We start from the raw sequence: 72,089 nt of genomic DNA, 5'->3' as shown, positions 1-72,089 counted from the left end.
AAGACTGGAGGACTGCGTACCAGAGGTGGTCACAGAGGGCCAGACGGGTTTTGTCAAGGGTAGACAGCTTACTGCGAACATCAGGCGGCTGCTGAATGTAAGAATGACCCCATCCAGGGAGAGAACACCAGAGGTTATCGTCTCCCTGGACACAGAAAAGGTCTTCGACCAATTTGAATGGAAGTACCTCATAGAGGTACTGGAGCGGTTAGGGACAGGATTCACCTCATTGGTGAAACTCCTGTACAATGCCCTTAAAGCGAGCGGTCGGACCAACATACTTTCTGAATGCTCTGAGTACTTCCAGCTACACAGAGGCATCAGGCAGGGATGCCCATTGTCCCCGCTCTTGTTCGCCCTGGCAATTGAACCCCTGGCGAGACACGTAAAACTGGAAAGGTATCCGAAGAGGGGGCAGAAAGCACAGAATGTCGTTCTATGCGGGTGGCCTGCTCCTCTACATCTTGGACGATCCACAGCCCCCCATGCGGTTGGGAACTCAGTCCATCCGGGACGGAGCATCGAGGGAGGGCCTTCAGGTGACGCGCCAATGCCGTTCTAACGGTGTGCGGCACGTGATACGATGACACCATTTCAGAGGGAGCGGAGGATAGAAAACTGGCGCCAACCGGCGCCGTCCCCGATTTAGGCATCGGAAGGGATTCTCCGCCCGATCGCCGATTATGATACCAGAGTGGGGGAACGGTGAATCCCGCCCCTGGCATTTCCAGCTCACTACCGCGCTTAGTCATTTTTCCATTAGATCGTGCCCAGACTCTCCCACCCCCACCAACAGCAGGATTCGCTGTTTCTGGAGCCGGCCAATGGGGTTTCCCATTGTGGCCACCCCTTGCCATCGGGAAACCCGCGGTCACGGGTACGCTGCTGGCAGACCGGAGGATCCCACCGACGGAGAATTCCGCTGTTATATCTTTCAATGAGATCACCTCTCATTCTTCTAAATCCCAATGAGTTGAGCCCCAACCAGTTTCACCTTTGCTCATAATACAATCCCTCCATACTGGGGATCATCCTAGTGAATCTTCTATGAACCACATCCAATGAAATAATATCTTTCCTTAAATATAGGGACCTAAACTGCTCACAGTACTTCAGATGTGATCTCACCAGTACCTTGTGCAGCAAGACTTTATTACTCTTATACTCCAACCCCTTGAAATTAGCCTTCCTGATTACCTGCTTTCTATGTTTCATGCACAAGTTCTCCCAACATGGCACATATATATCACTGCTTCAACACTGTGGCTTGTATATGTGTATGCATCTCACACAGGGTTTTAATCCCTTATGTGGTATCATTAATAGCATTTCTTTACATTTGGAATATTAGACAATTTCTCTGATTTTCTTTAAATATTATTTGCTTGCTCTCTTTGAACATTGGAATTCATCACCACCACTACATTCGGCACTTAGTGTTTTAACATTTTGCTCAACGCTAGACTTTTTCTGTTCTTGTGGCTCTGATCCTCTCAATAGTTTAGCTGTAGCTACTGTACAAAACAGCCCAATAAAGAAAGGACCTGCATTTATTTAGTGCCATAGGATGTCCACAGAACATCTTTTAGATTTCTTTATACATTTTAATTTATTTTTTAAACAGGATGTGAGCATTTCTGGCAAGGCAAGTCTTATTTTGCTCATTCCAGATCAAAGAACAAAGAACAAAGAAAAGTACGTAGCCATGATGTGGAGATGCCAGCGTTGGACTGGGGTGGGCACAGTAAGAAGTCTGACAACACCAAGTTAAAGTTTACAGGTTTGTTTTGAATCACTAGCTTTCGGAGTGCAGCTCCTTCCTCAGGTCAGGCCCTTCTTCCTTCCTTCCTGAGGAAGGAGCTGCGCTCCGAAAACTAGTGATTCGAAACAAACCTGTTGGACTTTAACCTGGTGTTGTAAGCCTTCTTACTGTAAAAGAAAGTACAGCACAGGAACAGGCCCTTCGGCCCTCCAAGCCTGCGCCGACCATGCTGCTCATCTAAACTAAATTCTTCTACACGCCCCTTAAACATTATTATCGTACCTGCTTCCACCACCTCCTCTGGCAGGGTGTCAGAGGATACAGCAGGATTTAGATTGTTAGGAGACTTAGGCGGAGAAATGGCAGATGGAGTTTAATCCGGACAAATGTGAGGTAATGCATTTTGGAAGGTCTAATGCAGGTAGGGAATATACAGTGAATGGTAGAACCCTCAAGAGTATTGAAAGTCAAAGAGATCTAGGAGTACAGGACCACAGGTCACTGAAAGGGGCAACACAGGTGGAGAAGGTAGTCAAGAAGGCATACGGCATGCTTGCCTTCATTGGCCGGGGCATTGAGTATAGGAATTGGCAAGTCATGTTGCAGCTGTATAGAACCTTAGTTAGGCCACACTTGGAGTATAGTGTTCAATTCTGGTCGCCACACTACCAGAAGGATGTGGGGGCTCTAGAGAGGGTGCAGAAGAGATTTACCAGGATGTTGCCTGGTATGGAGGGCATTAGCTATGAGGAGTGGTTGAATAAACTCGGTTTGTTCTTACTGGAACGACGGAGGTTGAGGGGCGACCTGATAGAGGTCTACAAAATTATGAGGGGCATAGACAGAGTGGATAGTCAGGGGCTTTTTCCCAGGGTAGAGGGGTCAATTATTAGGGGGCATAGGTTTAAGGTGCGAGGGGCAAGGTTTAGAGGAGATGTATGAGGCACGTTTTTTACACAGAGGGTAGTGGATGCCTGGAACTCGCTGCCAGAGGAGCTGGTGGTAGCAGGGACGATAGTGACATTTAAGGGGCATCATGACAAATACATGAATAGGACGGGAATAGAGGAATACAGACCAGGACATGTAGACGATTTTAGTTTAGACGGGCAGAATGGTTGGCACAGGCTTGGAGGGCCAAAGGGCCTGTTCCTGTGCTGTACTTTTCTTTGTTCTTTGTTCTTTGTTCCGGCACCGAGTTCCAGACACCCACTACCCTCTGTGTAAAAGACTTCCCTCACACATCTCCTCTAAATTTTGCCCCTCAAACCTTAAACCTATGCCCCCTAGTAATTGACTCTTCCACCCTGCGAAAAAGCTTTTGACTATCCACTCTGTCCATCCCCTTCATAATTTTGTAGACTTCTATCAGGTCGCTACTCAACCTCCGTCGTTCCAGTGAGAACAAACCGAGTTTATTCAACCTCTCCTAATGCCCTCTATACCAGGCAACATTCTGGTAAACCTCTTCTGTATCCTTTCCAAAGCCCCCACACTCTTCTGGTAGTGTGGCGACCAGAATTGAATGCTATATTCCAAGTGTGGCCTAACTAAGGTTCTATACAGCTGCAGCACAACTTGGCAATTTTTACACTCAATGCCCCGGCCGATGCCTTCTTGACAACCTTCTCCACCTGCATTGCCACTTTCAGTGACCTGTGGACCTGTACACCCAGATCTCTCTGTCTGTCAATACTCTTAAGGGTTCTGCCATTTACTGCATATTTCCCACCTGTATTCGACTTTCCAAAATGCATTACCTCACATTTGTCCGGATTAAACTCCATCTGCCACCTCCCCACCCAAGTCTCCAAACAATCTATATCCTGCTGTATCCTCTGACAGTCCTCATCGCTATCCGCAATTCCACCAACCTTTATGTCGCCCACAAACTTACCAATCATACCAGTTACATTTTCTTCCAAATCATTTATATATACAGTAAGAAGTCTTACAACACCAGGTTAAAGTCCAACAGGTTTGTTTCGAATCACTAGCTTTCGGAGCACTGCTCCTTCCTCAGGTGATTGAAGAGGTGCGTTCCAGAAACATATATATAGACAAAGTCAAAGATGCAATACGATACTTTGAATGCGAGTCTTTGCAGGTAATTAAGTCTACAGGTCCAGACGGAGCAACTGGAGAGAGGGATAATCACAGGTTAAAGAGGTGTGAATTGTCTCAAGCCAGGACAGTTGGTAGGATTTTGCAAGCCCAGGCCAGATGGTGAGGGGTGAATGTAATCCGACATGAATCCAGGGTCCCGGTTGAGGCCGTACTCATGTGTGCGGAACATTGGCTATAAGTTTCTGCTCGGCAATTCTGCGATGTCGTGCGTCCTGAAGGCTGCCTTGGCGAACACTTACCCGGAGATCAGAGGCTGAATGCCCTTGACTGCTGAAGTGTTCCCCGACTGGAAGGGAACTTTCCTGCCTGGCGATTGTCACGTGATGCCCGTTCATCCATTGTCGCAGCGTTTGCATGGTCTCGCCAATGTACCACGCTTCAGGACATCCTTTCCTGCAGTGTATGAGGTAGATAACGTTGGCCGAGTCACACGAGTATGTACCGCGTACCTGGTGGGCAGTGTTCTCATGTGTAATGGTGGTACCCATGTCGATGATCTGGCACGTCTTGCAGAGATTGCCATGGCGGGGTTGTGTGGTGTCTCGGTCACTGTTCTGAAGGCTGGGTAGTTTTCCGCAAACAATGGTTTGTTTGAGGTTGCGCGGTTGTTTGAAGGCAAGTAGTGGGGGTGTGGGGATGACCTTGGCAAGATGTTCGTCTTTATCGATGACATGTTGAAGACTGCAAAGAAGATGTCGTAGTTTTCCCATTCCGGGGAAGTACTGGACGACGAAGGGCACTCTGTTGGTTGTGTCCCGTGTTTGTCATCTGAGGAGGCCTATGCGGTTTTCTGCTGTGGCGCGTTGGAACTGTCAATCGATGAGTCAAGCGCAATATCCCATTGGTACATCTTTCAGCGTCTGTAGATGTCTGTTACGCTCCTCCTTGTCTGATCAGATCCTGTGTATACGGAGGGCTTGTTCATAGGGGATGGCTTCTTTAATGTGTTTAGGGTGGAAGCTGGAGAAGTGGAGCACGTGAGGCTATCCGTGGGCTTGCGGTAAAACAAAGTGCTGAGGTGACCGTCCTTGATGGAGATGAGTGAGCCGAGCAGAAACTTATAGTCAAGTTCCGCACACATGAGAACGACCTCACTCGGGACCTTGGATTCATGTTGCATTACATTCACCCCCCACCATCTGGCCTGGGCTTGCAAAATCCTACCAACTGTCCTGTCTTGAGACAATTCACACCTCTTTAACCTGTGATTATCCCTCTCTCCAGTTGCTCCGTCTGGACCTGTACACTTAATTACCCGCAAAGACTCACATTCAAAGTATTGTAGTGCATCTTTGACTTTGTCTATATATAAACTTCTGGAACCCACCTCTTCGTTCACCTGAGGAAGGAGCAGTGCTCCGAAAGCTAGTGATTCGAAACAAACCTGTTGCACGGTGTTGTAAGACTTCTTACTGTGCCTACCCCAGTCCAAAGTCAGCATCTCCACATCATTTATATATACCACAAACAACAAAGGTCCCAGCCCTGATCCCTGTGAAACACCAGTAGTCATAGCCCTCCATTCAGAAAAACACCCTTCTACTGCTACCCTCTGTCTTGTATGACCGAGCCAGTTCTGTATCCATCGAGCCAGTTCTGCATTCATAATTGTTTGACCTTGAGAAAGCGGCGAGACTCCATTGTCTTGAGCTGTTGCAGTCCATGTGGAGTAGATACACCCACAATGCTGACAGAGAGGGAGATCCAGGATTTTGACCAAGCAACAGTGAGGGAATGGCGATATAGGATGGTGTGTGGCTGGAAGGAGAATTCTCAGGTGCTGGTGTTTCCATGCATCAGCTCCCCAGCAGGTGGTTGAAATTTGGAAAGTGCTGTTGAAGGAGGCTTGGTGAGTTACTGCAGTGACCTGGTAATTTCACCCTTCCAAGTCATTCATTACTTTTTCTGAATGATGGAAAGTGGGGGTTCTCTTAACCCTAAAGATTGTGTGATTTTAGGTCGGATGACAATTTTCATCCTGCCCCCAACCAACTCACATTCAGTTTTAACAGAGACAGATTAGGGCAAAAACCACCCCATTTTCAGTTAATAAAACTTTACCTCACTTTTTCCATGAATTTTATTCTTTCCCCTAGCAGGTAAAAGGAGACAAGAAGTGGTGAATCATAAGCTAAGTATCTTTACAGCACTGCTTGTGGACAGAAAGAGCGGGAAGGTTTCCTCCAGGCGCAAGTTTACCCTATCTCTGTTCATCCGAATCCCACCTCCATGACCTTCGACCTTGTCATCGCCCACTGATGCTGCCCCTGTGATTGGCCAATCACCCGCACCTCTTTGGTCTTCCACCCCTCCATGCTCTCCTTCCTCCACCCAAATAAATCCCCCCCCCCCCCCCCCCCCCACCACCAGCCATATTCATTCCCTTCCCACAAACTCCCCCTCTCTGCTCTCTGCTCCTCAGCTGTGGCATTGATACTTCCTCTTGTGGGGCAAGCTCGAATGAGGGGGGCCACAGTTTTAGGATAAGGGGCAGCAGATTTAAAACCATGATGAGGAGAAATTACTTCTCTCAAAGGATCGTGAATCTGCGGAATTCACTACCCCTGAGTGCCGGGACATTGAGTAAATTTAAGGAGGCGATGGGCAGATTTTTAATTAGTAATGGCTTGAAGTGTTATGGAGAACAAGCAGGACAGCGGAGTTGAGGTCGAGAGAAGATCAGCCATGATCGTATTGAATGCCGGAGCAGGCTTGGGGCCTGAATTGCCTAATCCTGCTCCTATGTTCTTACTGAGCCATAGGTTTTCTCTTCTAAGTTGGTAGGTCACAAGTAGACAGATTGTTTATCAGGCTGCCTGTCTGGCAGGAAACCTGTCGAAAAAATGTATATATCTCCTTCAGGATGTCCCGGAAATCCATAATTTCAGGGTATGTGACCAAGTTTATCCCCGCAAACGCACACTGCTCCCTCTCCACTTTCTCCTAAACATTTGGGGCCATAATGCAGCTGTTATTGAACAATTTTCTGTAATTTCTGTAAGGGTGGTGTCAGTTCCTTCTTTAGCAAGATTTTTCCAGAATGATCTTTTTGCACAATCCTGAAATGAAATGTCACTAATGCTATGGAACAGAAATACAATTTCATGAATATAAACAGAGAAAAATCTCTTCTCTGAGCTATATTAATCAATCAGTTATATGTTGGCATAAATTCCTCTCTGGGTTGTTTTAATAATGACATTACCCCCATAGGTTAACAATCATATTAAACAAGTCAGCTGAAGAATTATTTGAACACATCAATGGATGTGCCAAAAGTAGTGCACAGTAGACATTAAATTAGATTGACAGTAAACCAGAAATACATAAAGTGCAAAATAATTCCCTCATAAATGATATGCACTTGGGTACTGAAGCGGTTGTCGTTCTGCAGATTCAGAGAGAATATTAAATGTGTAGTTATTTATCTACAAATGAAGTAGATCATCTAAGTTAGTGTCAAAATCAGAATTAGGTTACATAGTTCTCTTTTGTCAACTTCCTGTGCAATGTTCTATTTATATAAAAAATACGTGTTACAGTTCTTTGTATTTTATATCATCTTTTAAAGCCATGGAATATTTGTTCTCGAATGGTCAGCTTTTTCTCATGTGCAGAGAGCCATGAATTAAAATCATGGCTGCCATGGTGACAGGTTAGATGTTTGTAGATGCAGTAAGCCAGTGTGAGGAGTTGATTGATACTCCTTTCAACTCTTGAAGTCACAGACTCACGTGGGCAGTCCTTCAGTACATCACACAGGGGAGCCTGGCTGAGCTTCATCCCAGAGTTATTCAATGACTGCAAACATGCACCTTCCAGCAGGGCTCACTCAACTTGACACCTTGACCGATTTTATTTCTCTCTTCCATGTCTGAGCAGTACTGGGTTCAATTATAGCACTCCAGCTAAGATCAATGATGTCAGCATACACTGGGGATTGAACCCACAGCCTTCCTGGCCTGCGTGCTTAGTATCCCAAAGTACACTCATGAGCCAGCACACCACTGACACCATCCCTTTGCCCAGCCACTTCATGAAGCTGAGCCAGACCATGGGCAAACTAACCATCCTGTTAAATACAACCATACGAACAAGGACCAGGAGTACGTCATTCAGCACCTTGGGTCGACTCCACCATTTAATAAGATCATGGCTGATCTGAAAAACTCTCAAATCTGCATCCCATCTACCATCGATAACCTATCACCCCCCCCACACACCCCCACCCCATCGTTGCTTGTCAAGAACCTATCCACCTGTACCTTAAAAATATTCAAAAACTAAGCTTCCACCGCCTTTTTAGGAAAAGAGTTTCAAAGACTGGATGCTTTGAGAGAAAGGATTTTGCCTAATCTCAGTTTTAAATGAGTGATCCCTGTTTTTAAACAGCGACCCCTGCTTTAGGATTCTCCTACAAGAGGAAAAATCCTCTCCGCATCCACCCTGTTAATAACCCTCAAGACCTTGTACGTTTCAATCAAGTCACCTAATTTTCTACAAACCTAGCCTGCCCAACTTTTCCTCAGACGATTACCTGCCCACTCCAGGTATTCGTCTAGTAAAGCTTCTCTGAACTGCTTCCAATGCATTTATATCTTTAATTAAATAAGGTGACCAATACTGTACACAGTATTGACAAAATTAGTTATAGAGCCTATTGTCACACTGTTTACTCATACCTCCGGAATTGGAAAAAACAGAAAATTTTGGAAATTACTTGTCTTGCATACCTGAACATGGAACTCCAGTATTACTGGTGCCAATGTTACTGGCTTTTGACAATTTTGAATTTATTTTTCCTTCACATTGGGGTGAGTTTTACAGCCCTCTCCAGCCAGCATATTTGATTGTGTTGGGAGCGTGTAATGTGGGGAAAGTGGCGAGCTCAACATCTTCGCACCCACCCCCAGGCTGCAACCCATAATCTGGTCAGTGGGTAGGGCATCCAGCTCGCTTGCTCTTAGGACTAGTGAGACCCTTAACTGGCTAATTAATGGCCACTTAAGGACCTGTTTCTGCTGCTGCCGCAATGATATGTGCAGCTGGAGAATGCAGACAAAGGAAGCCAGCCCACTAATTCACCATCTTGGATGAAAAGGTGGGAAGAAAGTGAAGGTATCTTCTTTGGGATCCCATTGTATGTCTCACCCCAAGATTGTACCCCATTTTGTGCCTTCCATCTTGGCCTCCAGAACCTGACAACCTACTTTCCCCCCCACTCCCTGGGGTCCCTGATGCCTCGCTCCCCAAACATTGTGGACTCACCTTATCCATGGTGTCTTCCTTCTTGGGCTTACTTGTAATACTACCAGTGGCCACCACGAGTTCTGGTGCTGCTGAGTTACTCAACTGTTGGCCAATCTGATTGACCAGCAGTTCTCAAGAGTGCAGTGTTTCCTTTCCCTCAAGGGCAAAAAGTCCCATAATTACTCAGTGAAGGCCACCTCAGTGCATTATCATTTTTATAAAAACAAATTATTAAGTCATTTATATAAACAACAAACACAACAAATAAGAGCAGAAGCAAAACTGCACAACATAATAAATAACCAGCACCCACACCTCCCCGCCCTTTCCCTCCTCCCATCCTGCCTTCCCCACCCATTTTAACCCCTTTATCCCTCCCGCTCTCTCCCCTCTTTCCCCTCTGCTGACACCTCAATCCTCCTTGAAGAAGTCAATGAACGGCTACCATCTCCGGGCAAACCCATCAGCTGACTATCTCAAGACTAACTTGATCTTTTCCAGCCTCAGGAATTCTGCCAAGTCACCCCCCCCCCCCCCCCACACCCCCCCCCCCCACCCCCCCCCACCTGCTTTCGGCAGCTGCAAGTCCCCCCATCCAAGCAAAATCTGTCTCTGGAGGCAAAGGCCAAGACATCGGCCTCTCTCGCTCCCTTGACTCCCAAGTCTTCCGACACTCCAAATATCACGCTACCTCTGAAATCAGGGCCACCTTTACTCCAACAACTCAAATAACTCATCCACAAAGCCCTGTCAGAACATCTTCTGTTTTGATCAGATCCAAAGCATGTGGACACAGTTCGCAGGCCTCCCCACACACCACCCACACCTGCCCGCTACTCCCTCAAAGAACCTACTCACCCTTGCCACCGTCATATGCACCCAGTGAGCTACTTTAAACTGAACAAGACTGAGCCTTGTACACAACGAGGATGCATTCACCCTCCTCAGAGTGTCTTCCCACATCCAGGCTTCCACCTCCCCCCCAGCTCCTACTCCCACTTCCATTTAACATCTCCTATCACGGCTCCCTCCCAGTCCATCAGCTCCTCGTAAACCTCGGACACCTTCCTCTCCCCTACTCCCTCCCTCCACAGCACCTTATCTGAAGTCCCAAGGGCAGTAACCCAGGAAAGACGGCATCTCCCTCCTCACCTGTATGTATCCTAGACCTGTTCGTATCTAAAACCATTCCCACTGGGCAGCTCATATTCTTCCTCCAGGTCGTCTACCCTCGCAAAGCTGCCCCCTATGAACAGATCCCCAAACCGCTCCATCCCCGCCTGCCACCACCTCTGAAACATGACATCCAGCCTCCCAGTGTAAACCTATGATTCTCACATATGGTGCCCATATTGAGGCACCCTCCAGTCTCAAGTGCTGCCTCCATTGCCCCCACATCCTCAAGGCCGACAACACCACTGGGCTCGAGGAGTGCTTGGGCGGTGAGAAAGGCAGAGGCGCAGTTAGCAGTGTCCTCAAGCTTGTTCCACTGCAAGAGACCGCCTCCATCTGTCCCCATACCGATCCCTCCCCCACTACCCATTCCCTAACCATGGCGATGTTCGCGCCTAGCAGTAATTCATTATATTCGGCAACGCCAACCCTCCCCCTCCTCGCCTCTGCTCCAAAAGCGCCCTCTTCACCCGTGGGGTCTTCCCTGTCCATGCAAACCCCAAGATCAATGCATTGACTTTTTTTTTTAAATGACTTCGGAACAGAGAACGTGAGGTTCTGAAATAAAAACAGGAACCTTGGCAGCACCGTCATCTTCACTTCACTGTCTGCACCAGCCATGCCAACGACAGTGGCAGCACATCCCACCCTTAAAATCCCCCTTCATCAGCTCCACCAACCGAGCCAATTTCAACTTATACAGCTGCGCCCAGTCCCGTGCCACCTGAATGCCTAAGTACCTGAAACTCGCCCCATGTAGTGATATGTATAATGTTTGGAGTGCAAAGGGTTAACAAGATGATGTTCATGTATCTCAACACTAGATGGCACCACAGAGTAGTCATATAAATATACTGTGACTCCTGGGATTCTGGGAGAAGGTGCTAGTGGCAGGTTAAGATAGGTTGTTCATTGTATTAGAGAGAGATAAGGTAGCATAGTTAGATATTATAGATTTCTGTAGTATAGATTTAATACTGTTCTTTTCTTAGCTATTACTTAGTAAGGTGTGTGAATCATTTAAAGTAGGGTAAATAAATAGCTTTGTTTGAAATACATAGCTTGATGTTCTTTGTCAGTACTGCGACTTTTAGCCATCTCGAGAGACTCCACAGAGAACATCACAGCCTCCACCACCTAGAACGCAACTGCCCCAACCTCCTCTCCTGCCCCCTGGTCTCAAGCGGGAACAGATCGCTCTTTCCCATATTCAGCTTGTATCCGGAAAACTGGTCAAAGTCCCCCAAAATCCCCATAATTCTGTCAATGCCCCCGAATGGGTCCGAAATATATAGCAACAGGTTGTCCGCATACAGCGAAACCCCGTGCTTGAACCCCCCCCCCCCCCCCCCACTCCCTGCACAATCCCTTTCCAAACCTCGATGCTCTGAATGACATTGCCAATGGCTCTTTCGCCAAGGCAAAAATCAAGGCAGAATGCGGGCACCCCTGACTTATCCCACGGTGCAATCTGAAACATCCCAAACTTACCCGGTTCGTCCACGCACTTGATACCGGCGCGTTAGACAGCAACCGGACCCAATCCACAGACCCCTGCCCACCTGCCCACACCCAAACGATGCCATCACTTCCCACAGATAATCCCACTCCACCCGGTCGAAAGCCTTCTCCATATCCTTCGCCACTGCCACCTCCACGTCCCGCCTCTCCGGGGTCATCATAATCACATTAAGCAGCCTCCTCACATTTGCCGACAACTGCCCTCCCTTCACAAACCCCATTTGATCCTCACCTATCACTCCCTGGGACGCAGTCCTCAATTCGCAAAGCCAACACGTTCGCCAGCAACATAGCATTCGTACTTAACAATGATATTGGATGATAGGAACCACACTGCTCGGGATACTTATCTTTCTTCAGTATCACGGAGATGGACGGATGCCAAAATGTAAGGAAGAGCTCCCACTCTCCCTAGCCCCTTTATATGCCCTCACCAGCAGCGACCCCAGACACCCCCCAAAATCGGGCAGCATGGTAGCACAGTGGTCAGCACTGCTACTTCATAGCTCCTAGGTCCCAGGTTCGAATCCCGGCTTGGGCAACTATGTGGAGTTTGCACGTTCTCCCCGTGTCTGCATAAGTTTCCTCCAGGTCCTCCGGTTTCCTCCCACAGTCCAAAGATGTGCAAGTTAGGTGGATTGGCCATGCTAAATATCCAAAAAGGTTGTGTTGGGTTGCTGGGTTGTGGGGATAGGGTGGAGGTGTGGGCTTGGGTGGTGTGCTCTTTCCGGGGGCCGGTGCATACTTGATGGTCCGGATGGCCTCCTTCTGCATTGTGGATTCTATGAAAACTCCTCTGGGAATCCATCTGGGCCCGGGGCCTTCCCTGCCTGCATCACCCCCATATGCTCCATCACCTCCCTCAACCCAATGGGGGCCCCCAGTCCCTCCACCAGATCCTCATCCACCTTGGGAAACTCCAATCCATCCAGGAACCGCCACATCATATAACTTCATATAAAACTCCTGAAACACCCCATTCACCCACTCTGGGTCCAGTACCACCCATCTCGTCCTTCACCCTTCCCATCTCCCTCGCCGCCTCCTGCTTCCTAAGTTGGTGGACCACATTCTCCCTGGATTTGTACATTGTCCCGTGGCCCTCCAGAACTGCCCTACCGCCTTCCCCATAGACACCAGCCCAAACTCCATCTGGAGCCTCTGCCTCTCCTTCAACAACCCTGCCTCCGGGGCCTCCCAGTACCTCCTGTTCACCCTCAGGATCTCTTCCATCAGCAGTGCCACCTCTGCTCATTCCACCTTTTCCCTGTGCGCCCGAATCAAAATAAAATCCCCTCCTAACCATTGCCTCGAGTACCTCCCAAAGCGTGGCAGCCGTGACCTCCCCGACCATTGAGTTCCACACATCCCCGGATGGCAGCCCTCACCCGCTCACACACCTCCTCATCCGCCAACAGCCCCACATCCAACCTCCACTGCGAGCGCTGGGCCCCCCGGTCCACTTGCAAATCCACCCAGTGCGGCATGTGGTCTGAGACCACGATCACCGAATACTCCGAGTTGACCACCTCCACCAGCAACGCCTTGACCACCACAAAAAATGCAATCCAGGAGTACACCCTGTGCACATGGGAAAAGTATGAAAACCCCTTTGCCCTCGGCCTCCCAAACTTCCACGATCCACACGATCAATCCCCACTTTAGGCGGCTCTACCACCCTGGCTAGGTCCTCCTGGGTTTCTCTTCTCTGCTGGCTGAACTTCTCATTTAAGAAGCCCACCAACCACTCCTTTAACTACTGTGCGGGCAGGACAGGCCCTTTACCCTCTGCCATCTTGACCTGTGGCGCACAAAGATTCTCCTGCTCCAGCATCCCTTCTTCTCGACCCACCTATGGTCCGTGGATCCATCCACCAGCCACACCAGTGGACTCTCACTTTCTCCTGGCACTCCTACAACTTTTTCCATCCGACCTTCCACCCTACGAACGTGGAAAGGTCCAAAAATATCCACCTTGAGCGGGAGCTACCAAATGTGTGACCGCTCACTCCATGCCGTCACCGGAACTCCCGGGGAGGCAACCCTTTTAACATAGGGCACACTGGGAGGCAGGAGGGAGGAGTACTAGTAATACTCCAGTCCCCACAGTACATTTCAACCCTTTATCACTTTCCAATGCCCCCATCTCATCTCCATCGTCACTGAAGCCCTTCTGCACTTCCAGACTACACCTCATAATAATCTTTATTGTCACAAGTAGGCTTACATTAACACTGCAATGAAGTTACTGTGAAAAGCCCCTAGTCACCACATTCCGGCACCTGTTCGCGTACACAGAGGGGGAATTCAGAATGTCCAAATTACCTAACAGCACGTCTTTCGGGACTTGTGGGAGGAAACCGGAGCACCCGGAGGAAATCACCAGACACAGGGAGAACGTGCAGACTCCGCACAGACAGTGACCCAAGATGGGAATCGAACCTGGGACCCTGGCCCTGTAAAGCCATAGTGCTAGCCACTTTGCTACCGTGCTGCCCACATTGATATGTTCCTTTATCAAGTCTCTTCCTCTCCTGTCGAAAACCCCAAATCTCTCAAAACACTGATGCACTTATCAAGACTCACTTGTCCATTAGACCTGTCCTTGTTGACTCCCCCATTGTGTAGAATTTTAAACCCCTTCATGCTCTTTAAATCTCGCCAACGTATATTATTTATACTATCTTTCTGACTCTATAATCCTCATCCAACACTATATTCCTAGGTTTGCCCCCTATCATCCACCTGATCACTGATGGCAAAGCCCTCAGCCATCTGTGTCCTACAGAGTGCAGCAGCAAACATGGACAATAAGTGAGACGCACTGTGGAGGAGATTGCAGTGCTCCCCCTGATCTATCGAGGCAGTGGAATCTCATCTTGAGCAGCCCAGTGGTCCTCTTGATTACTGCCCTTGGAGAGGCATCACTTCTATTGTGCTGAGTGGTTTCATGAGCCACCTTTTCAGGGGAACCGTTTGTCTCCTACGGGCCAACTATCCAATCAAGCTGGAGTGACAAAGAGTCTTGGCACCTGGGGGTGTCACAGGATGTAGGCATCATGGGAGTTGCCAGGGTACCTGACACTGATCTGTAAAATCAGTGTCTTGTGGTCACAAGTAATCTGGACATTCAATAAATGGAACCCCTTTCTGTTGATGAAGATAACTGACTCACCAACTGCCGCCATTATTGCCACATGCAATCCATGACAGCTTGGATATGGGGGAAACACAGCAGTAGCTGCAAAGCCTCTGATCATTTTGCCTGGCTGGAATCATTGGCCCAGAAATAATTGAAGTTCTTCACCCTTCAGTGACAAGTTTGACGCAGCTTTGAGCAGCAGATTGGAAATCACCACACAGATCACCCACTGACCCTTGAAAGAAACAAAGAGGAAAAAAGTTCAGGGTCACTGTTATTTTAACTAACATAGGGTAGCTAGCAACACAGTTTCAATAATCTGGCATGTGGAGGCACAATGTCCCTAGAGAGGCAGAGCCTCCTTCAGCACTGGACCTCAGACTTGTCCAGGGAGCTGAAGCACCCTGGCTACAGGACAAAGGCATCTTCTGCAGACACTTCCACCTTGTGCCTTCTAGCTAGCTCTGCACCCTCTCCAGCTGAGCCTCTTTCCACAGGTCACTCTCTGAGATGCAGGCTGTGGACACCAGGCCTCCTCTCTCTTCTGACCATCTCCTTCTCCTCAGAGGAGGTCTCTCCAGTGAAGTAGAATACAGGTGGCACAGGATAGTGCACTCAACAGAAAGCATCTAAGAAAGCTTGTAAGCCAAAGAGTCCTCCAGAAAACACAGAGAATGCAATGAGCTGCCAGAAAAGCATCTACAACCACCTCTCACCTAAACTCCTACCTACTCGTATAGCTACGGGAGTGGTTGACTTTTATCCCACGCTGGATTGAGGTTCAATTAAAAATGGGAGTGTGGCCTGTGCGTCAACTGCAAAATTGCATGGGTCACGTAAAATTGCAGACAATTTCCTTTTAAATGAACTTAATTTCCCATTTAACAGTTGGCAAGCACTTCCAACTCCTGCGGGTTCCCTCTGAGCTTCATATGACATGATGGCATTGGGACAGCCGCCCGAAGTGTTCTTGCGCAATTTAACGCAAGTTTGCATGGTCCAAGAACATAAAATTGTGGCCTATGTTTCTGCTGCCTGCAGAGATGGCCACATGGATAAATTCAGTTGCTCTATGAAAGAGGGTCCTTCTGTCATTTGTATGAAATATGTCCTGACAACTTCCTGGCTAATGTTTCACACAATCTATGAGTGCCTGAAAGTACGCAGAATCATAAGAGTTGAGGTTTGCTCGATTTTAACTGCCATACACAGAGATGTGGCAGTGTAGTGAGATTTCAAATCTTGGTGATGAAGTTGGTAGAGCTTCCCAATGACATCAACAACCATTGGATGTGCATCTCCTTGGAAAGGTCCTTGTGGAACTGTGTGACCTGAACACACATTGGGAAAGATTCATACTTGGGGGAAGCCTGCTGCCAACCTGCCTGGTTCTCCTCGCCTGCACATGCTGTATGCTATATCTTCTCTTCTGCTGTGAGGACTTTGAGTGTTAGGTACATTGGGAAAGCCATCTTTTTATCAAAGATCATTTGAGATAGAGTTATGAGGACGGAAATCAGGGGCTCCAAAGAAATTTTCCTGGGAAGAGAGGAAAGCATAATGATAAAATGAAGTGTGGGTGTTAAAGATTACAAAATGCGGAAGCAGATATTAGATAAAATTGCTTGGAAGCCTGTAATCTATAAATTATGCTGGTTCCCAACTCAACTCCCAAACCTTTCATTTTCACTTGCCGGAAATGCTCGGAGAAACTGAATTTCTGGGGATGTAAAATTAACAATTGCAAGGAATTGCAGGAAACTTCCATCTGCTTAAAGAGTGTAAACTGTTTTGATTGGCATAAGCTTTGAACTATTATAAACATTGATAAAAATTGCATTCTGCACAATGATGGCGCCTAAACACCATAATGTGCTGAATGTGATTTTCCCCGAACTTTCTCAGCACAGGCAGTCCTTCAGAATTGAGGATGACTTGTTTCCAATCCAGTTCAAGGGATTGTGAAATGGTCAATAAATCCAATGTGAGATCTGCAGACTCTACTACATGTGGTCCTTGAAGGGTTGGGTAGATGGGCTGTTCGGCAGTTTCGATACCTTGACTTCACCTCTGCCTGTCTCCAGCACCACAGCGGCATGTCAGTGTTTAGTACCTTCCCAAATGAACCATTTGGATCAATCATAAGCCAGGGACTCCCATGAGCGGACAGGCTCTCCAGGAATGCTTTGAGGACATCCCTGAAGTGTTTCCAATGTCCTCCTAGGAGTCACCCGCAGCAACCGGGTTCCAAGTGGCACAGTTGCTTCAGGTATCTGTTGTCAGGCATACAAGTTTCATGTCCAACCCAGCGTAGCTGGTTTTGAGGGATTAACACCCTGATGCAAAGCATATCGGCCTGGGAGAGAAGGCAGCTGTTGGTCCCCCTTTCCTGCCTCTGGATTTGGAGGAACTGCTGGTGGCACTTCTCCAGTGCTGTGAGGTGGCTAATGTAGAACATCCAAGTTTCCAAAGAATACAGGAGTGCGGGGGACACTGTGCCCTGTAAACCGTGCCCCTAATCAAGGGTTTGAAACTTATGGTGTAACAATGACATAACTACCAAAGAGTATCAAGACTTTCACCTGTGTGTTGGCACAGGTTCATTTTTGAACAAGTGAGTTACTTTGACACAAGGATGATACAGGGAAAGCGTATAAAAACATAGGAAATAGAAAGAGGAGCATCTCCTGCCTACTCCAACATTCAAGAAGAGCATGGTTGGCGTCAACCTCGTCACCACTTTCCCACCTGATACTAAATCCCTGATTTCCCTAGAGTCCATAAGTCTATTCATATCAACCTTGAATATAATTAGAAACTGAGCATGCACAGCCCTCTGGAGTCAGGAATTCCAAAGGTTTGCAGCCCACGAAGAAAAGAAAAGTCTCTGCATCTCAGTCCCAAATGGTCAACTGTTGAGATTCTGACCCCATGTTCTAGACTGTCTAACCACAGGAAACAGCCTCTCAGTATCTACCATGTCAAGCACTCTCAGAATCATATATGGTTCAAGGAGATTCTTCTAAATCCCAGATTAGTTAGACCCATTCTCCTCAATTTCTCATCATAGGTCAAATCATTCAACCCAAAATCAATCCAGTAAACCTGCATTCCATTCCCTGTAAGGAACGTATCCCTTCTTGAGTAATGAGACCAAAACCAGACAGTATTCCAATGTGGTCTCACCAAAGCCCTGCACAACTTCTTTAATCTTGTACTCCAAGTGCTTTGCAGTATATATTTGCCTTCTTAATTGCTTGCTGTTCCTGCTGTTGCTCTCTTTGGTATTGTCTCTTAATTTGGCTCTGTTTAATTACGTTTGCTCAAGAGTCGCCAGGTATCTTTCGACACCGCCACAAGGTTCAGAACCGACTACTGATCAAAGACTCGATACACCAGTTAGTAAATTCAAAAGCAATGCTCATTTATTTACACACTCATTTATTTATACTCACGCATAAAACTCTACAACCTAAACTATCACTATTACTAAAGCCTATACTTAGTTTCGGGTGCCCACTCAATCGGAGGAACAATGGCCGTTGCTCGGTTCTGAGGCTTCTGGGTTGAGCTGTTACAGGATAGCAACTAGGAGTGTCTATGTCGTAGCGTGCATTGACTTGGAACTTACTTGGTCTGTCGTAGCTGCTAGGCTGGTCTCTCTTCGCTGAGAGCCAAGGCCAAAGAAGAAAGATTCTCTCTTGGGGAATACTTTTTAATACCCGAAAGGGCTTCGCACGCTTTTGGGCGGGCCTTGAATTTGGCCTCAATTAATTGGGACTTTCCCAATCATTCTTATTGATCTTCGTCCAATAGAGGGGTGGGTTCCCTGGTTGCTGGGCGTGTCCTTGGTGGCCGTTGGTTTGCTTTGTTTGAGTCTCCTCTGGCGCCGGGGTGTGTGCCTTAACATTGCTTATCTAAATGTTTCCCTTTTGTCCTTGGAGATGGCTCATTAGTATGTAGGTGGCTTAGCAGTACTGGTTCTGTCTGAGAGCCACTGCTCTAATCAACAGACAGACCTTGCACCCGCTTGCTTTCCAGTATTGTCCAATTTTCCCTGCATTCTTTGCAAGTGTCCATTCTGTAATCGGAGGGTGGCCATCCCAGATGGCTACACTCCCTCCTTGTGATCCTCAACGCGAAGCGTGAAGGATCACATTACTACGTTGTCTTCATCCTCTGACCAAACGGGGCACCCATACTTAGGCTCTACACTGTCCTATCCTATGCAACACAATTTTACCTAAACCATTTTAAATACATTAATTATCATAAAACTCTACGGGGCGCTATGACATTAATACATGCATTGCAGAAAAATAAAAAAACTGGAACCTCTAACTATTCTCAATAAACTATCCTCATTCAAACAATCCAAAAATAATCTATTCATCTTACCCTGTACAAAATAGCAGCACACAAATGTCTCTGGCCTGACAGTCAGACACAGAGGTTTACATCTCTTTATTCCACAGAATATCTAAAGAAAAATGGATGCACATTAATCCATCCCAAGGGGATCGGGGGTCTGGTGAAATTCAAAAATGCGCGACTTAAACCTGTATACTGGGGTGCGAGAGCGATATGCTCTCTTTCGCCATTTCCTAACTCTAGGTGTTTGCACGACACTGCAAAGTATCGCCAGCACTAAGAGTGCTTCAACTACATATGAGAGCGAGTACCAGGTGATAAACTTATCACACCAGGTCGGGGTATTGCTAGCTGTCGCGGAGCTAGTTATCTCAGGGTTCCGTGTATTGCAGGGGTGAGAATCATTTACGGTTTGTGTGGTAGGTGTCAGGAGGGTAGCATCTGCGAGCAACTGAAGGGATCCCGCTAAGATCCATGTGAACACGAAGGCTGTCTTCATCTTTGTCGGACTTCTTCTTTGTCTTCCTCTGGGGTTTCTGAGGTTCCGGAGTTCTGTGAACACAAGCATAATTTCTGTTATTATCTTGCTTAAGATCTCGTATGTCTGTCTGTCTATCCTTTATTGCCAATTTCCCTTTAGAATTGGTCACCATCTGTGACTCCCTCATTTTTCTTTTTAACCAAATATTTGGGACAGGACATCCGAGAAAATACTGTCATACTGCAAGGCGTCTCGCAGCCTGTGTGATTTACCATCCCAGTGTTTGAGGATGTAAATAGCATAGGGAAGCAACCTAAGAGTTGCCAAAACCAAACAAAAGAATTTTGAACGTAACGAGCCAAAATGGGCCGCGGCAGGTAAGAAGTGGGTGGAATCCCCGGGTAGGACAGTGATCAATGCCGGTTGTGCTCTACCCGAGCATAGCTGACCAGGGGGGGGGGGTCCTCAGGCAGGGCGGGGACCAATGCCGTTTCTCCACTGCCTGAGCAACCGGCAAGAACGGGTAAGAATGTGGTCATCATGGGGGCTTCTTCTCGAATCAGGAGAGTAGCTATGAGTCGTGTCTGTCGACAAACTCGTTCCTCTGAACGGTTGTCTGGTGACAAATTTGTACCTTTAAACTGGTTTCTGTTGACAAACTAGTTCCTCTGAACTTGTCTGGGGACAAACTTGTTCCATTAAACTGGTCTCTGTTGACAAACTAGTTCCTCTGAACTGTTGTATGGGGACAAACTTGTTCCTCTAACAGGCATTGGGCGTTAAAGGAGTGGCGACGTGGGGCCGTGAAAACTTTCGGGTTTACGAACAACACTTAACATTAGCACTATTGAACAAACATACAACAAACATGGTGCAGGTTCCATCAGAAAGGACACCGTATCTCTCCATTGGTTCCCTTTTTCTCCATCATCTGGACACCTCACTGCTCAATAGCGAACAGGGTCGCAAAGGGATTCGTTTGGTGCGTGTCAGACTCTAAGTCATCATCTTCTCCCGGCTGCCAAACTCTTAACTGTAGTAACCATGCTAAAGCTGCTTGGGGCGAATTGGGGTCCATCTCATAATTCCGGATGAGCCTGAATGAATTGTCTCGGTGCCAGAATCGTGTGTCGAGGTTGGAGCTACTATCTTCATTCCGTAATTGTAGGGCAGTGGGTCTGGGTCAGGGGCTTTGATATATGTAATCTCGAAGGGGTCAGTGGAATCATGCTCAGAATTGCTGGGAGTGGGGCCTGGCACAGGGGTATAATCGTAATGTGGTGTGCTGTGGCTATCATCATCGTGATCGCTATCACTGCCGCTGTCGCTGCTGGTTGAGGGAAGGGAGAGGCGGAGTCGTGCCTCTGGAGGTGGAGTTGAAGTCGTATCTGAGGGTGGGGTGGGCTGGACTGGTTGGGGGAGGGTAGGAATATGTCATCTGTGGGCGGGGCAAGCTTGTCTGCTGTTGCGAGCAGGATGTGGTGTGTGTGGTTATCCTGCGAGCCGTTAAGCCTTGAGCTTATTTATGTGAAACCACGCAGATGTACCATTGGGATATGTAATTTTGTATACCGAGGGGCTGACTTTGTCCGAAATGTAGTACGGTCCGGAAAGTTTTAGGGAAAGGAATGAACTGGGGTTGTAAAGGGAAAGCATAGCTTGTTGCCCGACTGCAAACTCAGGTGGCGTGTACTGTTTTGTCGAAACAAGCCTTGGTCTGTTTCTTCCTGGTTCCAAGTCTCACAGCTGCTGTGAGTTGGGCCTCAAGTTGGACCTGTGAGTTGGTTTATGTTCTGTATAAATTGTTGAACCGCATTTTCATGCTTGAGGGCTGTAACTGTGGGGCTGGCCAAATCTAGTCCTAAAAAATACTCAGTGCCTTTCATGGGGCGTCTGGCCATGAGGGTGTCGGGGGTGTATCCTGTGGACGTGGATACCGTGTTTCTTATAAACATTGAAGCAAATGGGAGAACTGAAGCCCAGGTGCTGTTATTCTGCTGTACCATTTTCCTGAGGGTGGCTTTTAATGTCCTATTCATCCGCTCTACAATACCACTTGACTGGGGCTGGTATGCAATGTGAAACTTTTGTCGAATGTCGAAAATCATGAGGACGTTTTTCATTACACGTCCTGTGAAATGGGAGCCTTGATCGGATTCTATACTGCGATGGAGCCTCCATCTTGTGAAGATGTGGTGTGTTAATATTTTAGCTGTCGTCTTGGCCGTAGTTCTTGATGGAGACACTTCCACTCATTTTGTGAAGGTGTCTATGACCACCAACACATACTTATAACCATTTCTGCAAGGGGGTAGGGGTCCTATATAATCCATATGGAGATTTGTCCAGGGTCCATTAAAGGGGCGGGTATGACTAAGTTGAGCCTTTTCTGCATATCTGTCTGGATTGTTTTGGGCACAGATTAAGCAATTCTCTATGTTGTGCGTTTCATCGGTTTTTAAATCAGGCCACCAGCAGAGCAGTCTGAGGTGGGCTAGGATGAGTTCAATACCTTGGTGTCCATGATTGTCATGGAACTGACAAATGATCTGGTTCCTGTCCTGGCTGTGAACTATATAAATGCCATCCTTTAAAATCACACCGTTGTGTGTGGTGATTGCTTTCTTGTATTTATCATACGGGGCTGGGAAGGTACTCTTTAAAACTTCCCTTCATTTCTCGTCCTCTTTCTGAGCCTTCGCTAAATCCTGAATAGTGGTCTGTGAGACCTGAACTGCGTGTACTGGGGTGCTTTTCGGGGGGGAGTTCCAAATATAACCATGCCTGGAGCCTGCCTTCGCCAAGGCGTCTGCTTTAACGTTACCAGGGGGGGAAGAGCGGTGATGACTGTGAACCTTAATTAATCCGTATTTTCTATCCTTCGCTGTCTCTAAGATGTGGCGGAGTAATGGGGCTGAGGGTAGGGGTTTACCGTCCGCGGAAACAAATCCTCTCATTTCCCACAGGGGTAGGAATTCCGTCTAACTATTACATACATACAAGCTGTCTGAATAGATGTCTGCTGGGGTCGGGAATGAGTTGGGGTGGTCTACAATGTATGCAATCGCTGCCAGTTCTGCTGCCTGTGAGCCTAAGTGTCCTGGCAACTTTAATGAAATTTTATCTAGGGCGCGTCCCTGCGTGTCCTTAACGTAAATACCGCAACCGATAATTCTCTTTCCATTTAACACTGTGGAGGAGCCATCCACATAAATCTTCAGGGGTGCACACGTGTCTGTGGGCTGGGGTCTCTGGGGTGTACTACCTGTTTTCCTGGGAGGCGTTTTACGAATAAATGGGCCTGTGTTCTGTTTCGTGGTGATGATCTCACACTCATGACGTGTGCCTGCATACTGCAAATTATCGACAAGGAAGGTGTGGGTCTTAGTTCTTTTTACCATGATGTCCCGTCCCTGTAAAAGAAGGGTCCAACGGGCTGCGCGGATTTGGCTGACTGTGCCATCCGTAAGTCGGCCGTCTGACAATAGCTGTGTTGGGGTGTGTTCTGTGAGGATGGTGATGGGGTTGAGTCCTGTAATGTAGGCGAAGTATTGCACTCCCCAAAAAACTGTGAGCAGGTGCCTTTCACAGGCAGAAAATCCTCGCTCTACGGGGTCTAACACGCGTGAGGCATGTGCTACGGGTCATTGGTCATGGCGTTCCTGGAGGAGCACGGCCGAATTGTTCGGTCGGTGCTTGCAACTTCGATTGCGTATGGGGAAAGTGGATCTGGGACCTGTAGTGCGGGGGCTGTGCTGAGTGCTCTTTTTAAAGCATCCACGTCATCTGTATGCTGTGGAAGCCATTCCCAAGGTGCCTGCTTCTTGAGAAGTTCGGATAGGGGCGCTGCTTTAGTGGCAAAACCGTCAATATGGTTTCAGCAGTAGCCAACCAGTCCTAAAAATGACCGGAGGGCTGAGACATTGTGGGGAAGGGGCAATTTGAAGATCGAGTCAATTCTCTTTTGCTCGATCTTGCGTTTACCATGAGTGATCACTGTTCCCAAGTAAATCACTTTCGCTTGCAAAATTTGGGCCTTCTTGGGGTTGATTTTACAACCAATTTCTTTTACGAGTGCTAGGAGTTCGGCGAGAAGCGAAATGTGCTCTCCCTCTGTGTCTGTCTATAGTAACAAGTCGTCTACATACTGGTCCAGACAATTGGGGCGGGAAAATTTTGCTAGTCCATTAGCCAGTTGTCGGTGGAAAATGGAGAGGGAGTTGTGGAAGGCACATCCACGTGTACTGTTGCCCTTGGAATGTAAAGGCAAATTTGTACTGGCACGCTTTAGCCAATGGAATGGACCAAAAGCCGTTACTAATGTCCAAAACCAAAAAAAAAGTTGACTGGAGTCTCTGTTTGAGCATGGTCTCGGGACTCGTGACTACGGTGGGGGCTGCTGCTGGGGTTACTTTGTTCAGTTCCCGGTAATCAATGGTCAGTTGCCATGATCCATCCGGTATCCTAACGGGCCAAATTGGTGCGTTGTTTGTGGAGGCTACTGATCTGAATACGCCTTGATCCAACAAACTCTCTATTACTTTGGAGATTTCTCCCTCTGCTTCCTGGGGAAATCCGTACTGCTTCTGGGGTTTAGGGTCGGGACCTGTAATGTTCACAAAGCCAGCCAATTTGCCACAGTCGTGCTTGTGCTGTGCAAATGCTGCTTTATGTTCCTGCAGGACTGCCCTAACTTGTTTGTCTGCACTAATGGTTCGAAGGTCGAACCAGAAGTCTCCTACTGAGCTAATCCTGTTTACATATTCTCCTACTGTGAGCATGGCAGGGGCTCGTGCTGCCTTTGCCATTTTCCAAACACACTTGTTAACTGGATCAAAAGAAAGGTTATGGGAGCTCATGAAATCGATCCCAAGGATATGTTCTGCTGTCTGGGGCAGATCAACCAAAACTACGGGGTGCTTAGTTGTGATGTTCCCTATCTGTATCGCTACAGGGGCTGTGATGTGTCCCTGTTGTAAATGGCCTGTAAAGCCGTTTAGTGTGATGGTTTCTGTTGTGGGCCACGTGTCTTGCTGAAACATCGTGGAGGAATTGAGTGTGGTGCGGGACCCTCCTGTGTCCTAAAGCAATTCTACGGGGTGTCCCCGAACTTTGCCTGCTACTACCGGTCTACCGGACTTGTCCCAAAGGGTGTCGCAGACCCAAGTTGGGGAGCCCGAACACCGTCAGTCGGTGCCGTTCATGTCTGCATTCTCTGAACGGGCGCTAACGCTATGGATCAGCTTTGCCCTATTCCTGTTTAGGGTGCCTATCTGTTGGCTTCTCTGCTGCTTTTGGGGTACGTTGCACTCTCGTGCAAAGTTTCCTAACTGGCCACAGTTGTACCATTCCTGAGCTTTGGGCTGGGGTGGGATGTTCCTGCCCTCATTTACCCATGCGGAGTTCTGGTGCGCTTTAACTGGGTTCATCTCTGCCTGCTCTTCATCGGGTGTTATAAATGCGGTTTTGCCTGCAATTGATTGCTCCCAAGCGCGGGACAATCTCTTCAAAACCCATTTTTCATTGTGGGCCTCATTTGAGGGGTCATAATTTGCGCAAGCTTTTGGTCCTGCGTCTGTGGTATGGGAGACTAGAATTCGGGTCCATTTGGCCATATTATCTGGGGACAAATGGGCACGGGCTAACTCTCCAAAAACTGCTGTGAAGTGTATCCACAAGCATCCAGCAAACGCTGTGGGGTGCTCTGTCTTCTTTAGCCTACACTCCTCTGTTAAAGCCGATCGCATCAAGGACCGCTGTGTGCATCTCTTGGAGTGTGCCTCCTCCTACATTCTGTGGGTCGGGAAGGGCTGCTACGACTGAAGGGTCGAGGTTCAAAACTGTGAGCTTCACTTGATCCTTTTCGTCCAGGCCGTACATGGTAGCCTGCTGTTTGACTTTCGCGAAAAATTGGTGGGGGTCTGATGTGGGAAGCAACGGTGTAATTTTTCCACACGCGTCCCGTAATTGGGTCACAGTTAACGGGGTTGTGTAAAGGAAGTCTGCTTCTCTTTCTCCTGCGACCCTGTGGTGTGTGGTTACAGGGTTCATGGGGGTGTGTTCTGCCTGTTCGGTTGGGGGTTGGGGCGCTTTTCTTTTCTGGGGTTTTTCCTGCGTACATGTCCCATGTTCATATCTATGGGCAGTTTAGTTCAATTGCTGCCAATCGGGGCCGTTTTCCTGATCTAATTGTGGTCCAAATGTACTTTGAACCCCATTTTGAACAGAAAGCAGAGATTGCAATTCTGCAATTTGCTTCCGGCACTTTGCGTGGTCTACGGAGCTCTGCCTTTGTTCCGTCGTGGAAGTATGGAGTGCTCGTAGGGCTGCTTTCATATCATTGCACTGTTTCTGCAATTTCTCCACTTGGTGTTCTGTCTCTTGTCTTACCAAGGCCGCACGTTGCGTGACCTGGTAGGCCTTATCATATTGCGTCTGAAAACTGTTCAAATGCACGAGAGAAGAGTGATGTGCCCACTTGGCATCATCCACCTCTCTGTCCCTTGCTGCTAACTGCTCTTTTAAATCTCTATTTTCCTTCTCTACGTCGCTCACATCTATGTCACTACTTCTGTCTCTCTCTTCTATCTCTCTACGGAGCGTCCTAACGACCTCCTCTGTGCCTCGCAATTGTGCCAAACAGGACATGATTGCCATCGGCTTGCGAGCTTTCCCTAAGCTCTTCTTGTGTATCTCTGACAGATTCTCCCACCAAGTATGTCCTATACTCCCGGGACCTGTTTCCTCATTATCGCAGAATTCACTCCAAAGGGGCCATCCTTTCCCTTTGAGATATTTCCTGATCTCATATTCCCAAACGGGACACTGCCCTACTCTACTGGTCGCTGCGACCTTGAATTCCTGGGGGTTCATAAGGCGTTCCATTGCCTTCATTTTCTCTATCTAGGTTCTTTACTGAATTTGGAACAGGGGGTGATAAAGTGGTGATGTAAACACGGGTACGGCATACGCTAATGTCCGGCCTACAAAACTCCCGACAGTTTTACACAACAAAATCTCTCATGTTTATCTTATATCCCTGTTAGAACGCATGCATTAACACACTTCCGAATCTCAGAGGCTTGATCAGTACTGTTCTTATGCTTGTGGTTTTTCTGTTTCCAATTGGATTCTCAATTCAAATTTTGAGTTCTCTCGGAGTGGTTAGGCCACTTCTAAGTCGAATCCTGTCAGATGTTGCCAGTAAATGTTGCTCTCTTTGGTGTTGTCTCTTAATTTGGCTCTGTTTAATTACGTTTGCTCAAGAGTCGCCAGGTATCTTTCGACACCGCCACAAGGTTCAGAACCGAATACTGATCAAAGACTCGATACACCAGTTAGTAAGTTCAAAAGCAATGCTCATTTATTTACACACAGTCAAATCTACTCATGCATAAAACTCTACAACCTAAACTATCACTATTACTAAAGCCTATACTTAGCTTCGGGTGCCCACTCAGTCAGAGGAACAATGGCCGTTTCTCGGTTCTGAGGCTGCTGGGTTGAGCTGTTTACAGGATAGCAACTAGGAGCGTCTATCTCGTAGCGTGCGTTGACTTGGAACTTACTTGGTCGGGCGTAGCAGCTAGGCTGGTCTCTCTTCCTTAAGAGCCAAGGCCAAAGAAGAAAGATTCTCTCTTGGGGAATACTTTTTAATACCCGAAAGGGCTTCGCGCGCGTTTGGGCGGGCCTTGAACTTGGCCTCAATTAATTGGGTCTTTCCCAATCATCCTTATCGATCTTCCTCCAATAGAGGGGTGGGTTCCCTGGTTGCTGGGCATGTCCTAGGTGGCCATTGGTTTGCTTTGTTTATCTAAATGTTGCCCTTTTGTCCCTGGAGATGGCTCATTAGTATGTAGATGGCTTAGCAGTACCGGTTCTGTCTGAGAGCCACTGCTCTAATCAACAGCCAGACCTTGCTTGCACCTGCTTGCTTTCCAGTATTGTCCAATTTTCCCTGCATTCTTTGCAAGTGTCCATTTTGTAATCGGGACGTGGCCATCCCAGATGGCTACACTGCATGTTAACTTTCTGTCCTGGGTGTACAAGGACACCCAAATCCCTTTGAAATCAAAGATTTTATAGTTTTGAACCATTTTAAAACATGTTTTTCTAATCATCATACCTAAGTGAATAATCTCACATTTCTGCAAATTATACTCCATCTGTTAGCTTTTGCCCACTCACAAACTTATGTATATTTGTTTGCAAACATTTTGTGTCATTTTCACAGTCACAATTTGGATCATCAGCAAACGTGCATTACACTCTCCCATCATCCAAGTCATTCATATAAATTGGAAAAAGCTGAGGTCCCAGCACAAATCTTTGCAGCATTCCACTAGTTATAGCTTGCCAATGTGAAATCACCCATTAATTCCGCATCTCTGTTTACTGTCCTTTAACTAATCCTCTTTCTACATTAGTATATATTGGGCTGGATTCGCTGTTTCGCGATGCTGGCACAGTGATTCGCAATCGGGCGGAGAATCAAATCTTGGGCAAAAACAGGATCGACACAGAAGCACCCAGCTGAGAAACTAACCAGTTTATATGCTTCAAGTGCTCCCATTGCCTTTTATTCTCTGCAGAAAGCATTGAACTGTCCTTGACATGGTCCAGGAACTGTCAATCATAGCTAGATGTTTATGGGGCTGGTTTAGCACAGTGTGCTAAGGCAACTGGCTTGTATTGCAGAACAAGACCAGTAGCGCGGGTCCAATTCCCGTTCCAGCCTCCCCGAACAGGTGCCAGAATGTGGCGACTAGGGGCTTTTCACAGTAACTTTATTGAAGCCTACTTGTGACAATAAGCAATTATTATTATGAACATTCCGGTTAGTTTCACGGCTGTGTCCTTCAAAGCCAGTCATCGTGAAGGGATTTCACAGAGATATGAATGAAAGACTTGCAGATCAAAGATTTGAGGGGGTTTAAACTCAGCTGACTTTTTTGTCTTCCCAGGAATTGACAAGTGCTGCTTCCTCTGGCTGAACCAGCATGTATAGTTCATAGGTGAGTTTTAAAGCAGTGATCCTTTTACAGTCTCTGTCTGAACTGCTCTCCAGCTTCCAGGCAGAGGTCTCCCTTATGGGGGGCTTCAGGGCAGGTGTCTCTCTTATGCGGGGGGGAGGTGTCTGTACTTGGCGGGGTCTCTGGTAGGGGTCTCTGTAATTGGGATATCTCTGGTGGAGGTTTTTGTAATTGTGGGTTTCTGGTGGGGGTCTCTCTAATTGGGGGGTCTCTAGTGGGGCATTGGGGGTGTCGGGCACCCTCATACTGTAGGGAGGAGGGTGATGCCGATAATGCCAATAGGGTTCTGATTTTGTTGTGGGGTGGACCAGCCACCCGGCTTCACTATCGGGCCACCTTCTCAAAATGACGGCCCAATAGTGGGATTCCCTTGGGAATCCCTCACTTCCTTGCCATGCAGAAATCCGCATGGCTAAGGACTCTGAATCATTTATGAACATGCGCTCCCAGCATGAGCACAAATCAGGTACGATTCAGCTCTGGCCGGAGAACCTTGGGTGGGATTCCCCATTGCCCGACGCCAAAATCGTAATCACCGATCGGGCAGCAAATAGATTCCGACGACAGAATCGGTGCCGGTGGCGGTTTGACGCCCGTTTGCGATTCTCCGCCCCTCCAAACCGGTGTCATCTTGATGCGCGGCATGCACAATGGCAAGGCTGTTGGCACCTCATTGGCTGGCCCACATGATGCTCTGCCCTGATGGGTCGAGTTCCCGATGGCACGGGACACATGTGGTCTGAGCTAACGTGCCGGCTGCGGACTGTGTCCAGCGCCACCACACTTGGCCGGGATCCGTGCCGCTGGCTGGGGGGGAGGGGGGGTCTGCTAGGGTTGGGGGATTGGTTGGGGGTGGCCAGGGGTGGCCAAGGGGTGTGGTGTGGGGTTGTGGTTTGCGGGTTACGTTACGCGCATGGCAGGCGCCATGTTGTAGGGCGGGACTGGTGCAGGTCGCCAGCCCTGCGCGGCCCGGGTCCCGGCCATTCTCCGCCCATTTTCGTTGCGATCCGCGGGTGTTTCACATGGCGCGGTGCTAGCCCCTCACTGGTACTGGAATCGGTGAAGGGTTCGCGCCGATTTTCCTGACGTGGACCTCCCGTGGATTCTCCGTACGAGCCGGCACTGAGCCGCAGAAACGGAGAATCCCGCCCCTTGCCTCTCAAACAGATAAACCCGGCCATTATCACCACAAGCCCTTTTCTTCTGCGGCACCTTTTGTCTGGCACCTTATTAAATGCTTTTTGCAAATCCAAATATACTGACCAGGATTCTCCGTCCCGCCGCTCCAGTTTTGGCGCGCCCCCGTCGGCAGTGGCATTCCCCATCCCACCAGTCGGCCAATGGGTTTTCCCATTTTGGGCAGCCCCACGCTGTCGGAAAATCCACGGGTGTGGGTGTGCTGCCGATGCAACGGAGAACCCCGACTGCGGAGAATGCAGCCCACTACATCCACTGGTCCCCCTTTATCTACTCTACTAGTTAACCCCTCAAAATGTCCGAAAGGATTTGTCAAACACAATTTTCCTTTCATAAAATCATATTGACTCAGCCTAATCATATTACAATTTTCAAAATTATCCCGTATCACTTCCTTAATAATGAATTCCAGCATTTTCCTGATGCCTGATGTCAGGCTAACTGGCCTGTAGTTCCCTGTTTCTCTCTCTCGTCCTTCTGATTTTGCTCCTTTCAATCCACTGGGGTCGTTTCAGAATCGAGAACATTTGGGAAGATTCTGTAAATAGGTGTTGCACCAGTACTGCAGGACGTGGGTTAGGATAGTTACGCTGGCAACCCTCAAAAGAGGGATTAGAGTATTTAATAGTTCTTGGGGTGGTAATTGTTGCACCAATAGCATCTGTTGCCTGTCTCCAAACATCGTGGACCATACCCTGGCTCTGGGTACACCAACTTCAATACCCAGCAGTCCAGTCTCTCACTGGATTCCTGTGGATGTGTCAGAGAGTAAGGGAGCCCTTCCTGCTGACAAACGCCTCGCACCAAGGCAGCTGCTGCTTTCTCAGACATTTTTGCGATTGTGTTTCCTGCTGCTCAAAATCCAAGGCCCGGTATCTCGCTGCAGACTTTATTGGTTTTAAATATTTCACTCTCTTCCCTTCCCTTCAGCAATGACAATACAATGAAGAGCAGTGTTTCTGTTCCATACCCATCCTGCTCAGTGAGTCCCAGGAGGAACCTGTTACAGGTTAGTAACAGAGTCATATGGTGGGGAGAAGCAACCCCCCCCCCCCCCCCCCCCCAACCAACCCTAGCCCACCAATAGGAGGAGAATCCGGCCATAATGTAATAGGTTCCCTGGAGTTTTACCTTGGGAGTGAGAAGGGAAAAGCTCTGCTGAGCATTTCCTCAGAATATCAAATGGGTGGAGCGGAGGCTATGGTTGGATGCCATTGTATTTGGTCAATAGAAGGAACGAACTGATGACTGAATGGCATTCCATTCTTTTATACTTTCATATCTTCTGACAGTTCTACTCAGCACAACCTCGGCCCCGGCATTACCATTGGTGTCAGAAGATCAAAGAAATGACTGATATCCAACCAGCTGTTGCACTTTTATCAAATCTAGCAAGTTATTTCTCAGTACAAAAGGAATTCCAGAGAGCCTGCTATAAATAAACTTGATAGCCACAGTGAGTAGAGTGCATACAAAGTAAAGCTCTCTACATTTGTTTTAACCTTGCTGGGCTATTTTCTGGACTATTTCTATTTTGCCATCTGGATTTCTTTGTAAAATAAGAATTATGACTGCAACTCAGCACACCACAAGGTAATGACTCCGATTCATTTACAGATGTAGAATGGCGTTTAATCACATCCTGTAATCTGATCTCAAAGTGGACAGTGACAGCTGTTCTCACAGAGCTGATGAACTGTACACATCGCAGATCATTGCACGGCTAAACTCAATACTGGTACACACAGGCAAGTTTCAACACTGTGGAAAATAACTTAGACAGTGTTAAATAGCAAGGATCTAATGTCATGGAATTACCTGTCTGTGAGATACGTATTCATCTTCATTACACCAGTCATTGCAGACCAGAACACTCCAAATAAGAGCTGTCAGAAAAAATGACACACCTGCCTGTCTAACAAAGCACAAATGTATCCTTATCCAGCATACGTGTCAGAAACTCAATGCAAAGTGAACTAAGGCAGTCAAATAAAATAAATGAACTCTATGAAAAAATTAAACTGCCCCACCTGTAATAAAACGTCAGAATTGATACACCTGCAGATGTGCAAGTGATTCACCAATGTATAACAATGAGCTGCATCAAAATAATAGATTTAGCACAGGAATTGCAAACTGTGACATTATAGGAGATTATTACAGACAATTAATATGTGTTTCTTTTTTTCATTCATTCAAGTTATGTGGACTTCTCTTACTAGGCCAGAATTTAATGCCCTTCCCTAATTGTCCTTGAGAAGGTGGTGGTGAACTGTCTTCCTGAAGCACTGCAGTCCACGTGGTGTAGGTACAACCATGCGTGAAAGCCTTATCGGTGTGTGGAGCTCTGAAATCTTTAAATACTTTATCATTAGCTGCTTGTTTACTGAAAATAGATGACACAACTGTAGTTGCGTCTGGCAATGGAAGATTTATAACTGTGATTTGTGTTTACATGTCAGGCTTGGCTCAATGGGTAAAATTCACACATCAGATTCAGAAGGTTCAAGTCCCACTACAGAGGTTCGAGTGCATAATCCAGGCTGAGATTTCAGTGCAGTATTGAGGGTATGATCCTTTGAACCTTTTTCAAGACTATAGTATCACTCACCATGTGAGGGTCCCAAATCTGGAGACAGTGGGTGCAGGTTGAAGAACCCGGCTGAATTATCATCCTATCTTCAACCTGGTTTTCATGTCTAGCAAGGTTCCATATTGGGAGTTGACTATCAAAATATTTGCTCTTTAACATCCACATATAAGGTTCCTTGGTTTAACATTTAAATCCCAAGTACAATACCTCTAGCAATGCAATGCTGTCTGTGCTGAACAAACCTCTCAGCCATATTCCACCGACTCAGGCATCTTTTCCTTTTACCATTGCTACAATGTTAATTGTCAGTTTATCCAGGATAGCAATAATCACGCTACTCCACATCATAGCAACTACAATATGCACCTCCCAAAGCGATATAGAATCATAGAATTCACAGTGCAGAAGAAGGCCATTCGGCCCATCGAGTCAGCACCGGCCCTAGGAAAGAGCACCCTATTTAAGCCCACAACTCCACCCTATCCCCGTAACTCCACCTATGTCTGGTTAGAACTTATAAAATATAAATGAATAACCACTTATTTCATAAAACTGCAGGAGTTTCTTCTAATCTAAACGATTCTGCTAACATGCTGCACTGACATAAATTTGACATTATATTAAGCACTGACACCACTCACATAATATTCCATGCCAGACATGAATGGAGCATGTACATCTTGGATTAATGTTTCACTTGCAACAGGACCATAAGTGAAACTATATCTTTTGAGATGGGTTTTGTAATAAGTCCACGGAGGTATTCTAATTGGCCAATCTCAAAGACCTGGCCGAAGTCATTACAGGTTTAGACTTTGAAGGCCTGGTCTCTTACAAACTTGTCATTCTCTTTTGTAATTTTGGAATAGTTTTGATTATTTACAGACATATAAAAAATAACAATTACAACTCATATTTATGTAGCACCTTTAACATAATGAAACATCGAAAAGTGCTTCACAGGAGCATCATAAGACAAAGCATGACATTGTGTTACGTAAGGAGCCAATAGTCCGTGATGACCGAAACTGACTCAACGAGTCAAGTTTTAAGGAGACATTTAAAGGAAGAAAGTGCGCTAGAGAGGACAGAGGGGTTAGGGAGGGAATTCCAGAGCTTGGGAATTGGACAACTGAAGGCACAGCCAACAATGGTGGAGCAATTATAATCATGAATTCACAAGAGGCCAGAATTAGCTGAACACAGATATCTCGGAGTGTTGTGGGCTGGAGGGGATTACAGAAATAGGGAGGGGTGAAGTTATGCAGGGCTTTGAAAACAAGGATGAGATAAAGGAACATGAGAAAGAGCGAGACTGAGAGAGGAGACTGGGAAATAAAAGAGCACAAGAAGGTGCGAGTCTGAGCGGGGAGCTGGGGAGATAAAAGAGTGTGAGAAGGAGCGAGACTGAGAGTGGTACCAGGGAGATAAAAGAGATCGAGAAAAAGAAAGACTGAGTGGAGCCGGGTAGATAAAAGAGCACGCGAAAGAGCGAGACTGAGAGAGGAGTGCCAGCTTGCAGTTTGGAGCTCCTGAAGTGACATCAGGATACAAATGTGACGCGGGGCAAGTGGAAGTAACTGATTGGGTGAGTACGGTTGGCTAAGTATTTACTAGTTTTATCGCTTCTAGTTCGTAAGGTCGATATTTTGTAGTCTATAGTTTGTAAGGGGTACGTTCTTTATAATGAGGGCCAGGGCAGAAAAACCCGAGGGTAATTGATATTATTTGATTTCAAGTATCTTCCAAAAAGTTTAATTTGAAGAGTTAAGTCATAGAAGGCGAGCTCAAGATTGTGGTGTGCTCCTCCTGCTCTATATGGGAAGCCTGGAACATCACAGTGCACAGGGCCAGAATATGTGCAGGAAGTGACTCCAGCTGCCGCTCTTGGAAGCCTGGATTTTGGAGCTGGACCGGCAGCTAGGGACACAGTGGAGCATTTGTAAGGTGTAGTTTATTGTGCACAGCATGCATAGGGAGGTGGTCGCATTGCAGACTAAGACTCCACAGGCAGGAAGGGAATGGGTGACCAACAGGCAAGGAAGTGCAGGAATCTCCTGTGGCCATTCCCCTGCAAAACAGATACACCACTTTGGATACTGTTGGAGGTAATGGGGAAAGCAGCAACTGCCCGATTCATTGCAACATGGTTGATCCTGCTGCACAGGAGAACAGTAAAAATTGTGGGAATACATTAGTTAGAAGGAATTCAATTGTAAGCAGAATAGATAGGTGCATCTGCAGATGCAAACGAGACTCCAGGATGGTATGTTGCCTCCCTGGTGCTAGGGTCAAGGATGTCTCATCGTGGCGACAGGGCATTCCAGAGGGGGATGTGAACAACCAGTGGGCATGGTACACATTTGGACAAAAGGTTTAAAAAAAAGGGATGAGGTCCGAAAAACAGAATGTAGGGAGTTAAGAAGTAAGTTGAAAAGTAGGATATATCAGATGAATATGTGGCTGATGAGATAGTGCAAGGGGGATGGGGGATGGTTTCAGATTCCTGGGCCATTGGGACCGAAGCTGGGGAAGTGGGACTAGTACAAACTGGATAGGTTACACCTAGGCAGGAGCAGGTCTAATGTCCTTGGGGGAATGGTTGGGAAGGATTTAAACTAAAATGGCAGGGGATAGAAGCCTATGCAAGGAGTCAGACGAGGGGGAAACATGGACAAAACCAAAATACAGAAAGGGGAATAGGAAAAGTCATAGGTAGAGAAATCAAGTGCCACAAACAGGGCCACAATGAAAAATATGGAATAAGGGGACAAGGAATGTTAAAAAGACAAGCCTTAAGGCTTTGTGCCTTAATGCATGGAGCATTTGCAATAAAATGGGTGAATTAATCACGCAAATAGATGTAAACGGGTGTGATATAATTGGGATTATGGCGACATGGCCCCAGGGTTGCCACGGGTGGGAATTGTACATCCAGGGGTATTCAGTATTTAGGAAGGACAGACAAAAAGGAAAAGGTTGTGAGTTGCATTAAAGAGGAAATTAACGTAATAGTGAGGAAAGATCATGGGCAAGATTCTCCGTCCCGCCAAGCCAGATTTCTGGTTCAGCACGCCGTTGGGATTCTCCATTTCGCCGGCTGGTCAATAGGGTTTCCCATTGTGGGGCAGCACCACGCCATCGGGAAACCCCCAGGCTGCCGGCAAAATGGAGCATCCCGACGGCGCAGAATTCAGCCCATTAGCTCTGACAATGTGGAATCTGTACGGGTCGAGCTGAGAAACACCAAGGGGCAAAAGGGTTGCATATAGACCCACAAACCTCAGTGGTGATGTTGGGAATGGCATTAAACAGGAAGATGTATGTGATAAAGGAACATCTGTAATTGTGGGTGATTTTAATTTAGATATAGATTGAGCAAATCAAATTAGTAACAATACTATGGAGGAGGAATTCCTGGAGTATACAGGATTGTTTTCTGGACCAATACATTGAGGAACCAGACCAGCCAAGTCTAGATATTACATAATATGAAAGGAATAATTGGCAATCCAGTTGTGCGAGGCCTCTTGGGGATGAGTGACCATAATGTGATGGAATTCTTCATCAAGATGGAGAGCGATGTAGTTGATTCTGAGACTAGACTCTTGAATCTAAATAAAGGAAACCACAATGGTATGATGTGTGAGTTGTTTATGATGGATAGGGGAATAGTTACTTAAAGGGGTGATGATGGATAGGCAATGGCAAACATTCAAAGAGCACAAGGGTGAACTGCAACAATTGCTCATTCCTATCTGGCGCAAAAACAAACAAGGAAAGGTGGCCAGAAAATGGCTTACAAAGGAAATTAGAGATAGTATTAGATCCAAGGAATAGGCATACAAATTGTAAAGAAAAAACAGTGTATGGGCAATGATGACATGTCGTCTATCCCCCCCACCCCCTGCTGGTCGTTATGATTGGTCATCACCCAGCGATATTGGCCGCAGTGGCATCCTGACGAAATCACACTTACAGGACCATACCTTACAGTGTTTTTCAAACTTTATTTCTGGGGACCCATTTTTACCAACCGGCCAACCTTCAGGACTCAACCCGGCCGACCTTCGCGACCCACGCCGGCCGACCTTCGCGACCCACGCCAGCCAACCTTTGCGGCCCACGCTGGCCGACCTGCGCGACCCACCATTTTCTCTTACCTTGTTTGTTGCTGACAAAAATGGAGGAAATGTTTTTGGGTCCCTTTGGCCCCAATGGTCCCTTTGTCCCAATGGTCCCTTTGGCCCCCCGAACTTGAAAAGAAAAGGCTGCAACCATATTAAAAAAAATGCGGTCACACTGCGCATGCGTGCCTGATCATCGGTACGCATGCGCATAGTTTTGCGCATGCGCTCCGATGATCGCGCACACATGCAAAGTGCGGCCAAATTTTTAAAATCTGTTCCTGTCCATTTTGAAGGCCGCTCGCAGCCGGCATTATTAAAAGCCGGCTGCTGCGGCTGTTGCGCGCAGATTTGTGCGATCGGGAGCGCCGCCACGGACGGCTCCGCGACCCTCTCGACACCTGTCCGCGACCCATCCGCGGGTCACGCCCCTGAGTTTGACAATGCCTGTTCTCGTCACTGCCATCACCATTGCTGAGTGCGTCATGATCCACTGGCAGGGTAGATCCACACGTTGAGGTACAGTTACATACAGTTAGGAGGGAGTGGCCCTAGGAGTCCTCAACTTGGGAGATTAATTGCATCAGGTAAAACATGGGTAAGGAAACCTCTTGCTGATTGGCACCTACCACTCTTACTCAGCTAATGGATCAATGAATCTCTACATTGAACACCAGTTCAATGGCACCGTGAGTAGTCCGTAAGATATGAAAGAGCTCACAATCTGTATAAATCAAATCTTTCTCTTTATTTAAAAATGAACTTTGCCAGATGAAAACATGGCAGCTACAGGTCACATGCTTTGGACCAGAAACCTCGAACGGTAATTACAGGACAAATCTCAATTCCTTGTGGAATCTCCCACCTATCATTGTGTGGATCCATTACAACTACTGAAACAAGGCAGCAGCAGATGGTCTGTCTCCCCAGCCTGTACTTACAACAAGAGACAGCCATCAGAAACTATTATACATGAAGGGGCACTAAGAGCCACCATCTATCTCCTAAAGTGAACTATGGATTTTGACCAGACATAGGATTGGATTGGATTTGTTTATTGTCACGTGTACCGAGGTACAGTGAAAAGTATTTTTCTGCGAGCAGCTCAACAAATCATTAAGTACATGAGAAGAAAAGGGAAGAAAAGAAAATACATAATAGGGCAACTCAACATATACAATGTAACTACAAAAGCACTGGCATCGGATGAAGCATACAGGGTGTAGTGTTAATGAAATCAGTCCATAAGAGGGTCATTTAGGAGTCTGGTGACAGTGGGGAAGAAGCTGTTTTTGAGTCTGTTCTTGCGTGTTCTCAGACATCTGTATCTCCTGCCCGATGGAAGAAGTTGGAAGTGTGAGTAAGCTGGGTGGGAGGGATCTTTGATTATACTGCCCGCTTTCCCCAGGCAGCGGGAGGTGTAGATGGCGTCAATGGATGGGAGGCAGGTTCGTGTGATGGACTGGGCGGTGTTCACGACTCTCTGAAGTTTCTTGCGGTACTGGGCCGAAGAGTTGCCATACCAGGCTGTGATGCAGCCTGATAGGATGCTTTCTATGGTGCATCTGTAAAAGTTGGTAAGAATTAATGTGCACATGCCGAATTTCCTTAGTTTCCTGAGGAAGTATAGGCTCTGTTGAGCTTTCTTGGTGGTAGCGTCGACGTGTGTGGGCCAGGACAGATTTTTGGAGATTATCACCCCTAGGAATATGAAACTGCTAACTATCTCCACCTCGGCCCCGTTGATGCTGACAGGGGTGTGTACAGTACTTTGCTTCCTGAAGTCAATTACCAGCTCTTTAGTTTTGCTGGCATTGAGGGAGAGATTGTTGTCGCTACACCACTCCACTAGATTCTCTATCTCCCTCCTGTATTCGGACTCATCGTTATTCGAGATCCGGCCCACTATGGTCGTATCGTCAGCAAACTTGTAGATGGAGTTGGAACCAAGTTTTGCCACGCAGTCGTGTGTGGACAGGGAGTAGAGTAGGGGGCTAAATACGCAGCCTTGAGGGGCGCCGGTGTTGAGGACTATTGTGGAGGAGGTGTTGTTGTTCATTCTTACTGATTGTGGTCTGTTGGTCAGAAAATCGAGGATCCAGTTGCAGAGTGGGGAGCCAAGTCCTAGGTTTTGGAGCTTTGATATGAGCTTGGCTGGGATTATGGTGTTGAAGGCGGAGCTGTAGTCAATAAATAGGAGTCTAATGTAGGAGTCCTTGTTTTTGAGATGCTCTAGGGATGAGTGTAGGGCCAGGGAAATGGTGTCTGATGTGGACCGGTTGCAGCGGTATGCGAATTGCAGTGGATCAAGGCATTCCGGGAGTATGGAGGTGATGCGCTTCATGATCAACCTCTTGAAGCACTTCATTACGACTGAAGTCAGGGCCACTGGTCAGTAGTCATTGAGGCACATTGCCTGGTTCTTCTTTGGTACCGGTATGATGGTGGTCTTCTTGAAGCAGGTGGGGACCTCGGAGTGGAGTAGGGACAGGTTAAAGATGTCCGTGAATACGTCTGCCAGCTGATCCACGCAGGCTCTGAGTGCACGACCAGGGATCCCGTCTGGGCCCGTTGCCTTCCGAGGGTTCACTTTCAGGAAGGCCAATCTGACTTCGGAAGCTGTGATGGTGGGTATGGGTGAATTATGGGCTGCTGGGGCACTCGCCAGCGGATTGTTGGTTACCTGCTCGAACCGAGCATAGAATGCATTGAGTTCATCGGGGAGGGGTGCGCTGCTACCAGAGATACTGTTCGGCTTCGCTTTGTAGCCCGTTATGTTGTTTAGTCCTTGCCACAACCGCCGAGAGTCTGTCTGTGACTCTAGCTTGGTTTGATATTCTCTCTTGGCATTCCGGATGGCTTTGCGGAGGTCGTACCTGGATTTCTTGTATAGGTCAGGGTTGTCTGCCTTGAACGCCTCAGATCTGTCCTTCAGTAGGGAGTCAATCTCGCGATTGAGCCATGGTTTCCAGTTGGGGAACGCACATACTGCTTTCTTTGGCACGCAGTCGTCCACACATTTGCTGATGAAGTCTGTGACGGTGGTGGCATACTCATTTAAGTTGGTCGCTGAGTTCTTAAAAATGGACCAGTCCACTGTCCCTAAGCAGTCACGTCTCCTGTCTCCTCTTCTGTCTCCTCGGACCAGCACTGCACAACCTTCTTAGCTGGATTCTCCCGCTTGAGTTTCTGCTTGTATGCCGGGAGAAGGAGCACTGTCTTATGGTCTGATTTCCCAAAGTGCGGTCGGGGGATGGAACGGTAGATGCCCTTGATTTTTGAGTAGCAGTGGTCAAGAGTGTTGTCGCCCCTGGTGGGACAGGAGATGTGCTGGTGGAATTTTGGCAGTACACTCTTGAGGTTGGCCTTGTTGAAGTCTCCGGCCACGATGAACAAGGCCTCCGGGTGTTCTGTTTCGTAGTTGTTTATTACTGTGTATAGTTTGTCCAGCGCCTTCCTCACTACTGCCTGGGGTGGGATGTAGACCGCTGTGATAATGGCTGAAGTGAACTCACGTGGAAGATAATATGGGCGGCACTTCACGGTCAGGCATTCCAGGTCTGGGGAGCAGTAGGTCGCTAGAGTCGCCACATCCAAGCACCAGGAAGAGTTGATGAGGAGGCAAACCCCTCCACCCTTCGCTTTGCCTGATGATGCCGTGCAGTCCGCTCGGTGAATTGAGAAGCCTTCAGGTTGTATGGCACAGTCCGGTGAGGCAGGGGTGAGCCAAGTCTCTGTGAAACAGAGCACACAGCAGTCTCTTACTTCCCTCTGAGAGGTAAGTCTGGCGTTAAGTTCATCCAGCTTGTTTTTGATCGCTTGGACGTTTGCCAGGAGTATGCTGGGGAGAGGGGTCTTGAAACCGCGTTGCTTCAGTCTAACCTGCAGACCGCCGTGTTTCCCTCGCTTCCTCGGTCGGCGGCTGCTGCTGGATGATCCTGGGATCCGATGGCCGATGTCAGCTCTTGTGGAAGGTAGGTGGTTGCGTCTGGCGGGGTCCAGGGCGCTGGCGGGGCCAGAGCGCTGTCTACGTATCTGGGGTCGCGTCTGGCAGGGTCCCGGGCACTGGTTGAGGGAGAGGCGTTGCTAGGGGGGCATGTTTGCGTTCTGGATGGGTCCTGGCGTTCTGCGGGCGCGGGAATACCTTGCAGCGCGTTCGGGTCCTCGTGCGCGGTCTCCGCCGTTTCGGGGGTCCTGGGTCGTGGGCAGGGGCTTCCTGAGGCAAGTTGGGCTGGGTCCCATGGTCTGTTCCCTCCCTGGGCACTCCTGGGGTTGGATCTTGAAGTAGGCCCGGTCGAGCCTCCACGTGGATTTTTCTTTCTTCCATCACCAGGTAGGTCGGGTCGCTGGGCGGGCCTCTCCGGGTCGGGTCGCTGGGCGGATCTCTGGGGGTCGCGTTGGGCCGGGTCTTGCTGTCGGGGGTCGGGTCGGGAGCTCCGGGGACTGGGCAAGGCGATCCGGGGGCTGGCGTCGGTAGTTAGGCCGGGTTTGGTGCTCCGAGGTCCGGGTCGGCTCCAAATCGAGGTCGGGGCTTCACTTCCGGTTTGGGCCCAATCTTCTTCCAGGTCGTGGAGGTCAGGATGTTCAAGCCTGCAAGAGAAGATAAAAGAGAGAGGTTAGTAATAATGTTAGGTTTAGAATTAATTTTTCAAAGATTAGAACGAGTATAAGTTAAGTAAAAAGTTGATCTGTTATAGACATAGAAACTGATTGTTAATCTGAAATTGACACATCAGTGAGCAATACCATTTGACCTAACCGCCCATGGACATGGGAAGGTGTTACAGCCACATTCCTAGACTCCCAGGGAAGTCCACCGCTAACATCCAGCCTGTCAACAGCATCTGCCAGATTACTGCCTCAAGTCTAAACTTCCTCAAGGTCTGGTTCTCTGGAAGATTCCTGCCATTGCCTGTAGAGCAGACAAATTCTCTGTACATCAATCTCATCTTTCTGTGTCATCACCATCTTTGAAAGAATTTGGCAATTTCTGCTTTCAGCTCGCTGAACCCACCTGATATTAACTCCTACATGAAGGAACCCTCACTGGATTCTAACATGCATGTGAATGAATATCCCCATCTTTGTTACTTTTGTTCTGAGTTATTATTATTCTATTTCTTTCCTATCCGCGTCTTGTGTATTTACCCATGTGTATGTACCATCCCCCGGATTTGATTGTATGAATAGACAATACTTCTGATTTAACCCCTGATGCACTATCAATTATGATGAGACGAGAGTAGAGAGTAATTGAGGCTTTATTACACAGAGATGTGTGGCCTCCTACAGCAGCTGACGAAATAGCTGCTGTTCGGATTGCACACACATTTATACTCCGCCTACTGGGCGGAGCCAGCAGGCAGGGATCTACCCCCCGTACCTGTAGTACAGGGGCCTTACCGTAATACCCATATATACAATATAATACAACATTGGTGACTACCACAACCCCAAAGACAGGTGTTGCGAGTTATTTTAAGCTAGAATAACTTTTAAATTTCACAACTAGAGGGCCTGGGGAAACATGCCACATTCTATTCAAAAAATGTAAACACCCTGCTTATGGACAGACACCGAGAAATATGAAATAGTTCAGTTTGTCTCTCTCTGCTGTCCATAACAGTAGCAAGAACCAGAATGAACCATGGGTTTGAGAACTTCAATAACTAAGCACTACTACTGACCAAGCTGGCCAAGTCAGGTGACAGGTGCTCATAGAACCAACACAAGGAAAAAACCTACTTGACCTCATCATCACCAATCTACCTGCCGCAGATGCATCTAATGGGTTTAAGACTAGTGTTTCAAACCTTAACAAGGGTTTAAAGGCTGAGCTAAAGTGAACTGGGAATCTAGGTTAAAGGAGAATAAAGTAGAGATGCAGTTTCAGACTTTTATGGTGACATTTAATAACTGTCAGCAATGAGTTATCCCAGTGAGAAAGAAAGACTCTTTGAGAAGGATGCATCATCTGTGGCTAAACAGGAAGTTAAGGAGAGTATCAAATTGAAATAACCTTATAAGAATCTGCAAAATGTAGTGGTAGGTCAGAAAATTGATCAAATTTTAAAAACCAGCAAAGATTTGCTAACAAAATTATAAAAAGGGAGAAGTAGAGTATGAGGGAAAGCTAGTTAGTAATATTCAAACATTTTTCAAGAGTTTCTACAAGTATTTGTAGCACAGTGGTTGGCACTGTTGCTTCACAGCACCAGGGTCCAGGGTTTGATTCCCGCTTGGATCACTGTCTGTGCAGAGTCTGCACGTTCGCCCTGTGTCTGCATGGGTTTCCTCCGGTTTCCTCCCACAAGTCCCGAAAGACGTGCTGTTAGGTGAATTGGACATTCTGAATTCCCCCTCAGTGTACCTGAACAGGCGCCGGATTATGGCGACTGGGGGATTTTCACAGTAACTTCATTGCAGTGTTAATGTAAGTCTACTTGTAACGATAATAAAGATTATTATTATTAGGGGGCCTGAACCGGTATTCTCCGGGGACTCCACAACTCTCCGCCTCCAATGGTTGAATTCCTGATGGCGGACTTCGCTTGTGCTTTTATTATTAAATAGGAAAAGAGTAACTAAAGTTAATGGGTGGGATTTTGCGTTCCTGAGACTAAGTGCTGACGCTGGGGCAGGATTCGTGGACTTCCACAACAACAAAATTGGCGCCGCACCTGGACCGATTTAACGACCATTGAGAGGCTAGCATCGGCGGCACATGGAACATAATCGATCCCAATGAGAAACGGTGCAGGATTCGCTGGGTCCGTGACTGATACTCAGGAGGCTGACAAGCTGCAGCCACATGTGCACATTACAATCCCCACACACACTCTTCCCAGCCAACAAGATGGCAGTGGCTGCACTGGAGCATGCCCATCAGCTGATAGGTAGGCTGGGGCCAGAGGGCATCTAGTAGGGTGGCTTGGGGGTCACCCACAGGATCCAAGACACTAAGTTCGCAGTGGGCAGTCAGCTGCATATGTAACTGTATGGCTGCCTTGCAGACCACGGCAATGGTGCTCCATGCCCATCCACCCCGACCCCACAGCTCACCTTCTGCCCACCCCCTGCTACTCGCCCAGCCCTGGCGGCAAGGTAGCACAGTGGTTAGCACTGCTGCTTCACAGCTCCAAGGTTCGATTCCCGGCTTGGGTCACTGTCTGTGCAGAGTCTGCACGTTCTCCCCGTGTCTGCGTGGGTTTCCTCCGGGTGCTCCGGTTTCCTCCCACAGTCCAAAGATGTGCAGGTTAGGTGGATTGACCATGCTAAATTGTCCCTTAGCGTCCAAAAAGTTTAAGCGGGGGTTACTGGGTTACGGGGATAGGGTAGATATGTGGGCTTGAGTAGGGTGCTCTTTGTAAGGGCCGGTGCAGACTCGATGGCCGAATGGCCTCCTTCTGCACTGTAAATTCTATGATTCTATGTAACACATAGGAATTGCAGAGGCAATGAACTGTGTCTCCTCTGGAACTGAATTTGAATTCTTGCAAAATCATGGAGGGCTTTGGATGGTAATGTCCTTTTACTAAATTCACAATCTCTATAAACAAGCTTGCACAGGATTGTTTAGGGACATAAGGTTACGAATCAAATTATAAGTTCGTGTCCCGCATGCACTTAACAATATGACCTATTTCTTCCCCCTCCTCCTCAACTCTGCTCTGAAGAAAAATTCTAGTTGCTCAACTTACCACAACCAAACTTCAGCTAAGGCGTCATCGGGATCCACTCTACCAAAGTCAAGCATGTCTGTAGGTATCTTCTATGTCACAAGCTAGACTTTGACTCGACCAACGTCTGAGTTGAAGATCTTACAAGTGCTGCTTTGTTTTACCTTGTCACCAAATGTAGGAACTTGGCTCTCCACCAGTTAGGTACAAACATTTATTTATAACATATTATGTACAGAATAGTGCAGCCACAATTCTGCCACTCTGCTTTCTGGATAGAACTGGACAAAAACTCACAATCCCGCACACTATCTACCGATTGGGCAAACAGGTCACATGATCCTTCAGCAGACCACCCCTTAGAGGGGTCAGTTACTACAGAAAGTAAATGTAATGTTGATGTTACTGACAAGGGGAATTAAGTATTAAAGAATGAATGTTTTACTGCAGCTGTACAAAAACTTGGTGAAACCACATCTGGAATGTAGTGTACAGTTTTGGTCTTCTTATTTGAAAATAAATTACATTAGAAACAGTTCAGGGAAGGTTCACTTGACTCATTCCTGGGATAAGGGGCTTATCTCTTTGTGGTGCCTCAAGGCAATACCAGGTAGACGTCAGTAAAGAAGAACAAAGGCTTTATTGGCAACTAACAAGGATAACTCATGCATAGGTACAGAGTTTCAATGTGGGTCTTCATACTCTTGCTCCCACGTGCACTCTGACCAGAACCCCGCTGCCGGGGGTTAGTGCTTTCCCCTATTAGTCGGGGTTTAGGCATTCCCGCACGATAGACCCCCAGTCAGCCACATGGATCGCAAGGGCATGCGCCTTAAAAGGGCTATGCTACCACATGCCTCCCCCCTTAAGTCCCCCAATAACATATTTCCAAATAAGCTGCATACAGTAACTATGTACAATATGAAGCTGAGAAAATTAAGGGAAGAGATTCCAAAACAGTCCATCACAACGTTAACCTGTTGGAGGATTTCCTGGATCTCGTAGAATGCCTTAATCCCCGGAACCTCCGGTGACGGCGGGCAGGAGGCAGCCGCACGTTGGAGGGCTCCCGTTCGGGAACGGCATTGTCGGGGGTTAACGCCCGGTCCTAGGGCCAGCGAAGGCAGTAAAAGTCGGGAGACAGCACAGAGGAGAAGAATGTCGAAGACCAGCAAAAAATCGGCTGTGAAAAAAGCGGCTGAAAGTCCGTTGGGGAGTGGAAAGGTCACCGCGGGGTCAGTAAAGAAAATGGAGGCTGGAGCACCAGGGGAGGCCGCAGTGCTTACGGCTGAAGGAATAACTAAGGTGATGGCTGCGGAATTCGAAAAGCAGTTTGCGCAGTTTGTGAAATGGATGGAGACGGTGAGGAAGGAGATGAGGGAGATTTTGAGTGCGCTGGTGGAGGAGGCGATTTCCACGGTGATGACGGCGTTGGCGAGCGCAGTGGCGGAGGTGCGAGAGCAAGGGGAGGCGCTGAAGCAAGTGGAGGAGACGTTATTGCAGCACGGTGATCAACTTGCCTCGATGGGGAAGGAGATGTGGAAGGTGATGGACATTAACAAGGATCTGCGAGGAAAAATGGAAGACCTGGAAAACAGATCCTGGCAACAGAATTTGCAGATTGTGGGGCTGCCCGAAGGAGTTGAAGGACCGAAGCCGACTGAGTATTTTGCCGCGATGCTGGCAAAGCTATTGGGGGAGGGGGAGGATCCCTCCCAATATGAACTGGATCGGGCTCATCGGTCGTGGAGGCCTGTACCAAAGGCGAGTGAGCCGCCAAGGGCAGTGACTCTGTGCTTCCGTAGGTACAGTGTGAAGGAGAAGGTCCTGAGCTGGGCCAAGCAGAAGCGGGTGGTGCAGTGGGCTGGAGCTGGTATACGTGTATACCAGGACTTTACGGTGGAGCTGGCGAGGAGGCGGGCTACCTTCAACTGGGTGAAGAGGGCACTGTACATTAGCAAGGTGCAGTGCGGCATTGTATATCCAGCGAAGCTGAGGGTGACTTATAAGCTCAAGGACTTTTATTTTGTAACAGCGGAAGTAGCGGAGGAGTTTGCGAAGGCAGAAGGACTGTGGCAGAACTGACAAATTGAGAAATGGCCTTGTGCCGATGTAACCTCATGACTGTATTTTCTTCTTTTTTGTTTCACTGTGTGCGGGTGTATGGGATAAAGGAGCCAATGTTGTATATATTTGGACAAAGGAAGTGATGGGACTTTCACTCGAAATAAGGGCTCTTTGGGGTGTAGGTGGATATGAGGGTTGTGTGTGCTAAAAGGGGATCTCTGGGTTTTCCTAGGGCCGGGCAAAGGGGAAAGGGACCCGGGTGGGGGCCTCCACGCAGGCCGGTTTAAGCCGGCCAGTGAACGGGAGTGAAGTGGGGGAGGGACTGCGGCCATCGAAGCATGGCAGAACAGGGTCCGAGTGCTCTAGCCAGGGTGGAAAGTTGGGGGGAAGGAACCGAGGTTGAGAGGAGGAGTTTTACAAGAGGATGTGGACGGGAGGAGCTGGAGACGGGGGGGGGGGGGGGGGGGGGGGGCGGCGGTGTACAACTCTTGGGTATCATGCACGGTACTCTTTCAGAGGCTAGATGGCGTTGAGTGTAGGGGGGGAAGGGGAGTGGACTCTATAGGTAAATGGTGACCATGGGCGGTCCCGGACTCCTTTTTCTTTTTCTCTTTTGTTTTTTGTCTCCACCATGGGAGGGTTTGGTTTATTGGATGCATATATTGACAGGTGGGCCATTGTTTGGGGTGGTGGGAGGATGGGATCATTGGTATTGTTAAGGGGATTGATTTTATATTTGTTACCATTTACTGTTTGTGGGCGGGGTGTAAATCTTTGCAGGAAAATGTGAAAATGTAGAATACATTTTTTTTTTTAAAAAAGAATGCCTTAATCCCCTAAATGGGTCCTCCAACTCGGAGGTACCAATGTCATCATCCTTGCTAGAATGTCCCTGAGATTCAACTAACCCCACAGAGTTATTCCCTTCTGTAGCTCATTCTTGGATCATGGACAGGGCCTCCTCAAAGCTCCTGGATTCCCTCTGTTCTGACTCCATCACAGGAGAACTGAGCTGCATGTTAGCTGCATGCCACATCTAACTGTTCTGAGAAGTTAGAAGTTCTGAATTGCTGGTCACATCAACATGTAAATACTGCAGCTACAAAAATAGGTCAGTGACTGGGAATTCTGAAGCAAGTAACTTACCACCTGACTCCACAAAACTGGACTACCATCTGCATGCCACAAGTCAGGAATATGATAGAATACTTTCCACTTGCCTGGATGAGTGCAACTCCGAGAAGCTTGACACCATCCAGGATAAAACAGTAATCTTGATAGACACATCATCGACCTCTTTGAACACTCAGACCCTCTATCACCAGCTGTGGCTACTGTCTGTTGCCTTTAGAACAGTGACGGGCAACCTAGGCTAGTGAATGGACTGCATGAGTGACCCTCCTTCATCTTAATGAGCCACAAGATTGAAATCAGACTTGTTCACTAATCATGACCCCATGAATAAGATTAAATACATTTGATACATTCTGAATATTTCATGTCGGACGCAGCATGGCTCTCACGTCAATGTTGTGTGCAATCAGTGCGCACCTCAATTCACTTGCCCTTGCTTTATGTGCATATCACTTCAGTCATAACGATAGGAAAAAAGCTACATGGAAAGAAATCAGCAGATTGTGGCAACCTTGCACGTAAGTAACGGTCAACAAAATGTCTCGCGAGCCACCCTCAGAACCCAGAGAGGCTGCATTTGGCCCCCAGGCTACAATTTGCCCACCACTGATCTACGAGGTGCACCAGACCAACTCGCCAAGGTTCCTTTCACAGTACCTCCCAAAGCTGTGATCTTGACCATCTCAAAGAACCATGAGCAGCACGAAGGGCTAGAACAGCAGAGCGTGGTGCTAATACAGTGGCGGCAAGACCACACAAACAGAAAAGACCATGACAACACCTATGCGCCATTGAGAGGGCTAAATATTAAAGGGCACTGATTTCTTAGGCACGAGAAACATTCAGATTGGATTGGATTTGTTTATTGTCACGTGTAGCGAGGTACAGTGAAAAGTATTTTTCTGCGAGCAGCTCAACAGATCATTAAGTACATGAGAAGAAAAGGGAATAAAAGAAAATACATAATAGGGCAACACAACATATACAATGTAACTACATAAGCACTGGCATCGGATGAAGCATACAGGATGTAGTGTTAATGAGGTGAGTCCATAAGAGGGTAATTTAGGAGTCTGGTGACAGTGGGGAAGAAGCTGTTTTTGAGCCTGTTCGTGCTTGTTCTCAGACATCTGTATCTCCTGCCCGATGGAAGAAGTTGGAAGAGTGAGTAAGCTGGGTGGGAGGGATCTTTGATTATACTGCCCGCTTTCCCCAGGCAGCGGGAGGTGTAGATGGAGTCAATGGATGACTCCATCTACACCTCCCTAGATGGAAGGTGTAGGGAGGTGTGATGGACTGGGCATCACACCTCAGGCAGCGGGAGGTGTGATGGACTGGGCGGTGTTCACGACTCTGAAGTTTCTTGCGGTCCTGGGCCGAGCAGTTGCCATACCAGGCTGTGATGCAGCCCGATAGGATGCTTTCTATGGTGCATCTGTAAAGGTTGGTAAGGGTTAATGTGGACATGCCGAATTTCCTTAGTTTCCTGAGGAAGTATAGGCGCTGTTGTGCTTTCTTGGTGGTAGCGTCGACGTGGGTGGACCAGGACAGATTTTTGGAGATGTGCACTCCTAGGAATTTGAAACTGCTAACCATCTCCACCTCGGCCCCGTTAATGCTGACAGGGGTGTGTACAGTACTTTGCTTCCTGAAGTCAATTACCAGCTCTTTAGTTTTGCTGGCATTGAGGTAGAGATTGTTGTCGCTACACCACTCCACTAGATTCTCTATCTCCCTCCTGTATTCGGACTCGTCGTTATTCGAGATCCGGCCCACTATGGTCGTATCGTCAGCAAACTTTTAGATGGAGTTGGAACCAAGTTTTGCCACGCAGTCGTGTGTGTACAGAGAGTAGAGTAGGGGGCTAAGTACGCAGCCTTGCTGGGCGCCGGTGTTGAGGACTATTGTGGAGGAGGTGTTGTTGTTCATTCTTACTGATTGTGCTCTGTTGGTCAGAAAATCGAGGATTCAGTTGCAGAGTGGGGAGCCAAGTCCTAGGGTTTGGAGCTTTGATATGAGCTTGGCTGGGATTATGGTGTTGAAGGCGGAGCTGTAGTCAATAAATAGGAGTCTAATGTAGGAGTCCTTGTTTTCGAGATGCTCTAGGGATGAGTGTAGGGCCAGGGAAATGGTGTCTGATGTGGACCGGTTGCAGCGGTATGCGAATTGCAGTGGATCAAGGCGTTCTGGGAGTATGGAGGTGATGCGCTTCATGATCAACCTCTCGAAGCACTTCATTACGACTGAAGTCAGGGCCACTGGTCGGTAGTCATTGAGGCACGTTGCCTGGTTCTTCTTTGGTACCGGTATGATGGTGGTCTTCTTGAAGCAGGTGGGGACCTCGGAGTGGAGTCGGGACAGGTTAACGATGTCCGCGAATACCTCTGCCAGCTGGTCCGCGCAGGCTCTGAGTGCACGACCAGGGATCCCGTCCGGGCCCGTCGCCTTCCGAGGGTTCACTTTCAGATCCAAAGCCCAGCTTGAGGACTGATGCTCCAGGAGCAGACCAGATGGCAAGATGTGTAAGTGGAAATTGAAATGCTTCTTTAAAATTGAAGGACCTGACACAATTGAAAGAATTGCTAACAGACGTTAATAATTTTACTTCTGTAATGAGGTTCCAGACCTAACATCATCTGCCATTTGCTAGCTGATATCCTTATTCAATTTAACCGTACCTCCAGGCAATCAGTCACAGTTGGAAACATCCAGATTGGCTAAACTGGATGTCACTGTCCAATCTGCTGTGTCAAATTGTGGATGGCACATTGTACCACGGCTTCCAGCTTATCTAGTACCTCCTGGCTCACTTCACAGAGCTGCTGCGAACTGCTTCAGGTCTTCTTGCTGCAGCTGCCAGTTGCTTCAGTATGAATCCCAGTTCCTGCTCACTGCCTCAGCCACCACACCATTTTGGTCATGCACCCCTACCTGTTCCAAGTTTCTAAACAAAAATGTCATCAGCAAGCAGAGAAAAATGGGATAAGATGAAAAGGGAAGAGATGAATAAATAAAAAATGAATTGAGTCTTCAAGGGAATGTTTCATGATGATTAAAGGGATAAATGAAACTGAACAAACTAATGAGCATCTTGAAATGATGGTACAGCAGTGTAACATATGCGATGTGAGAGGGAGACCTAATTAAACTGAGATATTTCATGACATCTCATATTTTACTATAAGACTATAATTAAGTATAACAAGCATGTAACATTCAAACACTGTAATGCAATGCCATTTTTAAAGCAAATTTAAGGAGTGTTTATTGAAATGCTTCTAATTCAATAAAATTATAATATAATTAAATTAATATCTTCTTATAACATTGCTCATGGATAGCCTAACACATGGTTATCATTGTCTTGAGGAGCTGCTATTCTGACCTGCCTCTTTAAAATCACTGCTCAAGCACTCACTGGTAGCTTCCCATTTTGGAGCCTCTGCAGCTGGAGGTGCTTTTCGAAAAATCATCATTGTGCTCCCCGTGACTTTCCGTCTGGCAAAATTAAAGGGTCAAACTCATGACGGGTGCATCCCCAATTTCCCAATATGTGCTCCCAGTAGGCAAGACTTCTTCTTGAAATGCAATTTCATGAAATTAGTTTGTATTCTAAAGATGTGAATTCAGATAATTATACATTTGTGTAAACCTCAGCTTTCGGACAATGACTGACTTCCTGTCTCTCTTTCCAAGGTTGCTTTGTATCAGCTACAAATTTTCCAATTTTCCATGTATGACATCTGTAATGTCTGAAACGTGACAATTACATAGCATCGCCTGTGTTCTGTGGAGGATAGGCTGTTCTATAAGAACAGGAAATGGATATGATTTAAGAGAAGGTCCAATTATGATGATGTTTATTAGCTATCGATTAGAGCAGAGAGAAGGTTTGGTTAAATGAATTGTCATGAAGATATGCTTTTTGCCAAATAATGAATTTTAATCCACTGACTTGAAGCCTGAATGGAACTTTTAAAAATAGACTTTTAAAAAAAGACAGAGACTAAAGTGACAACAACTCACAACCCAAGATGGCTAACGCATTACCATATATTCCGTATAGGGCAGCAGTGTAACACAGTGGTTAGCACTGTTGCTTCACATTGCCAGGGTCCCAGGTTTGATTCCCGGCTTGGGTCACCGTCTGTGCGGAATCTGCACGTTCTCCCCGTGTCTGTGTGGGTTTCCGCCGGGTGCTCCGGTTTCCTCCCACAGGTCCCGAAAGACGTGCTGTTAGGTGAATTGGACATTCTGAATTCGCCCTCTGTGTACCCAAACATGCGCCGACTGTGGCGACTAGGAGATTTTCACAGTGACTTCATTGCAGTGTTAATGTAAGCCTACTTGTGACACTAAAAAGGATTATTATTATTATTCCTTGGAGTGGAGTCAGTATGCCTGCAAAACCCATCAAAGACAATTACATCTGTTGGGGGGGATCGTAGGTACAACATTTCTAGTTTGGTGGGGAGGGTGAAAGCTGATCTGGCAAGGTGGGATGGTCTCCCTCTGTCACTTGTGGATCGGGTAAAGGCGGTTAAAATGAATGTGCTGCCGCGATACCTGTTTATTTTTCAATGTCTGCCGAGTTTCCTGCCAAAGGCATTTTTTAGAGAGATTGAAGGGATGATTACCTCATTCATATGGGGAGAGAAGGTGGACAGAATTAAAAAGGTGCTACTACAGAGAGGAAGGCAGGCAGGGGGCTTGGGTCTACTGAACCTGATGTATTATTACTGGGTGGCAAATGTGGAGAAGGTGCAGAGCTCAGTCACATGTCCACATTGACTCTCACCAACTTTTACAGATGCACCATAGAAAGCATCCTATCGGGCTGCATCACAGCCTGGTATGGCAACTGCTCGGCCCAGGACCGCAAGAAACCTCAAAGAGTCGTGAACACCGCCCAGTCCATCACACAAACCTGCCTCCCATCCATTGACTCCATCTACACCTCCCGCTGCCTGGGGAAAGCGGGCAGCATAATCAAACATTCCTCCCACCCGGCTTACTCACTCTTCCAACTTCTTCCATCGGGCAGGAGATACAGAAGTCTGAGAACACGCACGAACAGACACAAAAACAGCTTCTTCCCCACTGTCACCAGACTCCTAAATGGCCCTCTTATGGACTGACCTCATTAACACTACACCCTGTATGCTTCATCCGATGCCAGTGCTTATGTAGTTACATTGTCTCTGTTGTGTTGCCCTATTATGTATTTTCTTTTATTCCCTTTTCTTCCCATGTATTTAATGATCTGTTGAGCTGCTCGCAGAAAAATACTTTTCACTGTACCTCGCTACACGTGACAATAAACAAATCCAATCCAATCTATTTCTTGGGGGTTGTTTTGCAGGATTGAAGGAGTTGGGAGCGAAGTATGGGCTGGAGCAGGGGGAAATATTTAGATACATGCAGGTTTGAGACTTTGCCAGAAAGGAGATACAAAGCTTCCCAGTAGAGCCGGCTTCCAAATTACTGGAGGAGGTTCTGACGACATGGGGACTGGAGAAGGGAGTAGTATCGGTGGTTTATGGGGCTATTCTGGAGTAGGAGAAGGCACTGCTAGAAGGGATCAAGGCAAAGTGGGAGGAAGAGTTGGGAGAGGGTATGGAGGAGGGGTTCTGGTGTGAGGTGCTCCGGAGGGTGAACGCCTCCACCTCGTGTGCAAGGTTGGGGCTGATACGGCTGAAGGTGGTGTATAGAGCGCACCTCACAAGGGCGATGGTGAGCCGGCTCTTTGAGGGGGTAGAAGATGTATGTGAACATTGCAGGGGGGCGGGGGGGGGGGGGGGGGGGGCGCAAACCACGTTCATATGTTTTGGCCCTGTCCAAAGCTGGAGGATTACTGGAAGGAGGTGTTTGGGTAATCTCTAAAGTGGTGCATGTGTAACTGGACCAGGGCCCTCGGGATGCCATATTCGGGGTGTCGGACCAGCCGGGGTTGGAAACGGGCGGGGAGGCAGATGTTGTAGCCTTCGTTCGTTGGTCGCCCGAAGGCAGATCCTGTTAGGGTGGAGATCAACCTCACCACCCTGTGCCCTGGCGTGGCAGGAGGGCCTGCTGGAATTCTTGATGCTTGAAAAGGTCAAATTTGAACTGAGGAGAAGGATGGAGCGGTTCTACAATTCATGGGCATTATTCATTATGCATTTTCGAGAATTGGATCACATCGAACATTAGAGGGGTTGGGGGCTGGGAGGGTTGGGGGAGAAGGACTGTGGGCGGAATTCTCCAGAAACGGCGTGATGTCCGCCGACTGGCGGCCAAAACGGCGCAAATCAGTCGGGCATCGCGCCGCCCCAAAGGTGCGTAATGCTCCGCATCTTTGGGGGCCGAGCCCCAACCTTAAGGGGCTAGGCCCGCGCCGGACGAATTTCCGCCCCGCCAGCTGACGGGAAAGGCCTTTGGTGCCCCGCCAGCTGGCGCGGAAATGACATCTCCGGGCGGCGCACGCGCGGGAGCGTCAGCGGCCGCTCACGGCATTCCCGCGCATGCGCAGTGGAGGGAGTCTCTTCCGCCTCCGCCATGGTGGAGACCGTGGCGAAGGCGAAAGGAAAAGAGTGCCCCCACGGCACAAGCCCGCCCGCGGATCGGTGGGCCCCAATCGCGGGCCAGGCCACCGTGGGGGCACCCCCCGGGGCCAGATCGCCCCGCGCCCCCCCCAGAACCCCGGAGCCCGCCCGCGCTGCCTTGTCCCGCCGATAAGGTAGGTGGTTTAATCTACGCCGGTGGGACAGGCATTTTAGCAGCGGGACTTCGGCCCATCCGGGCTGGAGAATCGCGGGGGGGGGGGCCGCCAACTGGCGTGGCGCGATTCCCGCCCCCGCCGAATATCCGGTGGTGGAGAATTCGGCAACCAGCGGGGGCGGGATTCACGCCAGCCCCCGGCAATTCTCCGACCTGGCAGGGGGTCGGAGAATCTCGCCCTGTATGTGTTAATGGTGACTATGGGTGATTCCTTTATGTCATTTGTTTATGTTAACATACGGGCTAATGTTTGGGAGTTTGGTGGGAGGATGGGATCGTTGTTATTGATATGGGGATTGACATTACATTCGTTACTGTTTATTGTTTATTGTTGGGTGTAAATTTGGGAGAAAACGTGAAAAAGGAGAATAAAAATTTTATTTAAAAAAAGACAATTACATCAGAGGAGTGTGAAGGACTCACATCACCTGTCTCATTAGCAAGGCACCTCCGGCAATCACCTGACGTATTTAACTGTTGGAGATGGGTCATTAAGACTAATCGCTTGAGCAATGGATCGCTGGAAAAGGTACCTTTCAGACATGAGCTAATGAAGTCACCTTTGGAATATACAGAAAATTGGCAGGATTTTCCGTGCTCCCCATGACATGTTTCTGGCCAGCAAAGCATCTGTCATTGGCCAGCAGCAGGATCTTCTGAACCCACCACTGTCAATGGGGTTTCCCGTTATATGATGCCTGGAAAACTGCAGCGGGAATTCACCATTGGCAGGACCAGAAGGTCCAGCCAGCGGGAACGGCTGGAAAATTCTGGCCAGTTTGTTTTTTGAAGGTAAGTGTAGAAAGAGGTCATGTGACAATCCAACTCTTCATATGTTTTAGGCACATGTGTTTTCAGCAGAATTGAGGACAATCAGCTTAGGGAACAGGCCAAAGTGGGGTATCTTCTGTCTCCTTTTCTCCCTAACCCTTCTGGCAAGCTTGAAGCCTTGTTTGCATACTGTCACCATCCAGGGATGCCTTACTCCAGACAGATTTTTAAATCTCCCAAAGAACAAGCAATTCAGTCATCTACCTGAGGCATCCTGTAATTTTGTAATTTCACAGTGTGTAATTTAAAGAAGTAATTTGATTTAGCATTTGGTCGAAAGGGATGAAGGGATATGGGGAAAAGGCTGGATCAAGGTATTTATTGAACTTGATGAACAGCCATGATCATAATGATTGGCGGAGTAAGTTCAAAGGGCCGAATGGCCTCCTCCTGATTCTATTTTGCATGTATGTTTTCTATGCACATCTTTACATTAGAAGTATAAAGACCATTGAGCTCGAAAAGGGACCAAAAGCCAGCCATGTCACCAAACTATATTCTTTTACCTTTTATGGACCCTAATTTCACCAACCTAGCCTTTCCCACTCTCTAATCTGTATTTGTGTGTGTGTGAACTTCAATTGTGCATGTGTATGAGTCAATGCGTATTTTATTCTTTTACGAGATCAGTTTAAATATGATAAAGCAATTGGATATTCTGAATTCTCCCTCAGTATACCCAAACAGGTTCTGGGGTGTGGCAACTAGAGGATTTTCACAGATTATTATTTTGTCAAAGTCAAGAAAACCTGTCCAATTGGTTCTTTATGATCATGGCACATGAACAGTTAAGTACTTTGGCTCTGAATTTTACACCTGCTTGGCGTGCGTAATCTGCGGGCCTGGAAGTGGATGTACAATCTGCTCCTGGCCAACATGTGAAGCATGCCGCTTGGCTGGAGCAGCAGACGGGGTGAGGGCGGGAGCATGTTGAACCAAGGTGGACTCTGAAGGTTTTTGGAGATGAGGGAGCTGTCCAGCAACTACAATAAAGCTTTGGAATTGGTCATGGCATCTGCAACTGCTGGGTATGTCTGGTGGGAGGCAATTCCAGAGGGCATTCTGCCCCTCCCCGATCCCAGTTCTCTGCCACGTTCCTGATATTCTGGTTGATGTAGTAAGTGCTGCGTGTGACATGTTAATGCCTCACGATGGCAAGAGGAGGCCGCCGCACCTCACTTCTCCGGCGTGGTCAGAGGTGGCAGCCCAGGTCAGCATCACATGCGGATACAGCGCTGCAAAATGTTTAATGATCTTTGCTCTGCAAGCATGATTACCATGTTGGCATGGGAAAATATATGGTTAACGGGTGGCCTTTCCTCATGGCGCCAGGGTCTAAGAGTTTGAGTGCTAAATGTCACTGTAACCTGTGTCAGCCAAGGTTGGAAGATCTGCCCACTTGCCTTGGGTGCCTTGTGTTTGGTAATATGATGTGCGTTGAAACATGGTTCTTGGTTGGGTGGTGGGGAGAAGGGGGGGGGGGGGGCTGCGGGGAGGGGGGACAGACCGAAACGGTGCTTTAGGTTGAGGGTGGACAGTGTTATGGTTTCTCTTCCCTTCAATTGGCAGAAGAGAATTCATTATTATCTTATGTTCACAAAGGCACCCGGCTCATCTTCTGGAACCTTGTTGACCACATGAATATAGCACCTTTAATGCGGAGGAACCCAGCAATTGAGTTGCTGCAAAGCTTCTGGCTCGTTCAGCCTGGCTGGTTTTATCGGTCTGGAAATGACTGAAGATCATGACCCATCTGAAGAGAGCGGGTGATCAAGTTGACGCAGCTGTGGGCAGCAGATTCAGAATCACAACATAGATTCCCCACTGATCCTTTGAAGGAACTGGAGGGGAAAACATTCAGGATCACTGTCATCTTCTGACCACCGGCATCGGGTGGTCACCAACACAGTTTGATGTGATTTGTGGACCAATCATGTGGCAAATGGAGGTCACAGACTCACCTAAACTATCATCTAAACTTCTGCCTACTTACACCAACATGGCCCTAGTTGACCTTTATCCCACCCTGCGTTAAATTAAAAACGGATGGTTGCCTGCACTGTGGCTCTCACGCCAACTGCAAATTCGCACAGGTCACGTAAAATACAATTGCCTTTTAAACGTGTAGCCATCTAAAATGGCCACCTGCAACGGATCATGGGAATTGTGGTCAACTTGGACACAGACAAGTGCACAGCCTCTGTGTATTGTGCAAAGAAATGTCAGTGACTAGTGGTGTGCCTCAGGGGTCTGTGCTGGGACCACAACTTTTTACAAAATACATTAATGATCTGGAAGAAGGAACTGCTGCTAAGTTTGCAGATGATACAAAGATCTGTGGAGGGACAGGTAGTATTGAGGAAGCAAGGGGGCTGCAAAAGGACTTGGACAAGCTAGGAGAGTGGACAATGAAGTGGCAAATGAAATACAATGTGGAAAAGTGTGAGGTTATGCACTTTGAAAGGAGGAATCTAGGCATAGACTATTTTCTAAATGGGGAAATGCTTTGGAAAGTAGAAGCACAAAGGGACTTGGGAGTCCTTGTTCACAATTCTCTTAAGGTTAATGTGCAGGTTCAGTTGGCAGTTAGGAAGGCAAATGCAATGTTAGCATTCATGTCAAGAGGGCTAGAATACAAGACCAGGGATGTACTTCTGAGGCTGTATAAGGCTCTGGTCAGACCCCATTTAGAGTATTGTGAGCAGTTTTGGGCCCCCTATCTAAGGAAGGATGTGCTGGCCTTGGAAAGGGTCCAGAGGAGGTTCACAAGAATGATCCCTGGTATGAAGAACTTGTCGTATGAGGAACGTTTGAGGACTCTGGGTCTGTACTCGTTGGAGTTTAGAAGGATGAGGGGATCTTATTGAAACGTACAAGATACTGTGAGGCCTGAATAGAGTGGATGTGGAGGGAATGTTTCCACTTGTTGGAAAAACTAGAACCAGAGGACACCATCTCAGATTAAAGGGACGATGCTTTAAAACAGAGATGAGGAGGAATTTCTTCAGCCAGAGGGTGGTGAATCTGTGGAACTCTTTGCCGCAGAAGGCTGGAGAGGCCAATTCACTGAATGTCTTTAAGACAGAGATAGATAGGTTCTTGATTAATAAGGGGATTGGGGTAATGGGGAGAAGGCAGGAGAATGGGGATGAGAAAATATCAGCCATGATTCAATGGCGGAGCAGACTCGATGAGCCTAATTCTGCTCCTATGTCTTATGGTCTTATGAAACCAGACCTGATCAAAACTTGCAACCATTAAGAGTCGATCACCATTTCCCTCGGGACAATAGAGTTTGAATCAAGGGGTTACAGCAGTAGCAGACTAACCGGCGCCACTTCCCCTTCTTTGGAAAGGCACACGTGCCTAGGACAATGATAGCTGGGACCCGCCCAGCCACTGAGGTATCTGCCCCCTAATTGGCCAGGATAAATGACGATGATCGAAACCCTATCGATCCATTGGAGCTAGAGATAGGACCGCCCATAAGGGCGCGAAAGAGAAGGATAAGAAGCCCTGGGCACTAGGGATTGGCCTGTTTTGGACCGGCCTATGTGCGACCAATTGCAGCATATCAACCAGCCAAGTTCAAGGACCTGTGATCGCTACCTGAAGGACGAGCCCAGCCGAGACAAACCTGGCGACTTCCAACCGACACACATGGACACAGATAAAGGCCTTATCTCCCGCACAGAGCCGGTCACCCCGAAGTTAAGTAAAGGTCATCTTAGTTATTAGGTTTAGTTTAGTGCGTAGCCGGGTGTATCATTGCAATAAAGCATGTGTATTTGTTAATAAACTGTCTTTTGGGCTAATATACTGGTTGTGTGGTCATTCAGTCAATATAAGAAACAACTTGTGGTTCACATAGAAATAAAGAAATCAACAAACGGCCTTAATTTCCCTTTCAATTTTTGGTGGGCGGGCTTCTGACTCCCGCACACACCCACCGACTGTAATACGGAAAGATGGCACAATGATTCCAGGATACACACCTGGGGAGGGATTCTCCCGCAATCGGCAGGGCGGGCCGTACCGGCACCAAAGAGCGGCATGAACCACTCCGGCCTCGGGCTGCACGGAAGGTGCGGAATCCCCGCACTTCTGGGGGCGAGGCTGGTGCTGGAGTGGTTGGCGCCGTGCCAATCTGCGCCGAAGGGCCTCCACCGGCTGGTGCAAGTTGCCGCATGCGCAGGAGCACCAGCGTGTTCTGGGGCATGCGCAGAACTGCTGCCGTGATTCCTGCGCATGCGCAGGGGGTTTCTTCTCCGCGCCGGCAATCGCAGAGCCTTACAGAGGCCGGCGCGGAGGGAAAGACTGCCTCCAGAGCACAGGCCTGCCCGCAGATCGGTGGGCCCCAATCGCAGGCTAGGCTACCGTGAGGGGCCCCCTCGGGGCAGGAACCTCCCGCGCCCCCCCCCCGAGGACTCTGCAAGCCGCCTTCAAAGCCAGGTCCCACCGGTATGGACCTTGTCTAATCCACGCCGGCGGGATTGCCCAAAAGCAGGTGGTCGCTCGGCCCATCGGGGCCCGGAGAATCGCCGGGGGGGGGGGGGACCACTGGCAACAGCCCCCGGCCAGCACTGCGCAATCCCCGCCCCCGCCCAAAAGCCGGCACCGGAGAATTTGGCAGCCAGCGATGGAGCGGCGGGGCAGGATTCACGCCGCTCCTGGCGATTCTCCGACCTGCTCTGAGTTCAGGTCGCTGCACTCTCAAATTGGCAATGTAAAATTCTGGTCACTGAACTGGCAAGTATATTCTTTTCAAACAAAAATAAATATGTGGTCAAACACGGAGAGGGCAAAGAGGGGAGCTATTTGACCCCTCCTCACCTAACCATAAACAGAATGTAAACAGATTAAATCATTGAGGGAAATTACACAAAAGATGGATTGAAATGAATTGATCATTGCAAGCTGACTGTATGTACATGTTTCTTTACGTGTCAACTATGAATTGATCATTGTGATTTGATTGTGTGTACACGTTTCTATACGTGTCAATTATGAATTGATCATTGCAATTTGATTGTGTGTACACGTTTCTATACGTGTCAATTATGAATTGATCATTGTGATTTGATTGTGTGTACACATTTCTATGCGTGTCAATTATGAATTGATCATTGCAAGCTGACTGTGTGTACACATGTTTCTGTACGTGTCAATTATGAATGAATCAGTGTGATTTGATTGCATTTACACATTTCTATACATGTCAACTATGAACTGATCATTGTGATTTGATTGTATATACACGCTTCTGTACTTATACACCTAGTAACAAATGTTTGCCGACTAACTTAATCTATCAACATCGCTTTGCAGAAGCTTAGCACAGGATTTTGTCAGTGAACAGTCTTCCACATGGCTGCCTTTATTATTTACTGTGATCTTGATTCCCCCTTTGATAGGCTCACTGTTACCCTCTGTCCCTCTTTTAATGTCCTCCAAATGGCCCACTGAACAGGCCCAACTCTTGTTCTGCTTAACCATAGCCAATTTCACAGAAGGGGTGGAATATTTATCCTCAAAATTGATCCTTGGTTCCAACGAGGTCCAATTTCTTTCTCAAAACTAATATGAACCCCAAATACAGAAGATCAATATGGAATCCTAAGTCAGTTCGTCACCATAGTTTTGCCAATCTGTTCGGTTTACTGCTAAGTCTTAACTATTTCCAAACACAACATGAACAACATCTTTATATATAATCAATCACATTCCTCTTCAAACACCGGGGGTGGATCGTCCAGTTCGCGCAGCTGCATGTTTCTCAGCCACGCGCCATTCACTGGCAGCGTGATTCTATCTTCCTGCCGCTTCACATTGGAATTTCCCATTGCAACCACCCACACTGCCGGGGAACCCACCAGCAAAAATGTGCGGCCGGCGGGAAAAGAGAATCGGCGCAACAGGAGAATTCCGGCCCAGCACTGAGTTTATAAAAGGACAGTATTTATTTATTCTATTCAATCCCTTGAGCATCAAAATTAATTGGTTAAATGATGTGCATAAATAAATTATAATGTAAAATGTTATTAAACAAATTCAATTCACATTCATATTGCAGTTTGATAACTTTGAACAGTAAAGATTTTGTACAGTTTAATATAATGAGTGGTGTTGGTAGCTCAGTTCATAAACTGTGAGGGGATCCGGGAGTTCAGATTAAAACAGTGAGGAGAGTCAGGAGTTCTGATTAAAACAGGGAGGAGAGTTGGGAGTTCAGATTAAAACAGTGAGGAGAGCTGGGAGTTCTGATTAAAACAGTGAGGAGAGTCGGGAATTCAGATTAAAACAGTGAGGAGAGTCGAGATTCAGATTAAAACAACGAGGACAGTCGGGAGTTCAGATTAAAACAGTGCGGAGAGTTGGGAATTCAGATTAAAACAGTGATGCGAGTTGGGAGTTCAGATTAAAACAGTGAGGAGAGCTGGGAATTCAGGTTAAAACAGTGAGGAGAGTCGGGAATTCAGGTTAAAACAGTGAGGAGAGTCGGGAATTCAGATTAAAACAGTGAGGAGAGTCATGAATTAAGGTTAAAACAGTGAGGAGAGTCGGGAACTCAGGTTAAAACAGTGAGGAGAGTCAGGAGTTCAAATTAAAACAATGAGGAAAGTCGGGAATTCAGATTAAAGCAGTGAGGAGAGTCAGGAGTTCTGATTAAAACAGGGAGGAGAGTTGGGAGTTCAGATTAAAACAGTGAGGAGAGCTGGGAGTTCAGATAAAAACAGTGAGGAGAGTCAGGAGTTCTGATTAAAACAGAGAGGAGAGTTGGGAGTTCAGATTAAAACAGTGAGGAGAGCTGGGAATTCAGATTAAAACAGTGAGGAGAGTCAGGAGTTCAAATTAAAACAATGAGGAAAGTCGGGAATTCAGATTGAAACAGTGAGGAGAGTCGGGAGTGCAGATTAAAACAGGGAGGAGTGTTGGGAATTCAGATTAAAACAGTGAGGAGAGTCGGGAGTTCAGATTAAAACAGTGAGGAGAGTCGGGAGTTCAGATTAAAACAGTGAGGAGTGTTGGGAGTCAGATGAAAACAGAGAGGAGAGTTGGGAATTCAGATTAAAATTTAGAGGGGTGTTGGAAGTTCAGATTAAAACAGTGAGGAGAGCTGGGAATTCAGGTTAAAACAGTAAGGAGAGTCGGGAATTCAGGTTAAAACAGTGAGGAGAGTCGGGAATTCAGGTTAAAACAGTGAGGAGAGTCGGGAATTCAGAATAAAACAGTGAGGAGAGTCGGGAATTCAGATTAAAACAGTGAGGAGAGTCGGGAATTCAGGTTAAAACATTGAGGAGAGCTGGGAATTCAGATTAACACAGCGAGGAGAGTCAGGAATTCAGATTAAAACAGTGAGGAGAGTCGTGAGTTCAGATTAAAACAACGAGGCGAGTCGAGAATTCAGATTAAAACAGTGAGGAGAGTCAGGAGTTCAGATTAAAACAGTGAGGAGAATCAAGAAGTCAGATTAAAACAGTGAGAAGAGTCGAGAATTCAGATTAAAACAGTGAGGAGAGTCGAGAATTCAGATTAAAACAGTGAGGAGAGTCGGGTGTTCAGATTAAAACAGTGAGGAGAGTCGAGAATTCAGATTAAAACAGTGAGGAGAGTCGGGAATTCAGATTAAAACAGTGCTGAGAGTCGAGAATTCAGATTAAAACAGTGAGGAGAGTCGAGAATTCAGATTAAAACAGGGAGGAGAGCTGGGAATTCAGATTAAAACAGTGAGGAGAGTCAGGAATTCAGATTAAAACAGTGAGGAGAGTCGGGAATTCAGATTAAAACAGTGAGGAGAGACGAGAATTCAGATTAAAACAGTGAGGAGAGTCGAGAATTCAGATTAAAAGAGTGAGGAGAGTCGGGTGTTCAGATTAAAACAGTGAGGAGAGTCGAGAATTTAGATTTAAAAAGTGAGGAGAGTCGAGAATTCAGATTAAAACAGTGAAGAGAGTCGAGAATTCAGATTAAAACAGTGAGGAGAGTCGGGAATTCAGATTAAAACAGTGAGGAGAGTCGAGAATTCAGATTTAAACAGTGAGGAGAGTCGAGAATTCAGATTAAAACAGTGAGGAGAGTCGGGAGTTCAGATTATAACAGTCCGGAGAGTCGGGAATTCAGATTAAAACAGTGATGAGAGTCGGGAATTCAGATTAAAACAGTGAGGAGTGTCGGGAAGTCAGGTTAAAACAGTGAGGAGAGTCGGGAATTCAGATTAAAACAGTGAGGAGAGTCAGGAATTCAGATTCAAACAGTGAGGAGAGTCAGGAATTCAGATTAAAACAGTGAGGAGAGTCGGGAATTCAGATTAAAACAGTGAGGAGAGACGAGAATTCAGATTAAAACAGTGAGGAGAGTCGAGAATTCAGATTAAAAGAGTGAGGAGAGTCGGGTGTTCAGATTAAAACAGTGAGGAGAGTCGAGAATTTAGATTAAAAAAGTGAGGAGAGTCGAGAATTCAGATTAAAACAGTGAGGAGAGTCGAGAATTCAGATTAAAACAGTGAGGAGAGTCGGGAATTCAGATTAAAACAGTGAGGAGAGTCGAGAATTCAGATTTAAACAGTGAGGAGAGTCGAGAATTCAGATTAAAACAGTGAGGAGAGTCGGGAGTTCAGATTATAACAGTCCGGAGAGTCGGGAATTCAGATTAAAACAGTGATGAGAGTCGGGAATTCAGATTAAAACAGTGAGGAGTGTCGGGAAGTCAGGTTAAAACAGTGAGGAGAGTCGGGAATTCAGATTAAAACAGTGAGGAGAGTCAGGAATTCAGATTAAAAGAGTGAGGAGTCGGGAATTCAGATTAAAACAGTGAGGAGAGTCGGGAATTCAGATTAAAACAGTGAGGAGAGTCGGGAATTCTGATTAAAACAGTGAGGAGAGTCGGGAATTCAGATTAAAACAGTGAGGAGAGTCGAGATTCAGATTAAAACAACGAGGAGAGTCGGGGATTCAGATTAAAACAATGCGGAGAGTCGAGAATTCAGATTAAAAGAGTGAGGAGAGTCGGGAGTTCAGATTAAAACAGTGAGGAGAGTCGAGAATTTAGATTAAAACAGTGAGGAGAGTCAGGAATTCAGATTAAAACAGTGAGGAGAGTCGAGAATTCAGATTAAAACAGTGGGGAGAGTCGGGAGTTCAGAGTAAAACAACGAGGAGATTCGGGAATTCAGATTAAAGCAGTGAGGAGAGTCGGGAAGTCAGGTTAAAACAGTGAGGAGAGTCGGGAATTCAATTAAATTAGTGAGGAGAGTCGGGAATTCAGATTAAAACAGTGAGGAGAGTCGAGATTCAGATTAAACAATGAGGAGAGTCAGGAGTTCAGATTAAAACAGTGAGTAGAGTCCGGAATTCAGATTAAACAGTGAGGAGAGTTGGGAATTCAGATTAAAACTGTGAGGAGAGTCAGGAATTCAGATTAAAACAGTGAGGAGAGTCGGGAATTCAGATTAAAACAGTGAGGAGAGTCGAGAGTTCAGATTAAAACAGTGAGCAGAGTCGGGAATTCAGATTAAAACAGTGAGGAGAGTCGGGAATTCAGATTAAAACAGTGAGCAGAGTCGGGAATTCAGATTAAAACAGTGAGGAGACTCGGGAATTCAGATTAAAACAGTGAGGAGAGCTGGGAATTCAGGTTAAAACAGTGAGGAGAGTCGAGAATTCAGATTAAAAGAGTGAGGAGAGTCGGGAGTTCAGATTAAAACAGTGAGGAGAGTCGAGAATTTAGATTAAAACAGTGAGGAGAGTCAGGAATTCAGATTAAAACAGTGAGGAGAGTCGAGAATTCAGATTAAAACAGTGAGGAGAGTCGGGGGTTCAGATTAAAACAACGAGGAGAGTCGGGAGTTCAGATTAAAACAGTGCGGACAGTCGGGAATTCAGATTAAAACAGTGAGGAGAGTCGGGAATTAAATTAAATTAGTGAGGAGAGTCGGGAATTCAGATTAAAACAGTGAGGAGAGTCGAGATTTAGATTGAATAATGAGGAGAGTCAGGAGTTCAGATTATAACAGTGCGGAGAGTCGGGAATTCAGATTAAAACAGTGAGTAGAGTCCGGAATTCAGATTAAACAGTGAGGAGAGTTGGGAATTCAGATTAAAACAGTGAGGAGAGTCGGGAATTCAGATTAAAACAGTGAGGAGAGTCGAGAGTTCAGATTAAAACAGTGAGCAGAGTCGGGAATTCAGATTAAAACAGTGAGGAGAATCGGGAATTCAGATTAAAACAGTGAGCAGAGTCGGGAATTCAGATTAAAACAGTGAGGAGACTCGGGAATTCAGATTAAAACAGTGAGGAGAGTCGGGAGTTCAGATTAAAACAACGAGGAGAGTCGAGAATTCAGATTAAAACAGTGAGGAGAGTCGGGAGTTCAGATTAAAACAGTGAGGAGAGTCGAGAATTCAGATTAAAACAGTGAGGAGAGCTGGGAATTCAGATTAAAACAGCGAGGAGAGTCAGGAATTCAGATTAAAACAGTGAGGAGAGTCGTGAGTTCAGATTAAAACAACGAGGCGAGTCGAGAATTCAGATTAAAACAGTGAGGAGAGTCAGGAGTTCAGATTAAATCAGTGAGGAGAATCAAGAAGTCAGATTAAAACAGTGAGGAGAGTCGAGAATTCAGATTAAAACAGTGAGGAGAGTCGAGAATTCAGATTAAAACAGTGAGGAGAGTCGGGTGTTCAGATTAAAACAGTGAGGAGAGTCGAGAATTCATATTAAAACAGTGAGGAGAGTCGGGAATTCAGATTAAAACAGTGAGGAGAGTCGGGAATTCAGATTAAAACAGGCCTGAAAGTCGAGAATTCAGATTAAAACAGTGAGGAGAGTCGAGAATTCAGATTAAAACAGTGAGGAGTGCTGGGAATTCAGATTAAAACAGTGAGGAGAGTCAGGAATTCAGATTAAAACAGTGAGGAGAGTCGGGAATTCAGATTAAAACAGTGAGGAGAGACGAGAATTCAGATTAAAACAGTGAGGAGAGTTGAGAATTCAGATTAAAAGAGTGAGGAGAGTCGGGAGTTCAGATTAAAACAGTGAGGAGAGTCGAGAATTTAGATTAAAAAAGTGAGGAGAGTCGAGAATTCAGATTAAAACAGTGAGGAGAGTCGAGAATTCAGATTAAAACAGTGAGGAGAGTCGGGAATTCAGATTAAAACAGTGAGGAGAGTCGAGAATTCAGATTTAAACAGTGAGGAGAGTCAAGAATTCAGATTAAAACAGTGAGGAGAGTCAGGAATTCAGATTAAAACAGTGCGGAGAATCGGGAATTCAGATTAAAACAGTGAGGAGAGTCAGGAATTCAGATTAAAACAGTGAGGAAAGCCGGGAATTCAGATTAAAACAGTGAGGAGAGTCGGGAAGTCAGGTTAAAACAGTGAGGAGAATCGAGAGTCAGATTAAAACAACGAGGAGAGTCGGGAATTCAGATTAAAATTTAGAGGAGTGTTGGAAGTTCAGATTAAAACAGTGAGGAGAGCTGGGAATTCAGGTTAAAACAGTGAGGAGAGTCGAGAATTCAGATTAAAAGAGTGAGGAGAGTCGGGAGTTCAGATTAAAGCAGTGAGGAGAGTCGAGAATTTAGATTAAAACAGTGAGGAGGGTCAGGAATTCAGATTAAAACAGTGAGGAGAGTCGCAAATTCAGATTAAAACAGTGAGGAGAGTCGGGAGTTCAGATTAAAACAACGAGGAGAGTCGGGAGTTCAGATTAAAATAGTGCGGAGTGTCGGGAATTCAGATTAAAACAGTGAGGAGAGTCGAGATTCAGATTAAAACAACGAGGAGAGTCAGGAGTTCAGATTAAAACAGTGCGGAGACTCGGGAATTCAGATTAAAACAGTGAGGAGAGTCCGGAATTCAGATTAAACAGTGAGGAGAGTTGGGAATTCAGATTAAAACAGTGAGGAGAGTCAGGAATTCAGATTAAAACAGTGAGGAGAGTCGGGAATTCAGATTAAAACAGTGAGGAGAGTCGAGAGTTCAGATTAAAACAGTGAGGAGAGTCGGGAATTCAGATTAAAACAGTGAGGAGAGTCGGGAATTCAGATTAAAACAGTGAGCAGAGTCGGGAATTCAGATTAAAACAGTGAGGAGAGTCGGGAATTCAGATTAAAACAGTGAGCAGAGTCGGGAATTCAGATTAAAACAGTGAGGAGAGTCGGGAATTCAGATTAAAACAGTGAGGAGAGTCGGGAGTTCAGATTAAAACAACGAGGAGAGTCGAGAATTCAGATTAAAACAGAGAGGAGAGTCGGGAGTTCAGATTAAAAGAGTGAGGAGAGTCGGGAGTTCAGATTAAAACAGTGAGGAGAGTCGAGAATTCAGATTAAAACAGTGAGGAGAGTCGAGAATTCAGATTTAAACAATGAGGAGAGTCGGGAATTCAGATTAAAACAGTGAGGAGAGGCGAGAGTTCGGATTAAAACAGTGCGGAGAGTCGGGAATTGAGATTAAAACAGTGAGGACAGTCAGGAGTTGTGATTAAAACAGTGAGGAGAGTTGGGAATTCAGATTAAAACAGTGAGGAGAGTCGTGAAGTCAGGTTAAAACAGTGAGGAGAGTCGGGAATTCAGATTAAAACAGTGAGGAGAGTCAGGAATTCAGATTAAAACAGTGAGGAGTCGGGAATTCAGATTAAAACAGTGAGGAGAGTCGAGATTCAGATTAAAATTTAGAGGAGTGTTGGAATTTCAGATTAAAACAGTGAGGAGAGCTGGGAATTCAGATTAAAACAGTGAGGAGAGTCGAGAATTCAGATTAAAAGAGTGAGGAGAATCGGGAGTTCAGATTAAAACAGTGAGGAGAGACGAGAATTCAGATTAAAACAGTGAGGAGAGTCGAGAATTCAGATTAAAAGAGTGAGGAGAGTCGGGAGTTCAGATTAAAACAGTGAGGAGAGTCGAGAATTTAGATTAAAACAACGAGGAGAGTCGGGAATTCAGATTAAAACAATGCGGAGAGTCGGGAATTCAGATTAAAAGAGCGAGGAGAGTCGGGAATTCAGATTAAAACAGTGAGGAGAGTCGAGATTCAGATTAAAATTTAGAGGAGTGTTGGAAGTTCAGATTAAAACAGTGAGGAGAGCTGGGAATTCAGGTTATAACAGTGAGGAGAGTCGAGAATTCAGATTAAAAGAGTGAGGCGAGTCGGGAGTTCAGATTAAAACAGTGAGGAGAGTCGAGAATTTAGATTAAAACAGTGAGGAGAGTCAGGAATGCAGATTAAAACAGTGAGGAGAGTCGCAAATTCAGATTAAAACAGTGAGGAGAGTCGGGAGTTTAGATTAAAACAACGAGGAGAGTCGGGAGTTCAGATTAAAACAGTGCGGAGTGTCGGGAATTCAGATTAAAACAGTGAGGAGAGTCGAGATTCAGATTAAAACAACGAGGAGAGTCAGGAGTTCAGATTAAAACAGTGCGGAGACTCGGGAATTCAGATTAAAACAGTGAGGAGAGTCCGGAATTCAGATTAAACAGTGAGGAGAGATAGGAATTCAGATTAAAAGAGTGAGGAGAGTCAGGAATTCAGATTAAAACAGTGAGGAGAGTCGGGAATTCAGATTAAAACAGTGAGGAGAGTCGGGAATTCAGATTAAAACAGTGAGGAGAGTCGAGAGTTCAGATTAAAACAGTGAGGAGAGTCGGGAATTCAGATTAAAACAGTGAGGAAAGTCGGGAATTCAGATTAAAACAGTGAGCAGGGTCGGGAATTCAGATTAAAACAGTGAGGAGAGTCGGGAATTCAGATTAAAACAGTGAGGAGAGTCGGGAGTTCAGATTAAAACAACGAGGAGAGTCGAGAATTCAGATTAAAACAGAGAGGAGAGTCGGGAGTTCAGATTAAAAGAGTGAGGAGAGTCGGGAGTTCAGATTAAAACAGTGAGGAGAGTCGAGAATTCAGATTAAAACAGTGAGGAGAGTCGAGAATTCAGATTTAAACAATGAGGAGAGTCGGGAATTCAGAATAAAACAGTGAGGAGAGACGAGAGTTCGGATTAAAACAGTGCGGAGAGTCGAGAATTCAGATTAAAACAGTGAGGACAGTCAGGAGTTCTGATTAAAACAGTGAGGAGAGTTGGGAATTCAGATTAAAACAGTGAGGAGAGTCGTGAAGTCAGTTTAAAACAGTGAGGAGAGTCGGGAATTCAGATTAAAACAGTGAGGAGAGTCAGGAATTCAGATTAAAACAGTGAGGAGTCGGGAATTCAGATTAAAACAGTGAGGAGAGTCGAGATTCAGATTAAAATTTAGAGGAGTGTTGGAATTTCAGATTAAAACAGTGAGGAGAGCTGGGAATTCAGATTAAAACAGTGAGGAGAGTCGAGAATTCAGATTAAAAGAGTGAGGAGAGTCGGGAGTTCAGATTAAAACAGTGAGGAGAGACGAGAATTCAGATTAAAACAGTGAGGAGAGTCGAGAATTCAGATTAAAAGAGTGAGGAGAGTCGGGAGTTCAGATTAAAACAGTGAGGAGAGTCGAGAATTTAGATTAAAAAAGAGAGGAGAGTCGAGAATTCAGATTAAAACAGTGAGGAGAGTCAAGAATTCAGATTAAAACAGTGAGGAGAGTCGAGAATTCAGATTAAACAGTGAGGAGAGTCGAGAATTCAGATTAAAGCAGTGAGGAGTGCTGGGAATTCAGATTAAAACAGTGAGGAGAGTCAGGAATTCAGATTAAAACAGTGAGGAGAGTCGGGAATTCAGATTAAAACAGTGAGGAGAGTCAGGAGTTCAGATTATAACAGTGCGGAGAGTCGGGAATTCAGATTAAAACAGTGAGGAGAGTCAGGAATTCAGATTAAAACAGTGAGGAGAGCCGGGAATTCAGATTAAAACAGTGAGGAGAGTCGGGAAGTCAGGTTAAAACAGTGAGGAGAGTCGGGAATTCAGATTAAAACAGTGAGGAGTGTCAGGAATTCAGATTAAAACAGTGAGGAGTCGGGAATTCAGATTAAAACAGTGAGGAGAGTCGGGAATTCAGATTAAAACAGTGAGGAGAGTCGGGAATTCAGATTAAAACAGTGAGGAGAGTCGGGAATTCAGATTAAAACAGTGAGGAGAATCGAGATTCAGATTAAAACAACGAGGAGAGTCGGGAATTCAGATTAAAACAATGCGGAGAGTCGGGAATTCAGATTAAAAGAGCGAGGAGAGTCGGGAATTCAGATTAAAACAGTGAGGAGAGTCGAGATTCAGATTAAAATTTAGAGGAGTGTTGGAAGTTCAGATTAAAACAGTGAGGAGAGCTGGGAATTCAGGTTAAAACAGTGAGGAGAGTCGAGAATTCAGATTAAAAGAGTGAGGAGAGTCGGGAGTTCAGATTAAAACAGTGAGGAGAGTCGAGAATTTAGATAAAAACAGTGAGGAGAGTCAGGAATTAAGATTAAAACAGTGAGGAGAGTCGCAAATTCAGATTAAAACAGTGAGGAGAGTCGGGTGTTCAGATTAAAACAACGAGGAGAGTCGGGTGTTCAGATTAAAACAGTGCGGAGTGTCGGGAATTCAGATTAAAACAGTGAGGAGAGTCGAGATTCAGATTAAAACAACGAGGAGAGTCAGGAGTTCAGATTAAAACAGTGCGGAGACTCGGGAATTCAGATTAAAACAGTGAGGAGAGTCCGGAATTCAGATTAAACAGTAAGGAGAGTTGGGAATTCAGATTAAAACAGTGAGGAGAGTCGGGAATTCAGATTAAAACAGTGAGGAGAGTCGGGAATTCAGATTAAAACAGTGAGGAGAGTCGGGAATTCAGATTAAAACAGTGAGCAGAGTCGGGAATTCAGATTAAAACAGTGAGGAGAGTCGGGAATTCAGATTAAAACAGTGAGGAGAGTCGGGAGTTCAGATTAAAACAACGAGGAGAGTCGAGAATTCAGATTAAAACAGAGAGGAGAGTCGGGAGTTCAGATTAAAAGAGTGAGGAGAGTCGGGAGTTCAGATTAAAACAGTGCGGAGAGTCGGGAATTGAGATTAAAACAGTGAGGACAGTCAGGAGTTCTGATTAAAACAGTGAGGAGAGTTGGGAATTCAGATTAAAACAGTGAGGAGAGTCGTGAAGTCAGGTTAAAACAGTGAGGAGAGTCGGGAATTCAGATTAAAACAGTGAGGAGAGTCGAGATTCAGATTAAAATTTAGAGGAGTGTTGGAATTTCAGATTAAAACAGTGAGGAGAGCTGGGAATTCAGATTAAAACAGTGAGGAGAGTCGAGAATTCAGATTAAAAGAGTGAGGAGAGTCGGGAGTTCAGATTAAAACAGTGAGGAGAGACGAGAATTCAGATTAAAACAGTGAGGAGAGTCGAGAATTCAGATTAAAAGAGTGAGGAGAGTCGGGAGTTCAGATTAAAACAGTGAGGAGAGTCGAGAATTTAGATTTAAAAAGTGAGGAGAGTCGAGAATTCAGATTAAAACAGTGAGGAGAGTCAAGAATTCAGATTAAAACAGTGAGGAGAGTCGAGAATTCAGATTAAAACAGTGAGGAGAGTCGAGAATTCAGATTAAAGCAGTGAGGAGTGCTGGGAATTCAGATTAAAACAGTGAGGAGAGTCAGGAATTCAGATTAAAACAGTGAGGAGAGTCGGGAATTCAGATTAAAACAGTGAGGAGAGTCGGGAGTTCAGATTATAACAGTGCGGAGAGTCGGGAATTCAGATTAAAACAGTGAGGAGAGTCAGGAACTCAGATTAAAACAGTGAGGAGAGCCGGGAATTCAGATTAAAACAGTGAGGAGAGTCGGGAAGTCAGTTTAAAACAGTGAGGAGAGTCGGGAATTCAGATTAAAACAGTGAGGAGTGTCAGGAATTCAGATTAAAACAGTGAGGAGTCGGGAATTCAGATTAAAACAGTGAGGA

Source organism: Scyliorhinus torazame, chromosome 6 (assembly GCF_047496885.1).
Source record: "Scyliorhinus torazame isolate Kashiwa2021f chromosome 6, sScyTor2.1, whole genome shotgun sequence".
NCBI classification, from domain to species: domain Eukaryota; kingdom Metazoa; phylum Chordata; class Chondrichthyes; order Carcharhiniformes; family Scyliorhinidae; genus Scyliorhinus; species Scyliorhinus torazame.
Note: the sequence above shows the minus strand (reverse complement) of the source record.